Source organism: Nicotiana sylvestris, chromosome 10 (assembly GCF_000393655.2).
Source record: "Nicotiana sylvestris chromosome 10, ASM39365v2, whole genome shotgun sequence".
Classification (NCBI taxonomy): Eukaryota; Viridiplantae; Streptophyta; class Magnoliopsida; order Solanales; family Solanaceae; genus Nicotiana; species Nicotiana sylvestris.
Genome location: NC_091066.1, coordinates 166755491 through 166827579, shown reverse-complemented (window position 1 = coordinate 166827579; position 72089 = coordinate 166755491). Strand labels below are relative to the sequence as shown.

Genomic DNA, 72089 nt, shown 5'->3' with positions numbered 1-72089 from the left:
GGATCCAAAAGCATGCTATACTTGGAATATTTGTAACCTTATTGACAGATGAATTGCTTAAATCCTATCAAATTGGTAAATGAATTTCTAAAAGGATTAAACTTTATTTTTATAAAATTGTTAAAAGAGAATTGGCTTTTCTTTGGATAATTGTTCCCTATTGACTTCTTGATTGATTGTCTGTATGTGTTTAATTTTGGAATGGGCCAAATGCCTCAGTAGATTAAATAGATGCATCTATGGTCCGCATCGTTCGACCCTTGGCAGTGCACATTTTACATTTATGTTGGATCTGGCCGTACGACCTCGGCATGATTTGCGCATGCTTGTATTGCTTTCCTTGAGATTTATTGATATTGATATTTGCTCTCCCCGACTTGAGATAATTGTTAACTAATGGATTATGAATTCGGAGACTTTGAATAAAAAGGAACGTTTACTTGTTTCATGACTTATTTGAATTTACTGTTGTTCTTAATAAATTTGTGATTCATCGCATTAATAATATTACTATTGGACCACTAGCAAGTGTTGAAGTCGACCTCTCGTCTCTACTTCTTCAAGATTAGACGGGATACTCGCTGGGTACACATTGTTTTCGTACTCATACTACACTTGCTGTGCATTTTTGTTGCACAGGTTTATGTGGGGCTAGTGGCATGGTTAGTATGGAGACATAGGTGAGCTGCATTTTCGAGACGCCCCTCAGTTGGCAGAGTCTCCTTCAGAGTATTGTATTGTATTTTCATTTCTGTCCACTTGTATTCTGGACATTCACTGTATTTTATTTCATTCACTGGTAGATGCTCATACACTTGTGACACCGGGTTCTGGGATGATCACGCGATTTTTCAGTAGTTAAATGTTGTAAAGACATTCTCATTTATTCACTAGAGTTTATTATTTATTATTTATTTGTTTAAAGCAAATGATTTCAAAATAAATAAAATGAGAAATTGCTAGTGAATTGTAGTTGGCTTGCCTGACAGTGGTGTCTGGCGCCATCACGACCCTTATTGGATTTTGGGTCGTGACAGCATCTCACGGGAAGATTGTATAAGTGTGACATGTAATTACTTGATTGCTTGAAGATTTAAACCAAGTATGAAGATTGTGGTAATATTGCTAATTTTAGAATTTATGCCTGGAGGGGACTAGGTTTATTGGGTTGTGGACTATGAAAGTTTGCTCTGGTTATGATGGTTGTTCTTGTGAGTGATGGGGAAAAGGGGTTATTATGGACCCTTGAAAGGTTATTAGCCCGGTACGGTGCGATCAAAATCGTCTTGAGGTCTGTGGATGGATTTAAATATGAATATGGGCTCTATATCAAGCCGGATGTGTTCATTTCAGCAAAGAACTCCTTATGGATGAGTATTTGGATGTTGGATGTTCTTTCGTCATCGGCTATTTCATGTAATACTATATTGTGCCGTGTGAGTTGTGAAACGGCTTGATAAATTTCTTATGTGTTGAGGTTCCGTATAGCGGTGGTGTTATATGAGTAGGATGGTTCTCGAGATTCAGATCATATATCGCACCTTAGTTATGCTTGAGTTTTGTAGCGTATGGCATTGTCTATCTTTCCATGGATGGTATTATGCACTTGGCGTGTTTGTGTCCGATATTCGGATATTTCGTGGTTATGGGCACTTTAGCTCGGTAAGTATTTCCTTATAGATTTTATGTGTGGATCGGGTGGCATGCCGCCATGGGTATGTTTTTTGGTTTGGGTTACATGCCGCAACAGTGTGATGTTGAGTGCAGCCCCCTATATTCTATTTTGTGTGTTTTGTTTCCCATTTTCTGAGGAAGATTCATAACACCTTTTCAGTTGTCTAATTAGTTACATGGGGTTGAGTAGTCCCTTCCAGAGTTCGTTTTCCTTAGGTATCACGTTTGAGTTTGTAACTTATTGGCATATTGTGGCATCACATGAGACTTTTGGCAGCGTATGAGGTGGCTTATTGCCTGAACAACTTATATTGGGTGAGAAGAGATTTTTGGATCTAGGATCAGTGCGGTCAGATTATATGAAGTATATTAAAGAGCAAATACCATTATTTTATTCATAACGGGGTGATGATTCTAGTCAAGAAGAGAGATTCAATGATTTGTTGGCTCGACAGTTGGTTATGAATTTCTATACGTCTCTTCCATCGTGGCGGTATTGCAAGAGTTAGAACAAGACTTATATATGCCACGAGGTGTATTGTGAGCATCAGATTCGAGAAATGACGGTTATTATGAGCAGAGAATGTTATTATGTCATGTGGATGATGCGGTGCATGGTGTGAATTCAGCAAAGGTATGCAGTCATGTTCTAGTACATCGTGTGGTGGTTGATACGGTGTTCGTATGTTGGAAGCAGGCCTGGCAGAGAATTTCGGATGTTGGAACTAGGCTCTAAGGCTTATTTTCCTAAATAAAAGAGAATATCTTCAGATTAGCTCGAGTTAATACGCGCAATTGAGTTGTGGTAGCACGGGTAGGTGCACAAGGTGTTAAATAGTGATTTCGGACAACTCCAGCATAGTTCTTAGCACGTTCAAGGACGAACGTATGTTTAAGTGGGAGAGAATGTAACGACCCGACTGGTCATTTTGATCCATTGTTCGGCGGTTTGAGGCCATGGATAGCTTCACTTCAGGTATTATGACTTGTACGTGTGGTCGGGATTGAATTTCGTGAAGTGCGAAGTTGAATTGGAAAGAAAATTCTCATTTCAAAAGCTTTAAGTTGGAAGAATTGACTAAGATTGGATTTTAGAGTAAACGACCTCAGAATCGGGATTTGAAGGTTCCATCAGGTTCGTATGATGATTTCGGACTTGGGCGTATATTCGGATCGGGTTTTGGATGCCCCGGGAGTGTTTCGGCGCCTATTGTGGAAGTTAGCATTTTGGAAGAATTTCATAAATTTGGGTTGAAGTGCTTTTCAATGTTATCGATGTCCGTTTGGAATTTCGAGTCTGAGAATAGCTTCGCATGGTGATTCCGGTATTGGTAGTGCGTCCGAAAGTAGATTTGGAGGTCCGTAGGTTATTTTGGAGTCATTTGGCGAAAGCTACAAATTTGATGGTTTTTGTGAGGTTTAACTGGAGGTGGACTTTTTGATATCAAGGGTCGGATTCTGATCTCGGAAGTTGGAGTAGGTCTGTAATGTCAAATATGACTTGTGTTCAAAATTTGAAGTCAATCAGACGTGATTTGATAGGTTTCTGCATCGAATATAGAAGTTTTAAGTTATAAAGTTCATTAAGCTTGAATTTGAGTGCGATTCATGGTTTTAGCGTTGTTTGATGTGATTCGAGGCATCGAGCAGGTCCGCATTATGTTTTGGAACTAGCTGGTGTGATTGAACGGGGTCCCAGGGGACTCGGATAGACTCCGGGTAGTTAACGGATGGAAAATGAAATTTGAGAAAGGGCTGAGGTAGCTGGGCATCTGGTGTAATCGCACCTGTATAAAGGGGGCCGCAAGTGCGAGCCCGCAGGTGCGGGAAAGGACTCGCAGAAACGGATTTTGCTAGGGAGGCGTGGACCGCAGAAGCGAACCGCACCTGCGTGCATGGAGCCACAGATGCGGAGTTGAGGGGTCTGGTGGAAGACCGCAGAAGCGTTGGTTAGGCCGCTCTACTGAACTGCAGAAGTGGTCAAGTGACCACAAGTGCGAAAATCGGAGCTGGGCAGTGTCTTCTTTAAAATGAGGGTTTGGCTCTATCTCATTTTATTTCGCCCATAGGAGCCGATTTCGGAGCACATTGGAGTGCCATCTTCATTAAGCATAATGGGGTAAGTGCTTTCTTTAAAATTTTGAGTTAAACACATGAGTTTATATGGATTTGAACATGGAAATTAGTAGAAATTGGGGCTTTGGTGGAAAACCCTAGAATCTTGTATATTTGGATTTTGGATATGGAATTGAGAATAAATTATATATTTGAGTCTGTGATGTCATGGGCAAAGTTTATCTTCAAAACAATTTTCAGAATCCGGGCACGGGGCCCAAGGGTGATTTTATCGACTTTTCAAGCGGACTTGGAAATTATTGTAAATAGGATTAAATGAGTATTTGAGTCCATATTAATGGGTTTGCATAATTATTGACTAGTTTTGGAGCGTTGGGCATCAGTTTGAGTCGTCGGAAGGGCTTGGGAGCCGGTTATGGAACTTCGGGACGAGGTAAGTCTCCTTTCTAACCTTGTAAGAGGGAATTAACCCCATAGGTAAACTAAATTATTGTGTGTTTCTATTTGTGGGGGCTACGTACGCACGATGACAAGAGCCCATATGTAGCTACTAGCAATGCCTATGTCCGGATAGTTTTAGACTCACATCATGCCTTGTTGATATTGTTATTGATTTGTGTTTATTGTTTTCCTTGAGAGGGAGATAGATTGAGTTATAGATTGAGTTTGTTTATCAAATGTTTGAAAGGAGTTGAAATTGAAGAACTTAAGATTTAAAAGGTTTCATATGAACTTCGTAATTTTGAAAAGAATTGAGGAATATTATAATAGCTTAAGAAATCTATGTAACCGTGTCGCATGTATGTTATGCGAGCAGGGTAATTTCCTTTAAAAAAAAGCTACAAGCTGAATTTCTCTTATTTTGAAAAGAATCAAGAAAGAGATATGATTTTAATGTTAAATTAATATTTGACTGCGGCGCAAGTATGATCCGCGAGCGAGGTGATCCCTTAAATTTATATTTAACCGCATCACACGTATGATTCGCGAGCGGGGTATTTTCTTCTACTATTCTTATGGGATCGGGCCTTTCGCCTCAGCAAGATTATGTACCACACTCTCATAGGAGCAGGTCGTTCGCCTCGACAGGTTAATAGATGCATCTATGGTTCGCTTCGTTCGACCCTCGGCAGTATACAGTTTACTTTTATGTTGGATCGGGCCGTACGACTCAGCATTTCCTATATATGATATCCTCATGGAATTGTGCGTAATATTTGGCAAGAAGCCGGTGTATCCGAGGTTTTTCCCTGATTTAAATTATGACAACCTCTTTGATGAAATCCACTATCTCTATATATATATATATGCTCCGGTTACGGAAGGAACTTGCTAGTTGAGAGCTTGAGTAAAATTGTAAAGAGAAGAATTATACCACGTATTTTATACATGTTTATTTCATATATTTACTTGGTTTCATATTTATTCACTTCCTTACTCTACCTGATATTATTGGACCATTAGTAAGTATCGAAGTCGACCCCTCGTCACTACTTCTTCGAGGTTAGATTGGATACTTACTGGGTACGCGTTGTTTTCGTACTCATACTACACTTGTTGTATATTTTTTTGTACAAGCATATATACATTTAGTGGCCTTGTGGACGGAGCGACACGGTTGACACGCGGACTTAGACGAGTTGCATCTTTCCGCAGCCAGCAGAGTCTGCTTCAGAGTATTGGTATTTCCTTTTTGTCCAAATTTGTATTCCGGATAATTATCGTATTTTATTGTATTCTTTAGTAAACGCTCATGCACTTGTGACATCGGATTTTGGGATAATTATGGGTTATTCAATGTTGAAATTGTTAAAATATTATTATTTATTCTGTAATGTCCATCTTTTACTATTAAATTGAAGAAAAATCATGATTTTAAAAATATTAAAACGAGAACTAAATTGATTATTTAGTGTTGGCTTACCTGACAGTGGTGTCCGCTGCCATCACGATCTTTAATGGAATTTGGGTCGTGACACTCTGGCTGTCCAACGGGGCGGCGCGACCCGGCCCATCTCGTTCCCGATCCCAGCCCAGCCCACTTAGTTCTAAACGGGATGGGTCCATATTCAACGGGACACGGGATGGGACGGGCTACCCATTTCGTCCCGTTTATCCCATCTCGTCCCGTCCTGCCTGTCCCGCCAGCCTGCTTTAAGCCTTGAATTTTTTTTTTTTATGAATTTATCTTACATTCTTACTTAGTTACTTTATGGCTTGAAATTATATTAAATAAATTACAAGTCTATTATAATTACTAAAATATTTCGTTACAAGTCTTTTATTTTAATATTTTATAATTCTTTACTAAGTTTTTTATAATTTATTAAGTTTTATGTTTATTAAATAAGTCAAAAAACTAGTTGTTGTAAACTTTATAAACTGAGTTATTGTCAACTTTAAAAAAGTAACCGTTGCTATCTATAAAAAAGTAGTTGTTGCCAAGTTTAATGCGTAAATAATTAATTTCTTTTTAAAAAAAGGTCTATATAGGGCCCACGAACCTTCTCGTCCAATCTCGTTTGTTAGTGGGATGGGATGGGCTTATCGTTTCGTCTCGTTTATCCTGTCCCGTTTAGGCCCGTCCCGATTAAATGTCGTCTCATCCCGTCCCGTCCCGTCCCATCCCGTCTCGATTATTTGGTCACGTCGTCCCGACCCGTCCCGTGGATAGCCTTAAATTTTGATCTAGTTAGAGGATTTTTGTCTCTTTCGAATGAGCATTTTTAATGTTATTCATTTAACAATTGGGTCAAGATAACGAACATTTTCAGTGTTATTCATTTTTAGTGTTAATTTTGCCCCCGTCAGGTTTCATGGAATGATAGCGAACAAATAAAGCACCAGCTCAATTAACAATTGGATCAAGACAAAGAAGAAGCACGTAGTCACTTTAGCTATACTTGTAATCAAACTATAATTTTATAAATCAAAATTAACATTAAAAAAAGGGATAACAATAAAAAGTTTAGAGTTAATATCCTCAAACCCGCCTAAACTATATAATATTTGTCAGTTTCCTACCTAAACTATCGTCTGTCCCCGAAAACCCCCTGAACTATATCCCCCTTCATAATAAAAACCCGTCGCTTATGTGGCAAATTCCTACTAGTGTGTGTGATACACTCTCTAAATAATTTTTAAAACCTGCCATGTGACAATCCACGTGGATATTTATTTAGTTAATCTTAAAAATAGGTTTAATTATTATATGTTAATCTAATTATGTGAAAAAATAAAAAAGGAAATTTTGTTGCACATCCCGTCATTCACTCCTCTCAAAGTACGGTCTCTTTGCTCTCATTGGAAAAATTCTCTTGTCAGACATAAGACACATTCTCTAAGTAGCGATTATCTTCATTAATCACGGTTTCTACCATCGATTTCTCTCTTCTTGCCTTGTTATTAGTAATTTGTTTTGTTAAAAAAGGTTTATGCTTTTTACTTTTTGTTGGGAATTTTGTGCTCCTTCTTTCAAATAAATTTGGGTAAGAATGAAGGATGGATAAAACGAAAAAGATAAGAAATAAACTCAATAATAACAAGAGAGAGAGAGAGAGAGAGAGAGAGAGAGAGATTTCAAATGGATTAAGATGAAGAAATGGAGAAAAGGGTGAAAAAATAGAGAAAAAAGGTATGATATAAAGAAAAAGAGGAGAAAATATAAGTTTTAAAAAAGGGGGCTGACTAGCTGTTAGCTGCTGTCAGGTGGGCCCATTTTAATGGTTACTGTCACCCTTCACGCGCTCTCAGGCAATTTATTTCACACAACATGCTACATAAGCGATAGGGGGATTTATTATGAAGAGGGATATAGTTCGGGGGAGTTCAGGGAGTTTTTGGGGACATGTTATAGTTTAGGTAGGAAACTGACAAATATTGTATAGTTTAGGCAGGTTTGAGGGTACTAACTCAAAAGTTTACTAATAAAAGTTAGCATAGAATTAAAGAAAAGAGAGCCAAGATGGTTTGTAGTATGTACTCTCTGTAAAGAGCTTTTGTTGAAGAAATTTTTGTATAACTTAACTTTTAAATTATAAAATTTGTTTAAAAATAACTTTTAATTAAAAACTATTTTTAACATTAGTGAGTTGTCTTTATATAAATTTTAGGTTTTAAGAGTTATTTTATCTAAAAAAAAAAATTAGATTGAAAAAGAGTCAAATAGACCATATATGTGGTGGTCTCCATGTAATTTTTGCAAACAAAATGGTAGATTACTTTGAACTCATAAACAACATATCAGGACCGCTGGCTTGCCTCGCTCAACCATGTTAAGGGTGTTCAAAATATATATATATATATATAACCATATAAAATAATATTTGATATATATACACAGTATAGTTTTTCGTCCTTAGCATAGTGTGGCTACTCCACCGATCAGAGACCTCAACAAAAGATGATTTCCAAAATTTCAGGAATTGCTTTCGGTCAAAAATAGATTTCAACCTTAACATGATTTCTATCATATTCAAACACTATCAAACTGATTTTTAACGTCCATGAACCTCAAAGAACAAAAAAGTTTCTCTTAATCTCGATCAATAAATTACACTGATAGATTTATAAACTAAACACAAATACCTTAAGACAGAGAATTTAACAGGAACAAAAAAAAAAACTTATATAATCAGATTTTTGCAAATGGAATAATGGTTTCAATCGATTTTAATAAACTCACAGAAAATCAGACGATGAAAAGAGAACTACATGGATGGTTGTTACCAGTCGTATTATTACTTCAAATACAATATTTGTTTTGATTGTTAATTTAATCTCGTTGTATCATTATATTCATCCTTACATAATGACGAAAAGTGTCACTTTATGGAACAACGAATTTGGTGTGGTGCCGTCGTTTTCTTGTTTTTTTCTCTCATATTGCTCTTCCTTATTATTAAATAATCATATTTTGTCCTTAATCCTACTTTTTTATATAATAATTCTATTCGGTATCCTATTTTTTCTTAGTAATATTGCAAGTTTATTCTTCGTATTATTAGTGGATGATATCATGAAACGACAACAAACAATACAATCTATCCAAATATTGTATTCATTAAACAATATAATACAGTATAGTACACTACAATACATTATGTAACAACATATACCAACAATTCAAACAAGCTGTAAAAGGGAGAGAGCGCCGAGAGAAAGATGGTCTTTTGTACCACTTCAAACAACTATAAGGGGTAGAATTCCCGCAAAGTTTAAGTGTGCAACTGAGAAAGTTGGACAAGTAGAAGGGGGAAATTATGTATTATCCCCATATAAAACTATGAAGAAAAAAACGCAATGTAAGAGAAGAAATGTAATAGTCTACATTGATCTTCACATTCTGAATTCTGCTCAACTCTTATCATAAAAGTTTGCCTTATGCCAAGACTGCAAACATCTTTCAACTTATTAAAGTCTTTTACTTCCTTGTCAACGTTTAAGCTGGCTAATTTTAAAAAGAACAACTCATGAAAATCTATCATTACCTGCTATGTTGCTCGGACTCCGCAAAAATAGTGTCGGGTGCACGTCGGATTCTCCAAAAGTAGTGTATTTTTTGGAGGATTTGACACAGGTGTGGCAACATTTTTAGAGAGACCGCGCAATATAGATTATCTGCAAAGTTTGTATCGAAAATTGAGCATCACCTAATTCTAGTTAGTGTTCTCAATCACCAAGTTAATTCATCCTTTTTTTCACTCAACTACAACTGAAGAATAACTAGTGCATTACTCATAGCAATTAGTATATATAACTAGAGAAGCAATAATAGGTAAAAGCAGTGTTATAAATAGCGCTCGCCTCAGCGCTAATAGCGTGAGGCAAGGCGAGCAGCCTGCGCTATTTTGGCTCTGTTGCGTTGCGATTGTAAAAGGCAAGTGCCTCAGCCTGTGTAGCGAGAGAGGGAGGGTTCAACTACTTCTTTCAGAGTATAGAAATAAGTCATGTCGCCTCTCTGAGAGCATGAAAGAAGCAAATACTAAGTAAGTAATGTTGGAGAGATCAAACTTTCCGTATAAATAAATCCACAATTATTTGAATCGAAGAAGAGACAGCACAGGTAACCTGCTGAGGATGTCCACAATTATTTCCTCTGGTAAGTGGATTTTCATGGCCTAGCTAGGAAAGATAAGTATGTTTCAACAGCCAAAACAAAGTGAAAAACCATATCTTGGGCATTAAAGTCACGGTATGAATGAACATTGGAGCGTTCTTGAAAGAGAAGTAAGAGAATTCATAAGAAAGCAAGAACTAGCAGCAAACTAGATTCTATTCATACCACATGCTTATTTAATGAAAATCCTCAGTTACCTTTTACAGCTTGTTTGGATGGTTGTTTCTTAATGTATCGTATTGTATTGTATTGCTTTAATGAAATACAATGTTCGGATAGATTGTATCGTCTTCCGTTGTTTTATAATATCACATGCCAGTAATTTGAAGAATAAACTTACAATATTACAAAGAAAAAATAGAGTACGGGGTACAGTAACTATCAAAAAGGTGGGTAAAAGTAAAATAGAATTATAGTAAGTACATAAGATGAGAAAAAAAAAAGGTAATGACCCGACCACACTAAATCGATTACATAAAAGGTGTCTTTTCATCATACATAACAATGGATTTAGCAATACGATACAATAGATAACAACCATCCAAACAAGCCGTTAGTTTTAGCTTTTAGGAAGAATCACCTAAGGTTTAAGGGATCGTTTGGCTGGAAATAAGTTATCCCGGAATTAGTTACTCTACCCTCCCACAGAGATAAAAAAATACTACAATCCCGGGATAACTAATCCCGGTATTAATTATATCGCAGTTTTCTATCAACCAAACATGAGATAAACTTTTCTTAAATTTAGTCCCAGGATACCTTATTCCTTATCCCTCGTACCAAACGAGCCCTTAAAAGCATTAGCTAACCCAAAGAAGAAGAAAAAAGAGAAATCACATAAACAAAACCTTAGATGACCTAAAAAAATTAAAGAAAATTAACTTTAAAACGACTAAAGCAAGAAATAACTTGAGAATCCTAGTAGTAAATGAGGCCAGGGAATGGAGCTAAAATCTGGGGCGTATATCCAGATTAAGCTTGATTGCAGTATGTAATATTTGTTGAGAAATGAAAATGTTAATTACCAAAAAAAATCCTTGAGAATCCTGAAATTAAAACTCACCTGATCAACATCCTTATGATTTATACTCTTTGACGGCTTCACCTCAATTATCTTCTCTTCAATTATATTCTCTGACGGCTTTAAAACTATCTTCTCTTGCAATTAAAACTTTGAGCTTTAGCCACATATGGACATATAGTTATTAATTATCTAAATTATACCCATAAAAACCTCTTCCTCTTTCAATATGGGCCAAACGGGCCGGTCTTTGTGGGTCTGGGCTTCGTGGACCTGGGCTCTTGCGGTCCCGGGCCTGGCGGTCCCGGGCTTCGTGGGCTCACCTGGTGGAACCGGTCCGTGACGGGCCTAAGCCCATGTGGTCCTGGGCTAAACGGGTCGGGCTCGTGGGCTTCACGGGCCTAGTGGGTTTTTTTTTTTTGTAAGGCAATTTATTGTAGTATCATGGCTATATTAAAAATATATATGTAGTATATATGTAGAAATCTAATTATTAAAGTGTTTGACGAAAAAGAAAAATAACAAAACAATAGTAAAACACTAAATTGTCATGCATAATAAATTAATAACAAAGTACAACATGAAGCATATTAATATATATATATATATATATATATATATATATATATATATATATATATATAGTATACTAGTATAGAATGTTATGTATATATATTTCATTGTATATTTTCTTGTAGTATATATTGTATGTTATGTATATATATTCTCTTGTATATTGTCTTGTAGTATATATTGTATGTTATGTATATATATTCTCTTATATATTGTCTTGTAGTATATATTGTATGTTATGTATATATATTCCTCTTATATATTTTCTTGTAGTATATATTGTATGTTATGTATATATATTCTCTTATATATTTTCTTGTAGTATATATATTGTATCTTATGTATATATATTCTCTTGTATATTGTCTTGTAGTATGTTATGTATATATATATCCTCTTATATATGTTGTTGTAGTATATATTGTATGTTATGTATATATATTCTCTTGTATATTGTGTAGTATATATTGTATGTTATGTATATATATTCTCTTATATATTGTCTTGTAGTATATATTGTATGTTATGTACATATATTCTCTTGTATATTTTCTTGTAGTATATATTGTATGTTATGTATATATATATCCTCTTATATATGTTGTTGTAGTATATATTGTATGTTATGTATATATATTCTCTTGTATATTGTCTTGTAGTATATATTGTATGTTATGTATATATATTCTCTTATATATTGTCTTGTAGTATATATTGTATGTTATGTATATATATTCTCTTGTATATTATCTTGTAGTATATATTCTCTTATATATTGTCTTGTAGTATTGTATGTTATGTATATATATTCTCTTGTATATTTTCTTGTAGTATATATTGTATGTTATGTATATATATATCCTCTTATATATGTTGTTGTAGTATATATTGTATGTTATGTATATATATTCTCTTGTATATTGTCTTGTAGTATATATTGTATGTTATGTATATATATTCTCTTATATATTGTATGTTATGTATATATATTACTTATATATTTTCTTGTAGTATATATTGTATGTTAGGTGTATATATTACCTTATATATTTTGTATGTTATGTGTATACAAAAAAAAAAATTAAAAATCCGTTGGGCCCGTTAGGTCCGCCAGGCCCGGCTGACGGTCCCGGGCTAAACGGTCCCGGGCTTGTGGGCTAATCTATGAAGACCGGCCCATCACGGGCTTCTCAGGACCACTAGGCCCGTTAGGACCGCGGGCCCGGTCCGGTCCGGTTCAGGCCCGGCCCACCAAACAGCATTACCCTAGTGTTTCAGCGAACACAAAATTCGAATCACACTTACTGTTGCTTTGTTTGATGTTAAAAGTATGCAGAAGAAGGAGGAGAAACTCAGAAAATCGTATGAAAATTCTGAGCAGAATAGTCTTGTATTTATAGAAAAAGTTGGGCTGAAATCTGAAAAGGTACAACTCTTCAGAAGGGTTGTTTATATAAAATGGCCACAACATAAATGTCATAACATAAATGGCTATTTACTCAACAATAAAGAGGGAAAATAAAGAGGAAAAAATAAAGAAGGTAGTTTAATTTTCAGTTACACAATTGAAAAACGGATTGGATTTAATATTAATATTTATTTTAATATTAATATTTTGTTATTAAAATAAATATTCAATAGCATTTCTGTTAATATTTACTATTAACAAATAAATTTGGTCCAAAAAAGCAATCAATCAATCGATCATTTGACCGAATCCGAATCTGAATCCGAATCCGAGCCGAGCGAGCGAGCGACGACGGCGCGAGGTTTGCCTTCTTCTCAACTCTTTAAGAGCTAGAAGAAGAGCACTTGCTTATATACCCATAAAAACCTCTTCCTCTTCCAATATGGGACAATGTCCCTTTGCCAAGGGGAAAACTTAAATTTCACTTAAAAATTTCATTTCCCTCCATTTCTCATTTACCCTATTTTAAGCATATCATATACTTAAAATTCCAACAATATCATATACTTAAAATCCCAACAATCCCCCACATCAATGGGGAATGGCTATATCACGGAAATATGCATGAAAAACTGTGTGATTTATAAGCAAGGATTAATTGCATCTAGATAAGTAGGTTTCCATTTGAACTTTCCGTAGTAAACTTATGTCGGATATACTCGGTCAATTGGTAGATTTGATATTTTTGAATCGTCGTACCAGTATACGTAGACAACTGTAAGTCACACAACCAACACTTAAGCGTCTTTGGTTCTCATTGTTGTGTCCGTTTAGCCATGAACATCGCCTGGTTTCATAAGTGCGTAGAGAACTGGCCTTACAAAGTTCTCCTTGAAGCGGCTAACACTCCACACTTACATAGGTAATTCCTCAACGTGTCATCCCGTAGATACAATGTTTGATATACCCCGTAACAAATTTAGAAATCATTAAAAAGCCATAATGTTTTATCTTTGGTACTTGAACATTGTCTCATCACGAGAATGGACCAAAACTTTAGTTGACAATGTTGAACCGTCATTAATGACTTTGTTTGATCTCCTTGAACCTAGATCTTGGGATCTCCAATCTTCTAGATAGAGTTACTGCCACTATGACTTGTTCTCGGCCATAGTCACATTCCCCTTGATTATTTCTCAACTACCTCTCTAGTTAGGCTTTTTGTAAGTGGATCCGACATATTATCACTTAACTTTACATAATCAATCGTGATAATTCCTCTAGAGAGTAATTGCCTAACAGTTTTATGTCTTCGTCGTACGTGATGAGATTTATCGTTATACATAACGCTCCCAATCCTTCCAATTGTCACTAGACTATCACAATGTATGCATATTGGTGCCAACGGTTTGATCCAAAATGGAATGTCTTCCAAGAAATTTTGGAGTCATTCAGCTTCTTCACCGGCTTTATCTAAGGCTATGAACTCAGCCTTCATTGTAGAGCGGGCAATACAAGTTTGTTTGGACGACTTCCAAGATACCGCTCCTCCATAATAGTGAACACACATCTACTTGTGGACTTAGAATCAATTGAACCGGTGATCCAATTTGCATCACAGTATCCTCCAATTACCGCAGGATATTTACTGTAGTGTAAAGCAAAGCTCTGGGTATGTTCTGAATATCCCAAAACTCATTTCATTACCATCCAATAAGATTGACCTAGATTGCTCGTGTATCGACTCAATTTACTTATAGCACAATCTATATCTGGTCGTGTACAATTCATGATGTACATTAAGCATCCCAACACACGAGCATAACCCAATTGTGATATGTTTTGGCCTTTGTTCTTTGCTAATGCAAGATTCACATCAATTGGAATCTTTAAAATTTTAAACCCCAAGTGCTTGAACTTTTCAAGTACTGCCTTAATATAAAGAGATTGTGACAATGCCAGACCTTGAGGAGTCTTATGGATCTTAATCTCCAGAATTAAATCAACAACTCCAAATCCTTCATATCAAACTTGCTAGTTAGCATATGCTTAGTAGCATTTATGTTGGTAATGTCATTACTCATTATCAGCATATCATCCACATATAAGAAAATAATGACTCTGTGATTTGGAACATTTTTAATGTGCATACATTTATCATATTCATTTATCTTAAACCCATTTGACAACATTGTTTGGTCAAATTTCGCATGACATTGTTTGGGTACTTGTTTTAGTCCGTAAAGGGACTTAACAAGTCTACAGATCTTCTTTTCTTTACCTGGAACCACAAACCCTTCAGGTTGTACCATGTAGATTTCTTCTTCCAAATCTCCATTCAAAAAGGTCGTTTTAACGTCCATTTGATGTATTTCAAGACCATATAGTGCAACTAATGCTACTAATATTCGTATGGACGTAGTTCTTGTAACTGGAGAGTATGTATCAAAGTAGTCAAGACCTTCTCGTTGTATATACCCTTTGACTACAAGTCTTGCCTTAAATTTATCAATAGTGCCATCATCTTTCATTTTCCTCTTAAATATCCATTTAGAACCCAAAGGTTTATTTCCAGGAGGAAGATCAACCAATTCTCATGTATGGTTATTCAATATGGATTCTATTTCACTATTGACTACCTCTTTCCAAACTAATGATTCCAAAGAAGACATGGCTTCATTAAATGTTTGTGGCTCATTTTCCAACAAGAAAGTCACAATATCTAGTCCAAATGAAGTAGATGTTTTATGACGTTTACTATGTCTTGGATCCTTCTGATTAAATGTACTTTCTTTTGGTTCTTCCTGAGGTCGTTTAGATCCTTCACCAATCGACTCACATTCCTTTTTATATGGATATATATATTTTCAAAGAACTAAGCATTATCTAATTCTATAACCGTATTATTAAGAATGTCGGAATTTTTTAATTTGTGAACTAGAAATCGATATGCTTTACTATTGGTCGCATATCCTATGAAAACACAATCAACAGTTTTCGGTCCTAATTTTTACTCTTTTGGATTTAGGAACTTGCACTTTTGCCAAAAAAAACCCATATTTTAAAATAATTCAAGTTGGGCTTCCTTCCTTTCCATTTTTCATATGGAATGGATTGTGTTTTGCTATGGGGTACTCGATTTAGTATTCGGCTAGCCGTAAGAACGGCTTCCCACCCCACAAGTTCTGTAGCAAACCAGAACTTATCAATAATGCGTTCATCATCTCCTTTAATGAACGATTGTTTCTTTCTGCAATCCCATAGGATTGGGGTGTGTAAGGGGCCATTGTTTGATGAATAATTCCATATTCTATACATATTTGTTCAAAAGAAGATTCATATTCACCACCCCTATAACTTCTTATCATTTTGATTTTCTTGTTAAGTTGCATTTCAACTTTATTTTTGTATTGCTTGAATGCGTCTATTGCTTCATCTTTACTATTAAGTAAGTAAACATAGCAATATCGAGTACTATGATCAATAAAAGTAATGAAATACTTCTTTCCACCGCGAGATGGTATTGACTTCATGTTACAAATATCTATGTGAATTAAGTCTAAAGGATTTGAATTCCTTTCAACTGACTTATAAGGATGTTTAACATACTTAGATTCCGCACATACTTGACATTTTGATTTGTCGTATTCAAACTTAGGCAATACTTCCAAATTAATCATTTTTTGCAAGGTTTTATAATTGACATGACCTAAACATATATGCCATAATTCATTTGACTCAAGTAAGTAAGACGAAGCTGAAATTTTAGTATTATTTTCAACAACCATTATATTCAGCTTGAAAAGGCCCTCGGTGAGGTAACATTTTCCTACAAACATCTCGTTCTTAATTATTACAACCTTATCGGATACAAATGCATATTTAAAGCCATTCTTAACAAGAAGTCCAGCAGAGACTAAATTCTTTCTAATCTCGGAAACATGAAGGACGTTGTTCAAAGTCACAACTTTGTCGGAAGTCATTTTGAGAAATATCTTCCTACATCCTTCAATCTTGGCCTTTGCAGCATTTCCCATAGAAAGTGTCTCATCGGGTCCAATAGGAGTATAAGTAGCAAAAGCTTCTCTAACAGCACAAACATGGCGAGTGGCTTCAGAATCAATCCACCACTCTTTAGGATTGCCCACCGAGTTGCATTCGGAAAGCATGGCACACAAGTCATCAACAGCATCATGCTTTTCAACCATGTTTACTTGGACCTTCTTCTTGTCTTTCTTCGGAGCACGACACTTTGTAGCTTTGTGTCCGGCTTTTCCACAGTTTTAGATATTTCTACTGAACCGCTTCTTGCTTGGGTTGTATTTCGGTCCAGAAGCCTTCTTCACCTTTTTGTTCTCTTCAACTATATTTGCTCCTATTATTGTTGAGTTTCCATGGCCTCTCTTGTCAACAGCTTTATTGTCCTCTTCGATTCTCAACCGAACAATGAGATCTTCAAGGGACATCTCCTTGCATTTCGGTTTCAAATAATTGTTTAAGTCCTTCCATAACGGAGGCAATTTCTCATTCATCGCTGCTACTTGGAATGCTTCATTGATGACAAGACCTTCAATGAAAATTCTGTTAGTAAACATAATAAAATTAACACTACCAACACTAGTATTAATTCTACTTATACCTTCAGCGAGGAGATCGTGAATAATCACTTGCAATTCCTGGACTTGGGTAATAACAGACTTGCTATCTACCATTTTGTAGTCCAAAAATTTTGCAACAACGAACTTCTTCAACCCAGCATCCTCAGGTTTGTATTTCTTTTCAAGCGCAATCCACAGTTCTTTTGACGTTTCCACGCCACTGTAGACGTTATACAAAGCATCTTCCAGCCCGCTTAGAATATAATTCTTACACAAAAATTCTGAATGCTTCCATACCTCAATCACGAGAAAGCGTTCAGTCTCTGGAGTTTCATCGGACAGCACAGGAATATCTTCCTTGATGAACTTCTGGAGACTTAGAGTAGCCAAGTAGAAGAACATCTTTTGCTGTCAGTGCTTGAAATCAATCCCGAAAATTTTTTCGGATTTCTCCGCCGGTGCCAATGCTGCCGGTGTTGTTCGGCTCGTTGAGGCGTTGGAATTTACCATCGGAACAGCTTGGTTTCCGTTATCATTCGCCATTTCTGTAAAAGAATGACACAAACATTAAAATCACGTAGATTTTAATCTCCAATAGAGTACAAAACCACAAAGGTTTTACTCTCCAGAAATAGTGAGTATAACACAAATACAGAAAATATATTAAATTTCTTAAACTTGTTAGTAATCTGTATTTGTAAAATAATTCTGGAGAATATAAAATAACGTATAAACAGAAGTGAAAAAAACAAAAACAGAATTTTAACCCGAACCCACTGAGTTCACAGTGTTTCCTTAAGGAATTTAATCCCTTCCTAGTACGCAAGGTTATGGATTATTTCCTCCCATGATAGAACGTATTATACACTAGTGTAGTGGTACTTCAAACCCCAGTGTTTCAACGAACACAAAGTTCGGTAGCAAATCACACTTATTGTTGCTTTGTTTGATGTTAAAAGCATGCAGAAGAAGGAGAAGAAACTCTGAAATCGTATGGAAATTCTGAGCAGAATAGTCTAGTATTTATAGCCAAAGTTGGGCTGAAATCTGAAAAGGTGCAACTCTTTAGAATGACTGTTTATGCAAAACGATCACAGCATAAATGTCATAACATAAATGGCTATTTACTCAACAATAAAGAGGAAAAATTGAATAGGGTAGTTTAATTTTCAATTACACAAATAAAAAACGGATTGGATTTAATATTCTATTATTAAAATAAATATTTAATAACATTTCTGTTAATATTTTACTATTAACAAATATATTTGATCCAAAAAATTAATCAATCAATCATTTGACCAAATCCGAAGCCGAGGTAGGAGCCGAGCTGAGCGAGCGATGACGATAAAAAATGTTGGGGCTATTTTGTGTCATTTATTGGATTTGATTGACGTACAATGCCAAATTCTCTTTTTGGAAAAATGACATTGTATAGCCGCTGTAAAAATAATAGCCGAAAATATATAAAATTTATATATATATATATATATATATATATATATATATATACACATACACACACATACATACATACATTTTGTATGTTATATACAAAAATTATACAATTTTATATACTTTTTTCGCTACCAAATGCAAATAATTTCTGGCACGGACTAAAAGTGATAATACCCCTTCTCTTTTCCTTATCCTCTAAATTTCGCTGGGCTTCTTAGTCCAAACACTTGGATTCTGAAATCACTTAGGGGTCGTTTGGTACAAGGTATAAGATGATATAAGGGTGGTGTAAGAATTTAATACTCTGTTTGGTTAGCAAACCAGGTATAAGTTATCTCGATGTTAATTTTAACACTGAGATAACTTATACCTTATAGAAAGTGGGGGTAATTAGTACCCGTATAACTTATACCTTCTTCTTAGAAATTATGCAATTTTCATTCTTAGTACATGCCAAACAATGAATAAATAACAATCCCAACATAACTAATCCCAGTATAACTTATCACAATATAACTTATACCGGCATAACTTATACCGGTATAAATCGTAATTTAGGGGTCGTTTGCTATGAGGTATAAGAAGGTATAAGGGTGGTATAAAAATTTAATACCACCTTAATACTCTGTTTGGTTAGCAAACCAGGTATAAGTTATCCCGGTGTTAATTTTAACACTGGATAACTTATATTTTATAGAAGGTGGGGTAATTAGCACCAGTATAACTTATACCTTCTTCTTAGAAATTATGCAATTGTCATTCTTAATACAACATACCAAACAATGAATAAACAACAATTCCAGCATAATTAATCTCAGCATAACTTATCCTAATATAATTTATACTGGTATAAATTATATTCCAACCAAACGGCCCCTTAGGGCCAATTGGGTTGGTCTTTTAAGAGGGTTAATCTAGAAAATATTAGATGAGATACCACTTTCTAAATCATTTATTAGTATTTATTCATCATTTTAAATGTTATTAAAATTTAGCCATTCTTTTAACATAAAACAATTAACCTTGTTTACCTTGTGTGCAATTTGCCTATTTGAATGGATGGGGAATAACCTAGGCTAGCCCACATCTGCTTATAGTGGGGAAAGTGCACAAACAATCATTTTTAGGGCCGCTATTTAACGATTAGCTAATATTACTTTTATTCAAAAAAATTGACCTAAAAATTTAATTTCAGGATATTTGTATCTCAAAATTTAATTTCAGAATATTTGTGTCTCAAAATTTTGGACCGAAAAACTAAATTTAGGAATACATTAGCTAATTTCTAAATAACAACCCTTTAGAGTGTCTATCTAATGTCATTTCTACCTTATAGTGTCCACGTTCAACTATGCTAAATGTTGAGAATGGGCTGGACTAGTTTTACCCCGAGTTCTTTTGTGAAATCAGCCCGAAGATAAATGGGGTATTATCATTTTTAGATCGCCCCAAAAATTGTTTACAGTTGGTAGTTGAAAAAGTGTATAAAATTTGTATAATTTTTATATGTAACATACATAACGTATATATATATATATATATATATATATATATATATATATATATATATATATATATATATACAAAAAATATATATATTTTTCGGCTATTATTTTAAGAGTGGCTATACAGTGTCATTCCCAAGATAAATTCATATAATCCAATCAGTATGCAGACCAGGAAACTCATTTCTGTTTCTTTTTAAAAAAAGAAAATAAAACTGAATTTAACATGATTATACATCAAGGATAACATGAAAGAGAAACAGATTCATTTTGCCTAGTTCTGTTCATTATTTATACTGTCGATATATATAAGTTAAACTCAAAATATATTAGCTAATGATCGTGTGAATGATTAAAACTACCATGAAATAATTGTATTTTTCTTTACCTCCCCAATAAGTGGCGAAGCTAAAGATAATGAAGCGCGTTTTTTCTGGAATTTATATTTTCAAGTAGAGTATACATATACTTTTCGCATTTTTTTTTGGAATTTCTTTGTTGAAATTCCTGGGGTAGTTACCCCATTTGCTCGTTTATTTTTCCTTTTTCATTTCCAAACAGTAGAAAAAACCAAATGATAAACTTTAGTGCTTTTATTTTCCTCTTTCGATTTCTTTGCCAACTTATAGATCGATTACCTCTTCATTTTCCCAATTTTCTATATATTCTTTTAGAAACTGTATCCAAGAAACATGACAACAATAATGTTGTTGGAATAAAGGACAATCAACTGCCCCAAATTTGGTCCTACTTAATTTTTACTTTGCAGACTTCTTTGAAAAAGTATTACACAATTATTATTATTTTTTTCCGAAGTTAACGGACTTGAAAATGATGTATAGCCAATAGATATAAAGTCAGCCTAAGATTGCATTAACAAGTTATTTTCACGTAAGACTAGTACTTAATTCTACAATCAATGACGACCACACAATAATTATTATTATTATTTAGAAAGAAAAAAAAACATCCATTTGAGTTGGACATCTTCTAAAATCATTGATGTCTCGGAATATTTTTTTTTAATTTTGTTTTTTTTAGATGACACGTTGCTTTTAACACATGTGCTTATTATTATTTGGCTAGTAATTGGCTCTCACTAATCCATATTCTAATAGCAAACAAAATTGGAACGGATTTATCATTGTGAATGTGAGAGATGGACCCAATTTGATTGTGAAAATTACTACAAAAAGGAAAAAAAGAAAAAGAAGGAAAAAGAACTCAAACAAAATTCAAAAAATAAAATGATGAAAACAAAGAAAGAGCAAGGTGTTTTATTACCTGCTTCCACTGTTTTAAAAGCATGGGCGTAAGGCAAGGCATTTTAGATATGCCTCAGCGAGATGTAAGCCCCGAGGTACGGCGCGTAAACCTCATGGATATTTAATTTTTAATATTTTATAAAATAATATAATTACAATTAATATTTATAAATAGGTAAAATTGCATAAAAATTAAAAAATATATAAATATGTGAAAAATATATATATAGATGTACTTCATCCCCACAAAAAAATCTATTATATGTTAATTACAAGCACAAGTAACTTGAGTCAAAAAGAATAAAGTTTTCTACATGGAGGAACAAAAAGAATGATTAACCTGTTATTTTGAATTTTGAACTTGCTACTATGAAGGAGAATGAAGTTCTCTTTGCATTTGTACAAAAAAAATGAATATTTGTTGCTTTTGGGAGGTATTAGTAGACTAGCGGACAAAATAAAGAATTGAAAAAAATCATAAACTAGGGCTTCAATCAATAAAAAAAGGTCTTGACTTTTAAATTTAATACATTTCAATTCCTTTTTAAAACTTTTGAGAATTTGGGTATTATATGAAGGACTCATTTAATAAATTATATTTTAAGTTGAAAAAGCTTCTGGGGCTTAAGCCTCACTACAAAAATGCGCCTCAAACATCCGGGCGTACGCCCCGAACACCCGGGTGTACCCGAATTGATGGGTGTACGCCTCTTGAGACTTTCGGTCCACACCATCGTCTTGGGGTATTTTTGGTGCGCCTCGCCCCGGAAATGCCTTTTAAAACACCTCTTGCTCCCTCTATTTAAATTTATGTGGCATAATTTGATTAAGTTCGAAGTCTAATCTATACTATATTAAAAGTACGAAGTCCCTTGGCGAAATGTCATTCGCCTTTTTTGCCCTTTAAAAGTAGGTTTTATATTGGACAAAATCGTAATTAAATAATTTTTCTAATTTTTAGGACTTTAATATCAACTAAAATTCTCTTTTCTTGTTTGAATTATGTAAAAACTCCTAATATTTTCTAATATTTAATAGTTTAAAATCAACTAAATTTTACTTAATAATTCCTTCCTTATTTGAAATCATACATATTTCCTAGAACGTCCAACAAAGTAATTGTTGATTCGTTAGGATTCTAAAGTTTTAGAAGTGATTTCAAGCACTTTCTTATTTGTCCTTATTGAAATTAATAACTAAATTTTTATAAACAGTTATAATGCAAAAATCCTATCAACTTAACCAAAATTATCGAAGTCATTACGTAGAGCTCCTTTTTATTTATTTTTTATATAATATTTTAAGAAGTATTAGTTCTAACTTTTCAACCGTGCTAATGAAAGTTCTTTTTTTTTTTTTGTTGGTAATTAGAGATTTTCATTAATCACCAAAATGAAGCTTTACATATCCACAGTTGGCTTAAAACTCAGCCTACTGTCCTATTTGCTCTAACTCTCCAAACTATAACTATATCAACTATACTCACCTCCTCTTCTCCTATTATTTTACAATCAGAACTGAAAAATTTTGTATAAGTTGTCTATTCTGATTTGTTGCTCTAACATTACATATGCATGCTATGTTCCTAGCTAACTCTTCAGCTTTCCTACTTTGCTTTTCAAATATCCTATGATTTCTCTCAATTCATATCTCATGAATTGCTTCTGCATATACCATTCTGAATACCCCTGCCTTACTTGATTTTCTTTTTGCATTCTCTGCTGCCCATTTCCAGTGTTGGTCCCATGAGGTTGCCCATATCGGTTGCCTCTGCATCCATTTTAGTAGTTTTGTCCAAACACTCTTAGCATACTCACATTCAAAAAAGATATGCTTCCTGTTCTCATCATGTACTCTACATAGACTGCATTCCTTGTCCACCTGCATCCCCCATTGTTTAATCTGTCACTAGTTAGCATCCTGTCTTGGAAGTACAGCAACATTATGAATTTGGCTGTTGCCCTTGCTTCATTTCCAAACATGAACATCTTCCATTCTACTCTTGGCAATTGCCCCCATCATAGCCAGATATAGTTGTCTGATCATGTTGTTATTCTTCCTTAGCTGAAGTTGAATTGTTGCCACTGAGCTTCTTGCCTCCACCATCTTTCTAACTAACTAGGAAGCCTGTTTTGGTATTGGCATATTAGATATCTGTTGGCCTTTTATATAGTATGCATGTATCCATTTGATCCACATCTTATCCCCCTTGTTTGCTAGATCCCAGTAGTTCTTTGCTGTTGTTGCTTTATTCCATAGTTTGAGATTTATTAGGTTTAGTCTCCCAGTACTTTTAGGAGTACACATTTTATCCCATGCTACCAGAGATCTTTTAGTAATGACATTGACTCCTGACCACACATAGCTTCTGCAGTATGTTTCAATAGTCTTCAAGATCTTACTAGGAATCAGAAACACTTGAGATCAATAAGCCTGAATGCCAAATGCAACAGATTGCACTAATTGAATTCTTCCAGCATATGAGAGTTTTTTAGCTGTCCATGAAGAAATTACTGCCACCATCTTCTCTATAAGTGGTTGCCACTGAGCTATGGACATCTTCTTAGTGGTTAATGGTACTTCTAGGTACTTAACTGGTAATGTACCTCTAGAGTAACCAAATTTATGCACTATCTCTTCATTTGCCAACTGATCAACACCCCCAAAGAAGATTGAACTCGTTTCCTGGTTAGCTTTCAATCCAGAAGCTGCATAAAACTGGTTAAGGCAATGTTGTAACTGAGTGATTGTGTCACGACCCGAAATTTCTACCCTCGGGAGTTGTGATGGCGCATACTCGTAGAAGCTAGGCAAGCCACAAATCCTAAATCCCTAACTCCTTTATTTTTAATCTTTTTTTATTGAGCATAACATCAAGCGTTAATTATTAAAATAACAACAGAAATATGGAATTAAAGCGGAAGATTTAAATTAAATAAGCTGAACAATAATGCGAAAATCAACATATGCCTCTACTCAAGAACTGGTGTCACATCACTCACGAACTACTAAGAGTACTAAATACAACCGTTTAAAAGAGATATAACACTGTTTGTCTCGAATACATGAGATAACAGAATGGAATATAAGATAGAGGAGACGCCGGGCCTGCGGATGCCTGCAAGCCTACGTCGATGTCTCAGTAAACTGAAGGCTGGCTCCCGCGCTACTGCTGTTGTCCAATACCTGGATCTGTACACAAGAGCACAGAGTGTAGTATCAGCACAACCGACCCTATGTGCTGGCAAGTGCCTAGCCTAACCTCGGCGAAGTAGTGACGAGGCTAGGACCTGACTACCAAATAACCTGTGCAGTTCAAATATTTATATGTACAGTGGAAAAGAAATACAGGGAATAATCAGTCAATGTGGGAAGGGGAAACATGCTGTGGGGAGGTAACAATTCCAAATAGAAAACCTCAATAAAAGAAAGAACAACAAAGCCAGGATATCAACAAGAATCAAAATTCAATGATTTGCACGACATCACCCTTTGTGCTTTTACTCTCGTCCTCACCCAAACAATATTTACAACAAAAATGTGCACGGTATCACCCTTCGTGCTTTTACTCTCGTTCTCACCAAATCAATCGTATCATAATAATGTGCACGACATCACCCTTCATGCTTTTACTCTCTTTCCTCACCACATAGTCAATGAATATCGCTACGGAATGGTACATCGTACGGCACAGCGTCACCTTTCGTGCTTTACACTCTTTCCTCACAATAGCAAACAATGCACGGCATCATCCTTCGTGCTTTAACACTCTTCCTCACCCAAACAACAATCACAAACAAAGGTGCAAGGGAGTAGATAAATAATGGTAGAAATCCCGGCAATGGACTACAATTAAACAGCTAAATCCCGGCAAGGGAACAATATCAATAAATCTCAACATCCCGACAAGGGAGATAATCAACAAAGCAACAAACATCCCGGAAAGGGAACAATTCAATAACTCTTTCTCTTTCTTTCACTTCTTACTTTATAACTCTCTTTACCACTTGAGTCAATTCTCCAAAGGGTTCAATTATCTCATATACTTTCACAATTCGTATTATAACTCGAGCCAATGCTCCTCGAAGTTCGAAGATCACAATTTCTTTCACATGCTTTTTACAACATATAGAAATCATCATTAAGGCATGAAAGATACAACAAAAATCAGAGTATACGCAATATAAAGACTCATGGTCATGCTAGACACCAACGTATAAATATTCGTCACCATGCCTATACGGTGTACTTGACAATTAGCACGTTGCAAATAAGACTCAACTCCTAATCCCTCAAGCTAAGGTTAGACCAAACACTTACCTCGAAGCTTTGAAAACCACTCAAGCCTCAATTATAGCTTTACCCCCTTGATTCCACCACCAATCCTCTTGAATCTAGTCACAAGTTACTTAATTACATCAATAAGTGCTAAATGAATCAACCCCAATGCATGAAAATGACTTTTCCCAAAGTTTTACCCAAAAAGTCAAAATCACCCCCCCCGACCCACGTGGTCGAAACCCGAGGTTCGAACCAAAACCCAATTACTTTATTCCCCCATGAATCCAAATGTATAATTTATTTTGAAATCGGACCTCAAATTGAGGTCCAAATCCCCAATTTTTAGAAAATCTAGGTTCTACCCAAAACACCCAATTTCCTCCATGAAAATCTTTGATTTTAAGTTGAAATCATGTTAAAAGATGTTAATGATTGAATAAAACTAGTTTAAAATGACTTACAATTGATTTGGAGAAGAAAGGTTGTTTGAGAAATCGCCTCTTATGTTTTTGAGGTTTTGAAAAGTGAAAAATAACTAAAAATCCCGTCTATTTATACCCCTCTCAGACCCTCACCGCGGACCGCATTAAACGGACTGCGGCCGCACGGGCCTCCCTGAAGACCTGTAGTTCAGCACCCTTGTGCGGACCGCCAAAGGCGACTGCGGCCGCACAGCCTCCACCGCGCCCCGCACAAAGGCGACCACGGCTGCGCTGGCCCCTCCGCTGTCGCACGCGATTTCTCGCGGACTGCACTAAAGGGTTCAGAGGATTGCAACTTCCTCAACCTGCAACATCTGACTTTCTAAGCCTAAGGCATCCCGGAACCTACTCGAACTCACCCGAGCCCTCGAAACTCCAACCCAAGTATACACACAACCTCAAAAACATCCTACGGAAATATTCGTGTAATCAAATTACCAAACTAACATCACGAGCATCGAATTAAACCTCGAGATCAATGAAATTTCTCAAAACTCTTTCAAACATCATATTTCTCAATTAAGGTCCGGATCGCGTCAAATGACGCCCATTTTTAACCAAATTTCACAGGAATATCTCAAGTCATATATAAGACATGTACCGGGCATCGGAACCAAAATACAGGCCCGATACCAACTCGTTCTAATCAAATTTCATTTCAATTTCCTTAAGCATTTTCAGAAAAATTATTTCCTTTTAAAAAAAATTCACTTCTCAGGCTAGGGACCTCGGATTCCGATTCCGGACATACGCCCGAGTCCCATATTTTCCTACGGACCCTCCAGGCCCTCAAATCATGGGTCCGAGTCCGTATACCCAAAATATTGACCGAAGTCAAATTTATTCATTTTAACATCAAAACTTAGCATTTTTCACAAAATTTCATATTTAAGCTTTTCGGCTATGCACCCGGACTGCGCACGCAAATCAAGGCAACTCTAAATAAGGTTTTCAAGGCCTCGGAAGCACATAATGGGAAAGAAAACAGGTGATGACCCTTTGGATCGTCACATTCTCCACCTCTAAAATAATCGTTCTTCCTCGAACGAACAAAAGAAGGAAGTACCTGAGTCGGGGATTAAATGAGGATAACAGCTCCACATATCGAACTCGGACTCCCAGGTCGATGCCTCAGGAGGCTGACCTCTCCACTGAACATGAATAGAAGGGAAATTCTTGGATCTCCACTGACGAACTTGCCGGTCTAGAATAGCTACCGGCTCCTCCTCATAGGACAAGTCCTTGTCCAACTAGACAGTGCTGAAATCTAACACGTGGGACGGATCGTCGTGATACCTCCGAAGCATGGACAAATGAAAAACTGGATGCACGGATGATAAGCTCGGTGGCAACGCAAGTCTATAATCCACCTCTCCCACTCGATCAAGAATCTCAAATGGACCAATGAACCTAGGGCTAAGCTTTCCCTTCTTTCCAAATCTTATCACGCCCTTCATAGGCGACACTTGGAGCAATACCCGCTCACCAACCATAAAAGCCACATCTCGAACCTTGCGATCTGCATAGCTCTTTTGCCTGGACTGGGTTGTACGCAGTCTATCCTGAATGATCCTGACCTTGTCCAAGGCCTCCTGGACCAGATCCGTACCAAACAACCGAGCCTCTCCCGGTTCAAACCATCCAATCGGAGATCGACACTGCCTACCATATAAAGCCTCATAAGGAGCCATCTGGATACTCGACTGGTAAATATTGTTGTAGGCAAACTCTGCTAAAGGCAAAAACTGATCCCACGAACCTACAACGTCAATAACACAAGCTCGGAGCATATCCTCCAATATCTGAATAGTTCGCTCGGACTGCCCGTCCGTCTGAGGATGAAATGTTGTACTTAACTCAACCTGGGTGCCCAACTCTCGTTGAACTGCTCTCTAGAAACGCGAAGTAAATTGCGTACCTCGGTTCGAAATGATAGATATCGGCACACCATAAGGCAAACAATCTCCCGGATATAGATCTCAGCTAACCACTCTGATGAATAGGAGACTGCCACAGGAATGAAATGCACTGACTTGGTCAGCCTATCAACAATGACCCAAACTGCGTCGAACTTCTTCCGAGTCAACGAAAGTCCAGTAACGAAGTCCATAGTGATCCGCTCCCACTTCCACTCGGGAAGCTCAATCCTCTGAAATAATCCACCAGGCATCTGATGCTCATACTTAACCTGATGACAATTCAAATACCGTGCCACATATGCCACAATATCCTTCTTCATTCTACGCTATCAATAATGATGTCGCAAATCTTGATACATCTTCACGGCGCACGGATGAATAGAGTACCGGGAACTATGGGCCTCCTCTAAAATCAACTCTCGAAGCCCATCTACATTAGGAACACAAACTCGAACCTGCAATCTCAAAACTCCATCAGCATCTAAGGTAACCTGCTTGTCACTTCCACGCTGCACCGTGTCTCTAAGGACACACAAATGGGGATCATCAAACTGTCGATCACGAATACGCTCCAATAACGAAGAACGAGCGACAGTACAAGCTAATACCTGACTAGGCTCAGAAATATCCAATCTCACGAATTGATTGGCTAAGGCCTGAACATCCAAAGCAAGCGGCCTCTCACCGACTGGGATATAAGCAAAACTGCCCATACTGGCTAACTTTCTACTCAAAGCATCGGCCACCACATTGGCATTTTTCGGGTGATATAAGATAGTGATGTCATAATCCTTCAACAACTCCAACCACCTCCTCTACCTCAAATTCAACTCCTTTTTCTTGAACAAATACTGAAGAATCTTATGATCAGTGAATACCTCACATGCCACGCCATACAGATAATGCCTCCAGATCTTCAATGCGTGAATAATGGCTACCAACTGCAAATCATGAACCGGATAGTTCTTCTCATGAATATTCAACTGCCTCGAAGCATAGGCAATGACCTTGCCATCCTACATCAACACTGCACCAAGAACAATACGGGAAGCATCGCAATAGACTGTATAAGGTCCTAAACTCGTGGGCAATACTAACAGCGATGCTATAGTCAGAGCTATCTTGAGCCTCTAAAAGCTCGCCTCATACTCATCCGACCATATGAACTGGGCACCCTTCTAGGTCAACTTGGTCATCGGGGCTACGATAGATGAGAAACCCTCCATGAACCGATGATAGTAGCATGCCAATCCCAAAAAACTCCGAATCTCTGCAACTGATGCTGGTCTAGGCCAGTTCTTGACTACTTCAATCTTCTTCGTGTCAACCTGAATACCCTCTGCTGACACAATATGACCCAGGAATGCAACTGAACTCAACCAGAACTCACGCTTCGAGAATTTAGCATATAACTGACTATCCCTCAAGGTCTGAAGAACCACTCTAAGATGTTGCTCGTGCTCTTCTCTGCTGCGGGAATATATCAGAATATCATCAATGAAGACTATCACGAATAAGTCCAAATAAGGCCTAAATACTCGGTTCATCAAATCCATAAAAGTTGCTGGGGCATTTGTCAACCTGAATGACATAATCAAGAACTCATAATGCCCGTACCAAGTACGGAAAGTTGTCTTAGGGACATCGGATGCCCTAATCCTCAATTGATGGTAGCTAGATCTCAAGTCAATCTTTGAAAATACCTTGGCACCCTGAAGTTGATCGAGCAAATCATCAATCCTCGGCAGTGGAAACTTATTCTTGATGGTAACCTTGTTCAACTTCCAGTAATCAATGCGCATTCTCATCGAACCATCCTTTTTCTTGAAAAACAACACCAGCGCACCCCAAGGCGAAACGATGGGTCTAATGAAACCCTTCTCAAGCAAGTCTTGCAACTGCTCCTTCAACTCTTTCAACTATGGCGGGGCCATGCGATATGGCGGAATAGAAATAGGCACTCGCCCGAAACCAAAGCGATGCAGAAATCAATATCCCTATCGGGTGGCATACCCGGCAGATCTGAAGGGAAAACATCAGAAAACTCACGAACCACGAGCACCGAATCAATAGATGGAACCTCAGCACGAGAATCGCGAACATAAGCCAAATAGTCCAAACACCCCTTCTCGACCATACGCCGAGCCTTCACGTACGAGATAACAGTGTGGGTAGAGTGACCAAGAGTCCCTCTCCACTCTAAATGGGGCAAATCCGGTAAGGCTAAGGTCACAGTCTTGGTGTGACAGTCCAAGATGGCATGGTACGGGGATAACCAGTCCATCCGCAATATAACATCGAAGTTGACCATGTCTAATAGCAACAAATCAACACGGGTCTCAAAACCCCCAATCACCATAATACAAGAACGATGAACTCGATCGACCATAATAGAATCACCCACCGATGTAGACACATAAACAGAAATACTCAATAAATTACTAGGCATGACCAGGTACGGTACAAAATAAGATAACACATACGAATACGTAGACCCTGGATCAAATAGCACTGAAGCATCTCTATCACAAACCAGAATGGTACCTGTAATGACTGCATCTGAAGCCTCAGTTTCGGGCCTAGCTGGAAGGGTGTAACATCGGGGTTGGGCCCCACCACCCTAAACTACCTCTCTGGGACGGCCTGTTGCTGGCTGGACTCCACCTCTGGCGGCCTGAGCTCCACCTCTAAGACCTCTACCTCCACCTCTAGCACCTCTACCCCCACCTCTAACTGGCTGGGCGGACTGTGGAATGCCTGGTGCCTATACTATAGCACGAGAACCCTGATGCTGAGAGCTACCTGGTGCTCGAGGGCAAAACCTGGCAATGTGACCGGAATCACCACAAGTGTAACAAGCCCTCGGCTGCTAAAACTGCTGGCCTTGTCGACCTGAATGACCACCTCGGAAACTATGAAGTGGTGGTGCACTGATGGGAGCTGGTGGTGCGCTGTAAGGCTGCTAATCAGAATAGTGCGTCTGAGAACTACGACCACCTGAAGTACCATGAGAGACCTGGAGAGCTTACTGAAAGGGCCTAGGAGGATGGTCTCTACCATATGAATCTCTGCCTCCAGACGAGGTACCACTGAATCTACCTGAATGACGCAGCCTATTATCCGACCCATGACCACTTCCCTGTGACAGAACCATCTCAACTCTGGGGGCCACATTGGCCGCCTCCTGGAAAGTTATCTCACTCCTGGCCTCCTTGACCATCTAAAGATGAATCGGCTGATAAGACCATCAATAAACCTCCTCACCCTCTCTCTCTCTCGGTGGGAAGTATGACAAGATCATGGCGAGCAAGATCGATGAACCTAATCTCATACTGGGTGACCATCATGGAACCCTGTTGGAGGCGCTCAAACTACCTCTGAAAGGCATCTCTCTGAGTCACGGGGAGAAACTTCTCCAAAAACAACGCTGTGAACTGCTCCCAAGTCAAAGATGGCGAACCGGCTGGTCTAGCTAAGCAATAATCCCTCCACCAAGTATTGGCGATCTAGACAGACGAAAGGTAGCAAAATCAACTCCATTGGTCTCAACGATCCATATGTTCCGAAGAACCTCGTGACAACTATCCAGATAATCCTAGGGATCCTTAGTAGATGCACCACTGAATGTAGAAATGAAGAGCTTGGTGAACCTATCCAGCTCCACAAAGCATCGGCGGACATAGCTGCTCCATCGTTGGTCTGAGCTACTATACCTGGCTAAACTACCATAGCTGGTTGAACCGCTGGAACCTGAACCTGGGGAGCTACCTGCTCTGGAGTGCGCGTAGCAGGAGTTTGAGCCCCTCCTCGAGCCTGAGAAGTGGTTGGTGCTACGGGAAGCAAACCCGCTCGGGTGACACCCTCCATGAGGCCCATCAATTGGACCAGAGCGTCCTAAAGAACTGGTGTGGCAATGAAGCCCTCTAGGACCTGATCTGGGCCCACCGGAACTGCTGGGGCTGGAACCTCCTCCTCAAAATCAACCTGAGGCTCCGCCACTGGTGCTACTACTCAAGGCTGAGCTCTACCCTACCTCGGCCTCTAGCACGGCCTCGGCCTCTACCCCTCGTGGAAGCTGCTACTGGGGGCTCGGACTATTGAGCGGTAGATGAGGAAGCGCGTGTTCTCGCCATCTGTGATAGAACAGAGTAGAAATCCAATTAGCATTTGAGAAACAAATCCGCACGACAAGAAAGAACAAGGGTGAAATTTTCCTAACTCTATAGCCTCTAGGGGATAAGTATAGATGTCTCTGTACCGATCCCTCAGACTCTACTGAGCTTGTCCGTGAGTTGTGAGACCTATGTAACCTAGAGCTATTATACCAACTTGTCACGACCCGGAATTTCCACCCTCGGGAATCGTGATGGCGCCTACTCGTAGAAGCTAGGCAAGCCACAAATCCTAAATCCCTAACTCCTTTATTTTTAATCTTTTTTTTTATTGAGCATAACATCAAGCGTTAAATATTAAAATAACAACGAAAATATGGAATTAAAGCGGAAGATTAAAATTAAATAAGCTGAACAATAATGCGGAAATCAACATATGTCTTTACCCAAGATCTGGTGTCAATTCACTCACGAACTACTAAGAGTACTAAATACATCCGTTTGAAAGAGATATAACATTGTTTGTCTCGAATACATGAGATAACAGAATGGAATATAAGATAGAGGAGACGTTGGGCCTACGGACGCCTGCAAGGCTACCTTGGTGTCTCAGTGAACAGAAGGCTGGCTCCCGCGCTACTGCTGTTGTCCAATACCTGGATCTGTACACAAGAGCATAGAGTGTAGTATCAGCACAACCGACCCTATGTGCTAGCAGGTGCCTAGCCTAACCTCGACGAAGTAGTGACGAGGCTAGGACCTGACTACCAAATAACATGTGCAGTTCAAATATTTATATGTACAGTGGAAAAGAAATACATGGAATAATCAGTCAATGTGGGAAGGGGAAACATGTTGTGGAGAGGTAACAGTTCTAAATAGAAAACCTCAATAAAAGAAGGAACAACAAAGCCAGGATATCAACAAGAATCAAAATTCAATGATTTGCACGGTATCACCCTTCATGTTTTTACTCTCATCCTCACCCAAACAATATTTACAATAAAAATGTGCACGGAATCATCCTTCGTGCTTTTACTCTCATTCTCACCAAATCAATCGTATCATAATAATGTGCACGACATCACCCTTTGTGCTTTTACTCTCTTTCCTCACCACATAGTCAATGAATATCGGTACGGAATGGTACATCGTACGTCACGACATCAACCTTCGTGCTTTACACTCTTTCCTCACAATAGCAAGCAATGCACGGCATCACCCTTCGTGCTTTAACACTCTTCCTCACCCAAACGACAATCACAAACAAAGGGGCAAGAGACAAATAATGGTAGAAATCCAGGCAAGGGACTACAATTAAAAAGCTAAATCCCGGCAAGGGAACAATATCAATAAATCTCAACATCCCGGCAAGGGAGATGATCAACAAAGCAACAAATGAATCAACCCTAATGCATGAAAATGAGTTTTCCCAAAGTTTTACCCAAAAAGTCAAAATCATCCCCCGGGCCCACGTGGTCGAAACCTGAGGTTCGGACCAAAACTCAATTACTCATTCCCCAACGAATCCAAATGTATAATTTGTTTTGAAATCGGACCTCAAATTGAGGTCCAAATCCAAAAAATTTGGAAAACCTAGGTTCTACCCAAAACACCCAATTTCCCTCATGAAAATCTTTGATTTTAAGTTAAAATCATGTTAAAAGATGTTAATGATTGAAGAAAACTAGTTTAAAATGACTTACAATTGATTTGGAGAAGAAAGGTTGTTTGAAAAATCGCCTCTTATGTTTTTGGGGTTTTGAAAAGTCAAAAATAGCTGAAAATCTCATCTATTTATACCCCTCTCAGACTCTCACCGCGGACCGCATTAAACGGTCCGCGGCCTCAGAGGCCTCCCTAAAGACCTGCAGTTCAGCACCCTTGTGCGGACCGCACAAAAGCGACTGCGGCCGCACAGCCTCCATCGCGCCCTGCACAAAGGCGACCGCGGCCGCCCTGGCCCCTACAAGGTCGCACGCGATTTCTCGCGGACCGCACTAAAGGGTTCAGAGGCCTGCAACTTCCTGAACCTGCAACATCTGACTTTCTAAGCCTAAGGCATCTCGGAACCTACTCGAACTCACCCGAGCCTCGAAACTCCAACCCAAGTATACACACAACCTCAAAAATATCCTACGGACATATTCGTATAATCAAATTACCAAAATAACATCATGAGCATCGAATTAAACCTCGATATCAATGAAAATTCTCAAAATTCTTTCAAACATCACATTTCTCAATTAAGGTCCGGATCGCGTCAAACGATGTCCGTTTTTAACCAAATTTCACAGGAATGACTCAAGTCATATATAAGACCTGTATCTGGCACTAGAACCAAAATATGGGCCCGATACCAACTTGTTCTAATCAAATTTCATTTCAATTTCCTTAAGCATTGTCAGAAAAACAATTTTCTTTGAAAAAAATTCACTTCTCGGGTTAGGGACCTCGGATTCCGATTCCGGGCATACGCCCGAGTCTCATATTTTCCTACGGACCCTCCAGGACCATCAAATCATGGGTCCGGGTCTGTTTACCCAAAATATTGACTGAAGTCAAATTTATTCATTTTACATCAAAACTTAGCATTTTTCACAAAAATTCATATTTAAGCTTTCCCGCTACGCGCCCGGACTGCGCACGCAAATTGAGGTGACTCTAAATAAGGTTTTCAAGGCCTTGGAAGCACATAATGGGTAAGAAAACATGTGATGACCCTTTGGGTCGTCACAGATTTAGGCCAAGTCACCCCTTGCAAAGAGCAACAGATCATCTGCAAAACTCAGATGAGTTATGCCTAGTTTAGCACACTTTGGATGATATTTGAATTCCCTTTCTTTCTTCAGTCCATTCAAGCCTCTACTCCAGTATTCCATAGCAATTGCAAAGAGGAAAGGAGACATAGAGTCTCTTTGTCTCAATCCCTTTGCAACCTGGAATGGCTCAGTAGGTTCTCCATTGATGATAATTGAATAAGTCACTGTCTTCATACATGCCAGCACCCATTTTTGAAATTTACTAGGGAATCCTAACTCAATCATTACTTGTTCCAAGAATATCCATTCTACAGAATCAAAAGCTTTAGTTAGATCAATCTTAATCATACACCTTGGGGAAGAATTCTTTCTGGTGTATGCCTTCACAAGTTCATGAGATAAGATTATATTATCTCATATTTTTCTTCCTGGAATAAAACCTACCTGAGCTTCACATATCACACTTGCAATTACTCTCTACAATTTGTTTGCCAATATTTTAGAAATGATCTTATAGAGGACAGTACAGCATGCAATAAGCTTGAATTCCCTTGCTGTAGTTGGGTTATTGACTTTAGGAACAAGAGTGATTGTTGTACAGTTAATACCTTTGTACATTCTTCCTGTGATAAAGAACTTCTGCACTGCCTGCACAATCTCCTGTTTTAATATAGGCCATGCTTTCTTGAAGAAACATGAATTATATCCATCAACTCTAGGAGCTTTATCCTCTTGTATAGCACATAGTCCCTTATATACTTCATGTTCTGTCACTTCTGCAATCAAATTTAGTTGTTGTTCATGAGTAATCTTAGGGCCATTTTTTATTATTTCTTTGTTGATTGCTGGTAGTGTATTTGTAGAAGTCCCCATCAGGTTTTTATAAAACCTTATACACTCTTCTTTAATGTTATTCTGGCTATTAACCTTCCTTTCATCCTCTGTGATCAGCTTTAGTATCTGTTTTCTATGGCTCCTTTCTTTTACAATAGCAGAAAAATACCTGGTATTGCTATCCCCCAGTTTAATCCATTTGACCCTTGATTTTTGTTACATAATACTCTCTTCAATTAGAGACCACTTCTCTAGTTGTTGGAGAGTTTGCTTCTCTTGTTCTAGTAGACTGTCACTATATTGGCTTTGCATCTTTTCTTGGACTGTAACAAGGTCACTTCTTGCATCTTCAATTCTCTTTGTTATTCCTTTATATTCATCAGCATTTAGCCTCTTGAATAAAGGCTTTAGAGTTTTAAGCTTCTTCCATACATTCTCCATGTCATCCACTTATAATCATTTGTTCTATATGGACATCACTATATTTCCAAACTCCTTGTGATCTGTCCATACATTAAAGAATCTGAAGGGTGGTTTGATAGTGGATCTCATGGTCTTGATATTCAGCAGCATAAGAGAGTGATCAGATATCAATGGTACATCATATTCAGTACATACATGCCCCCAGTTAGTCATCCACAGGTCATTACCAAACACCCTATCAATTCTACTTAGTATCCTGTCATCCGCTTGTTGTTTATTGGACCTGGTATAGTATTCTCCCTTCCAGGACAGTTCATTTAGAAACAGATTATGAATACAGTCTGAGAAATCCACCATTTCACTCATTGCTACTAGATTGTCATACATTCTATCTTGAGTACACAGCATTGCATTAAGATCTCCACCAATTATCCAAGGCTTTGCCACTTGTGTTGAAATGTCATTCAGGTTACTCCATAGAACTTTCCTTTGCTCAACTGTGTTGAAACCATACACTAGTGTTAGGCAAGCTTCAAATCCATCCATTCTCCCCCTTACTATGCAATGAATTAATTGAGCATATGTTTTTTCAACATCAATACAACATACCTTAGGATCCCATGTCAGCCAAATCCCCCATTAATTGCATTCTGATAATTGTTCTGAATTTTCAAACCAGGTAAAATGTTTTTGAGTACTCTGTTGGCTTTATTCTCCTTGACTATAGTTTCCAAAAAACTAGCTAATTTTATTTGCTTATTCTGTACAGATATCTTTAATTCTTTTTGTTTATATCTCTTATTTATTCCCCTCACATTCCATATCACCCAAGTCATTAAACTCTTATAGGTGGCTCACTATTAGATGTGGGCAAGCATTGTTGTATCCCCTTCCCACCTGTGTACTCCCCTGTTCTATTCCCTCTCAGTATACTAGTAGCCAGAGTTGGGAACTCTCTGATACAGCTCAGTTCAGGGCTCTTTTGATTGCTTTGTACCACCCTTCCAGGTGTTTGAACTTCAGTTTTTGGTAGAGCATGTTGTGTCTGATCCATAGGTTGTTGTGTTTGATCACTAGGTTGCTTGTCATTTATCTCTTCCTCTTGTTGATCTGCTCCTACTACCACAGTAGGAGGCTCCTCTATCGGCTTCTTAGCTCTCCACTCTTGTACTACTTTCTATGCTTGTTGAGGTCCTTCCTGTGCAGCAAGTGGTGCAGCTGGCCTCCTTCTTCTTCTAGGCTACTCATAGTGGTTTTGTTCATTCTCAACTTTCTTACATGAGTGACCAATCTTCAAGCATTCTTCACAGAATTCGCATTTCCAGTCATAGTCTATTGCTTGTTCAAATTGTCTTCCATCTGGTTCCCATACTGTAACACTTGTTGGCAATGCTCTAGTGACATTAATTTCAATTAACATCCTATCATATGAGATCCTCTTTTGTTTTGAGGTGCATTCATCTGCATATAGTGGTTTGCCAATAGCACTTGCAATTCTGCTCAAAGACTGCCCACCCCAGCAACTCATAGGAAGATTAGGTAGTTTCACCCACAGTGGAATTTCAATTAGAAATTCCTTGGTAAAATCAAAATTAACGGTCCATGGCTTCAAAATAAGTGGCTTTTTGTTCATTGTGTATGGACCCGAGTATAGAATCTCATTCATATCATTCATTGATTGAAACTTGACAACATAGTATCCTTCGTCATGATAGAAAACTTCCGATTCTAAGACTTGATTCCAACTATGTTTTACAAATCTGTGCATTTAATTATAGCCGGGTGTTTTCCCAATTACATACACAATTAAAGCACATTTCCATTTTCTAACTTCCTTCTCCACATCCTCTTTCTCAAGTTGTACCATTGTCTTACCTTCTACAATTTTAGGTGGTATATAACTCGGTTTTAAACCATTTTCAGAGTTGCGATTACCTGCAAACGATGAGGTCCACACTGCTTTCTCCCCTTTCTCCTCATTTACTGGTGTTAGATCTTGTGTTGATTCGCTCGTACTCGCTAGATCTGCAGCTTTCTCAATTGATTTGTCACTTTGGCCACTTAAAATTGGACAAACACTCAGATCCAATCTCTTAGCTGCAGTTTTCTTCATTCCTTCACTTGCATGTTGCTCATGTTGATTCTCTTCCAATGAAACAGTAGTATTCGCCATAGTAGTTACTGGAGTTTTCTTTGGTTTCAAGTTAGCTTCAGCTAGGTTTCCTCCCACAGCTAAAGGTTGCAACCTTGGTCTTCCTCGAGGTCTGCCTCTTCCCCGAGCCATATCCACTGTGGTCGGATATCGTACTAACGTGCACCGGTGAGCAATACCAATTGTTGTTTGCTAATGAAAGTTCACCTTCAGTTATTGCCTTCTTCTTTCACATAACAAATATTTGTTTGCATGAATCTATTTTGTCATCTATCATAATATGTTGATAAACCCTGTATATTTTCATCCTTTGTATATGTTTAAATTCTTTTTTCTGTTAAATTTCGAGCCTCCATATATTCATTGGGGTTCTTTGAATAAAATTTTATATTTGATAAAATTGTAATCTAAGTTAATTTTCTTAATATTTAGAACATAATTAAAATCAACCAAGATTTGCCTATTAAATTATTTCTTACTTGAACTAACATAACCTTAATAAAAGAATGTCACTATATTAGTTTATGGTGCACGTTACGAATTTAGTGATAATATTGCTTCTTTTCATGTTTTCTCCATGCACACGTTATTATCTATTTCTTTCTTTTTCATTAGTTTTAATTAATTATTTTAGACTAAATTGGATTAAAATAAATTTATTGGTGATAAATATCTATACAATTATAAGAAACAAAATATATAAGCATAAATATACATTGCATGTTAGATATATTTATAATTTTCATTAATATTTTAAATGTTGAATATTACCGTTAATTTTTAAATATTGAATGAGCTAATATTTTGATTCTATGTAATTTAATTATCTTAGTAAAAATTTAAAAAATAAAAGACTAAGTAGGAACTATAACTAAAGTCGATAGTTCGTTGGCACTCCTTCTCGATTAAAAATTTATAACTGTTAATAGAATTACAATCAATTAATTTTATATGATTTAATTATCTTAGTAAAAAGAAAAAAGAAAAATAAAGAAAGAAAGACTTTTTATGAAAAAGTATGTCTGATCCTCAGGTTATATAATAGTATGTCCATTGCCTTTTAATCAAATATATAAATTTTATGTACTAAAACTAAAATACACATTGATGTTTGTGTGTATATATATATATATATATATATATATATATATATATATATATATAATATAAAATTCTAAAAATATTTTGGAAATTATTCTTAACAATTGTACGTAGTTCAATAATTTTTATATGACTATTAAAGTTTCATACTAATTAATATGGGATACATGTGCAAAGCACAAAGCCCCTTATTGAAATATCTTTCGTCTTTTTTACCCTTTAAAAAAATATTTCAAGTTAGATAAATTTGTAATTTTAAGTTGTTTTTCTAATTTTTAAGACTTTAAAATCAACTAAAATTTTATTTATCAAATCTTTCCTTATTAAACTAGGCATAAAATCCTAATATTTAACACTTTAAATTTATTAAACTTTTTACCTTATATGAATTTCCTTATTTGATGTCCGCTGATATTAAAGCAATCTTAAACTATACGATTTTCTTATTATTAGAAACTTTATAAATTATGCATTAGCAAAATTTTGTAAGAGTCAAAAGCACAATGATTCCGGAAGCACAAAAGTTCAAAATTGGCATATTATTTAACTATTTAAAAGTAGAATTTTTATTGAATAATATTATAATTCTAATAAGTATTTAAATTTGGGATGAGCTAATTCAAAATATTGAGAACAAATTTAAGTCGTTAGATTAACTGATTAGCAAAAGAATTCAATTTAACGATTTTTAAATTCATCATATAAGTAATTTTGTTTGTCAAGTTGATAAAATTCTTAAGGTACATAAATTAATTTTGGTAAGAAGAGCATTAATGGTGAAAAAAGTAAAAAAAAAAAACGATTATAATATAAAACTAGGAGTCAAAAATGCAAATTTAAAGCAATAAGGATGAAATAGTAGAGGATAAAGTGTATTAAAAATGAGTTACCTTTTGTTTGTTTTTTTCCTTTCTTGCATTCAGTCCAATAGGTGACAATATTCCGCTATATTTTTTTTATGTATATTAAGTTATTATCATAAAATATTATTCAAAATTAGTTATTTTTTAAATTTTACATTGTCACTGTCAATTTTAGGAGGTATAGTGCCACTTTTTTCATCCTAAAATTCTAGAAGACCAAAAGATTGAATTTTAATTTTGAAATTCCGATAAGTACTTTTTAAATCACAAATAAAGCATCTGGAAACTTTTGTAGTATATGACATCTTTATTTATTGAGCTAACTAAATGGGAGTAACATTTGTCATTTTCAATTTTTTTTAAAACTTTTACTTTATAATTTTTACGTAATTTTTAAAAAATTATATATTCATTGATACGGATACACGCGCAATCATGGGCGGACCTACATGGAAACTAGAGGGGTCACCGAAACCCGTTAGCCTCGACAAAAATTGTGTATATATAATATGTATATACAACAAGGACCCCTTAAATATTTTTGATGTGTCCCCTAAGATGAAAAGAATGATTGTGCTGCTAGTTTGGCATTCCGCATGTGTTCCCTCACTTACTATATTACCTAGGTTTGAGCCCCAACATCAGCCTTTTTTATAATTTCATTTTTTCCCTCTATAAATTCAAGGTAGTATAGAATTATGTATTTATTGCTCACCTGTTATGATAAAAATCAAAATGTGGTGGATGTTTACTTTTCCTCCATGATCTTTCTCTTAAATGGTTAATGACATATTCAATGACATATTTTCTATGTTCAATGACATATTCCATGACATATTTTCTTCACGTTTCATGCCTATATAAAGGTCTTGTAATAGATAGGAAAATACACACAATTGAAGAAGAAAATCTCTTCCTTTTTCTCTATCTCTATTTCTTGTTCATGTTTTACTAAATTGTCTTTATTCATTGTTCATGTTTTACTAAATTGCTTTTATTTCATAACATCATCTTGTTTTTTTTTCTCTTGATCTTTTCTAAGTTCATGAATAGCATAGTAGTCAACTTCAACACAAATAGTTTGAATCTCCTAATTTTGAGAAACATCCTTCTTCTAGATATAGAAAAGATAATGGAGAGAAACATAAAAAGATTAAAGGAAGTTGGAAAGGCATAAGATATTCCATTAGCAAAAAGCAAATCACCTTCTTTATCGTGATAATTAGGTTTATAAGCTTTACTATTTTCTTGACCTGTATAAAAATAAGTAGTAATTCAATAAAAAAAATCCCCAAAAACAGTAATAAAAAACTTCAAAAATCCTTATGCGATATCCGTCAATTCAACGGCATGACTGAGACTCTACTTGGACAGCTTAACAGACCGTTAATCTTGATATTATTAGACTTAAGTTTATGATATTTTTGAACATTCTTTCGGTCACTGATTCAAAATCATTGAGTTTACGAGAAATTAGCACGTCAGATTTTATCGTTACTAGCTGACATATCTATGTATATAACGGTGTCCCCGCTGCGCTCAAATCCTGAGTCCGCCTCTGCACGCAACACGCTTACCCTAAGACTAGTTTAAGAAAAGAAAAGGAAGACTCGTAATCTAATAAGTTATATCTAATAATTATACTTGTGCTTTTATAAAACCATGTTATTAATGGGCAAACAAAATTTTAAACCAAAATTCCCGTCGAAAAATAAAATATAAACCAATTCCAAACTTAGTAGAAATTGCATTACTATAAATAGGAAATTATCGATCAAAAAAAAATGTTTCACATCGGTGATGAATTTTATTATACTTTTGAAAATATAAATTTGGAATAATATTTACTAAACTTTAATATATTTCACATATATATCTTTATGTTTTATGTTGAAAATATTGAGTTTAATTCAACCATTAGCCAATAGAATAGAATACCACAACTAGCAATTCCTATTCGTACCAGATAAGTGAGTATATTGAAATTAAAATCCATATATTTACTGTTTGAAAATACAAACAAGACTAAAGTATAAGCATAAGTTTCATTTCCAAAATGAAAACTGAAAAATGAACTCGAAAAATAGTCCCTAGCAAGTACCACTACTTATGAATCCAACTAGTACAATAATTTAAGAAGTTTTTATATTACACGCAAACATTTATTTGTCGCAATGATATATTTACACACCTGGCATACACTTCTAAAGACATTTGCAACTTGCAATATCAATTATGAGAGTTATTCTTAGTAATACTTAATAAGTTTTTGAGGGAGTTATTTCGGAATAATTTAGAAATTTTAGCATTTGATTGTGACCATTTGCCACATATTTTAATACCAAACTGAAAAAAGAAAAAAAAAAGTTTCCAAAAAAAAAAAATTGTAAGTTTGATTCTGGCCCTTTCACATTAAAGTGGAAAAATAAATTACTCTCTCTATTTCAATTTCAATTTAGATGAGGTAATTTGACGCCTAAATTGTTCTTAGACTCCGGCAATGTGAAACTATTTAGAAAATATCGACTTTGCATTAAGAGAAAGACAATATTTTAGTTTTTGTTTTTATCAAGAATCAAAAGCAAACGTATAAAGACTTTAGAGCCCGTTTGGATTGGTTTATTTTAAGTGTTTTTTAAGCCAAAATAGCTTCTAAATCATTTTGTAGTGTTTGAATAAAGTAAAAAAGTGCTTTTAAGCACTTATTTTTAAGTTAAAATGATAAAAATAAGCGAAAAGCTAGAATTCCTAACTTATGACATTGGGCTTAAAAATCACTTACAACAAGCTTATCCAAACGGGTTGTTAGTCTAGTGGTAAGAGTCAGAGGTAGACCTAGGAATTTAATGCAATTGAGGCACAATATTTTATTGATTCAGTGCCCCCTAAAGGCTTTTAGCGTTAAGGGTGTCAAGTAATTTAAATTAACTATTTTTTAGGTATACACATATACATATACAAGATTTCTGCTGAATTTTACGGAATCCGGTGACCCCACATAATATGTTAGTTAGGTGCATATTACGAGTTTAAGTATTGTTACAAACAAAGTTTGATATTTAAGTGGATAAAAGTAGAGAAACGAATGCGGTAAATATAACAAGTTTCGAACCATGTGTCATAGCTCTTAGAAATTTTTATTATAAATATAAAGAAAAAAGAATTAGAAGCATAGTTTGACTACTAACAACGAAAGTTGAAATTTAGTTGTGAGTCCACTAAAAATCTTGAACCACTGAGACATTTTAATACAATAATGGCCATACTAATTGCGTGGAGGAATTGCTCACAAAGGATTGCGATAAATATAAGCAACAATAATAATATTCTAAGCTACACAAAAATTGTCGTCAACAGGTGTTACATTAAAACCTATATTTTATGTTCCACGAGTCCCCTAAATTTCTTTCATCAAATAATCTTGAGAAGACGAGACAAATCAACAAGTAGGAAAGAACCAAAAATTATATTGTTATGTCTAGATGTTAATTCTACGTCTTAAAAGCATGAACCCCTTGTGTTTCAACAATTTTAGGACCCGTTTGGGTATAGATTTTACTAAATTAAATTTGGATTTTATTTGGCAAACACATATTTGGCCATAGATTTTGTCTATATTTGACAAAATTTTAAATCCTAAAATCAGCTCAATAGCTAGTTTGGGCCAAAATATTTATAAACACTAATAATATACATGTTTTTCGAAAACAAATTTGGGATGGTATAGTGCTGGTATAAAAATTTAATACCACCTTAATACTTCATTTGTTAGCAAACCAAATATAAGTTATCCCAGGAATAAAATTAACACCGGGATAATTATACTTTATAGATGATGAAAAAATTAGCACCGGTATAACTTATATATTCTTTTTACAAATTATACAATTGTCATATTTAATACAACATACCAAACAATGGATAAAAAACAATCTCAGCATAACTTATCCCAGTATAACTTATACTAGTATAACTTATCTGGACAAAAACCGTATTCAAACGAAACGACCCCTAAGTCTGTCAAAGTTTAGGCAAATGAAAGAAGATCATTAGTATATTTTGTCTACACATACCTCAACTAATCATTATGTCCCACTGAATAACTCGGTCTATCAAAATTCATGCAAATGAGAAAAAATCATCGGTATTCTTTGATTCTATTGAGATTTGAACCCGGATATCGCAGGTAGCTTTTTTTTTTCCTTAATCGTAGTGTCGGGTCAGCTTGCGCACATCTCTACTAATTTCGTGGGATTCTGTCACCTCCACCAGCAACAAGTATCAAGTAACTATATTCATCAACGTTTGAATAGATGGGAAGAAATCACCTAATGTTTTTTACTTTAGCTAAAATTTGAACTTTAGACCTCATGGTTCTCACCCACTTCGACCACTAACGAGTAGCTCTTAACCAAGGCAACATACATCCTAAACCTCTATGTCATGCTTATTTACCAACCCACTTCCCCTCATTAATCAATCAAGAAAAGTTCCACAATCTTGATTTTAACTAATTTAGATTTTGTACCCCAGTAATTTATGGCGAAATAATCCCTATAACCAAAAACCAACAAACACATTAATCTCACGTCCAAACTAGCTACCAATCTTGCTCAATGTGTCCAACTAAAATTTAAGGTTAGTTGCAGTATTTCAGGACCAAGTGGCCTTTGGTTTTATAGAGAAACTTTGGAATGAAATACAGGCTGGTATATTTCAGTTTACAAAGTCCAAAAAAATCTCTAAATAGATAACATCAATCATCTACCTTTAGTTGTTGATATCATTTGCTTGGCAAAGCAACCAAAAAAGTACACTAACATCCTATCAAGAAAATATTGGCCCAGCAACCCATGGGACTTATCATCAATACTACTGGCAAAGCACAAGAAAAATGGATTTTCACATCAGTAAAAACACATTGTCACTTCCCACCTTAACTAATAAAGTTGTTGTCCCGTGATCCAGCCCTTCCCGGACCTTTGTGATCTACTTCATACTATAGAAGGGAAATCTTACCCAGCCATTCCCCGAACCCTTGTGGCCGGGGGAATTTCGGGTCATTCCCCGGACCTTGTGCATAGCAAAAGCTTAGTGAACTGGATACCCTTTTTGACTTCCTACTATAAGAAGCAAATAATGGTGTTCAAGATTTGAACTCACACTTCCATTAGTCAGGACGCAGTTCAGTATATAAAGAGCACATGACAACACAACAATATAAACATCTCATTCCCTTTAATCAGAAAAGTCTCGGATTTATGTACGCTGAAAATAAATTAGAGGAAATGACAAAACAATACGATTAGGAGTTGTAACTTTTAAATCCCAACTACAGAAACTGTCAATTGAGCAAATGACACAAAAGCAATCAACATATGATGTCAATGTCACAAACTACATGCTAAATCATAATCAAATTAGGTAAAAGAAAAGCAAAATATCATAAAGTTCATATCCATATCTCATTGCTAATATCATACTAATTCAAAATAAGAGAGACAATAGATAAACAGTCTGAGACTAAACCAACATTGAGATTTAATAAACCTTTGGACTGCTCTAGTAGCAAGGGAAAAACCCAAAGGAACACAACCATCTCAATTTCCTTCTAACACAAAATGCAGATAGCTCAAGACTCAAAATCTCTCTTAAAACAGAAAGCAAACATTACTCAACTCACTCGAAAGCATAAAACCACGGTCTCAAGAACCTAACTTAACGATTCTTAAGACATAAAAACTCTCTTATAATGTAGATTAACTAATACTAATACTAATAATATGAAATAAAACTCCTATTAGCTGCAAAATTATGGGCATAATGCAATATTGAGGGGTGTTGTTGTTGTTCCATTCATCAAAGGAGCTGCAGTTGCATCATCCATCCAAGCACAAGATTCATTATATCCATCAAAATCAAAGTCGAAATCGAAATCAGGCAAACTTGTAGGCAATTGCTCATCACCTTCAAGTCCATATATCGGTAAATCCTCGAAATCATTCACCACAAAATCATCAAGATTCTGACCAAAATCATCGCTACCAGCAAAGAACAAATCCATCTCCATATCAAACTCAATTCCTGCTCCAATCTCAGCCAATGATAAACTATCCTCCATCAACCCCAGCTCAACCTTCGCCTTTTCATCATCGTGTTTGATGTCATTGACTTCAGAGGCGGAAGTCAACGAGTCCATTTCGAGTACTGATGCCGGGGACGTGTGTGAAGTGTGAGACACCAAACTCTCAGCTGAATTCTCCTCATTGTTTGAACTCTTTCCAGACAAATTACTACTAGAGTTATTAATGTTCTTAGCCATGGAATCAAACTCGAGGCGTTTCGTTTCGTAAGCTAGAGAAGCTTCTTCAGCAGTATTATAAGTACCAAGCCAAACCCGTCTACCTTTAAACGGGTCACGAATTTCAGCAGCCCATTTTCCCCATTTCCTTTGACGTACACCTCTGTATTTCCCTGGACTTAATCTCTGTTGATTCGAGCTTAGGGTTTTAGCTAAAACCCTTTTCTTTTTCGGGTTTTTTTCACCATTATTACTATCTTGGCAAGAACTTTCAGTAGTTTCAGGAATTTTGACTTTGACTTTTTTGGAACTAATGTTACCAATAGGTAAATTAATTTCCCTAACAAAACGCTTGAGCTTAGGCTTGATATCATTGACCCGTTCATCATCTGATGAATCAGTTGCATCCGGATCGTTACAAACGATCCGAATTTTTCTCATGGGTTGACCCGGTTCAACTCTGTTCTTCGATTTTTGAGGTTGTTTCCGAGGCTCAAACATTTTCAAAACCCCTCAAAATATGCCCAGAAAATTTGTTTTGGTTATATCAGAAAAAAAACAAAAATGAAGGGATTAAATGGTCAAAATTGCAAAAATAAACAGGGAAATTTTCTGGGTACTAAGTAAGAGGTTGTCTCAAGAGCAAAATAGGATGTAAAAATCGGTTTATATGAAATCCACCAAAACACACAACACCAGAACAAGTCCTGTAAAAAATCAACAAAAAAACCATATCAGATCAGCAAAACAAAAAACAAAAAAAAATCTAAAAATAAATGGACCAAAAAAGTCATTAGTCTAAAACCACTAGGGTTTAAGGATAAGAAAATATTACCTTTTGGGCCTCAAACGCATCGAAATATTTGTAGAAAACAGAGAAATCTTCTGCTGAGGAAAACAGCAGAGGATTTGTTGCATAAACAGAACAAAAATCACTGAAAATCTTGCCGACATAAAATCAATCTCCCCTTCCTTTACACAAATAGCCTCTTTTCTTCCTTCAGTTCTTCAACCCCAGAAATTAATAAAAAGCCAGCCAAAAAAAGGAAGAAAAAAATATTGATCAGTTACTCCTATTTATAGATAAATAAGAATAAATCTCTCTATACCAAAAATCAAAGTAATAAGATTAGGAATCTATGGCTAAAAAATTTCCCCCAGCCTCAGTATCTGACAAAAGGTAAATTTCGTTACCCTTCTTTGCCTTTTGTACTATACTATCACTACAATACTATATGGGTGTGTTTTTTAGTGTGTGTGTGTGTGTAAATTTACTAGGTGCGATTTGTGTGTGTATATAGAGAAAAAAACCAAAAGTGACCAAGACTTTAACAAGTCTGAAAAATTCGCAAATCTCAATACAAAAAAACAATTTAAAAAGAACAATTTTTTTAACATTAATCAATTAGAAATTAGTCTGAATATGTGTGTACGTACCTGTTTTTTCTGGTCTTTCACGTCCTTTTCTTCTCTGCTTTTTTTACTCTGCTACACTGTTGTAATTGTTTTTCTCTTTTACTTTTTCCCAAGTGGTCAAAATTTGCATTAAATAGAGAGGAGTTTAAGTAATTGTATTGGGTAAAAAAACCCAGAAAAATGTGTCTGTAAAATGTGTGAGAGTAATTCTAGGTATGAAATTTAATGATTGTTTTTTTGTGCCTTTTTTGTATGTATATATGGATGTTAATGTATTATGAGCTGGCATGTCATACATGTCGTGATATGCATGACAATTCACAATTATCTGACAGTCTTTACGACGCGCGTGTACATATCGTGTGATTCATTCTCCAATGTGTAAAAATGACACTTGGTAGTCACTAAGGACTGGTATTTAGTGGCTTAAAGACATAGGAATTATAAATTTCTTTAAAAAAAATGAAATTTTTTCAAGTGAAAACGTTATTTGAAAGAGTTATGTTTAATATAATTTTGGATTGCTTTTTTTGAATTTTTGTGAGTAATCTGGGTGAAAATTTTGAAAAAATAGTTTTTTGAAGTTTTTTCAAAGTTTCTAAATATTTCAAAATTCATCTTCAAGTGAAAATTAAAAATTTTATGGTTAAATAATAATTTCGGAAAAAAGTAAAAAAATTCTAAAATAAAAAATAAAAAAAATTATGTCCAAACAGGCTCTTAGAAATTAGCCAATATCTCATAAATTATAATTTCTCAGTTTATTTTCAAGATATAAATATCCTGAATTATTCTTTATTAAGACAAAATATTAGCCTTAAGAATAACTGTTTGTGTACTTCCCCGCCAAATGTGTTTTAGTACGGGTTATATAGGCGCGTGTGCTTCAAGTTGGGAGATGGAGCGTGAATGTAGTGTGATGGCGTTACAGTTTATGTAGTGGGGTAGGAGAGTAATGCTGCGAATCCGGGGCGAGGGCCGTTTCAGATTATTAAGAGGAGTACAGCTATATTTTCATTGGACGAAATTGGGACTGTTAAGGTTTGATAATTACGAGGATGCCACTGACAAGGTACTTGGTTCCCAAGGTACCGCCTTAAAAAAGAAACAAGTTTTTTTTAATGGAATTTGGTCGTACTTTCTGCTTTGGCTTTTGATTTTCTTCTTTATTTAGGACTAGATTTTATTTACTTTATTTTCTTCCTTTTTAAGTTTCGTTTTATTATTATGTTGTTGATTTTGTCTTCATTTGGTATAGATTTTCTCCCCTTTAGATTTTAGACTATACTTTTACAACCAGTCCTTACATTCATTGAACATTTTTTGGTCAAACATAGAAATCTGCCATTCCTATTTTCAAATTTATTTAATCTTTTGATATGTCTACAATTTGTAGAAATTTATTACTCCTTCCTTTCTAATTTACATTAAAAAAAATCTTTATTAGAGTAGTATTTTAAAAAAGAATTATATATATTTATATTCTAAATAAATTAACATTTAAACTTTTCTATCTTTGGTGAAAAGTTTTTATAATCATGCAAGAGCTACGACATTCTAAAATAATAATTTCAAAAGTTTTATAAACACACCATTATATTTTTGTACGTTTAAACGGTAATAAGTATCAAAATCTTTTTTAAAAAAATTAATGAGTCAAAATAATTAAGGCGAATGAGGTATCAGTTTTGTCTTCAAATAATATTAAATTAAACTGCAAGATGGAGAAAAAAATATTTTAGGGCGGTGACTGATGAAGTAATTAATTAGATGTGTATTCGGTTGTTGTAATCTTTTCCAAACTATAATACTCCTAGAATATATTGTTCAATTAACTAAACTGAGTTGGGTCTGTATACGACAAAAATCAGCGGTTCGATTTTTCGGTCATCAAGGCACCTCAAGGAAACTGGCCCCGAAATCTCAAAGCTCGGCTCGGGGCTCTGGTTTCGAGGGTTCTCAGTAATCTACTTCGAAGTAGCATAAGCAACAATCAGCCTCGAGGCAGGGTAAATCAGTGGCGTCGGTGGATCAGTGTGAAATCCCCAAGGCACGTGACTAGAGCTGACAAAGCCTATTAGGCTAGTCCAAACCCGTATCATGGCATTAAATGGTTATACCAACCTCATATATTTGTAATAAATACATTTGTACTATGTTGGGATACTCTATCATAAATAAAGAGGATCCTTGTCATTTTGTAAAAGACCTGATGCTCAATACTAAATACAAAAGAACATTCTCTCTCCTCTCTAACATACTCTCTTGCTCTCATTACTTCTATTTATTGCTTATATTTGTTATGTTCTATTTATTGTTCTTCATTCATTGAATATCATTGATCATAAAGAGTCATTTTGTAGCTCTCATAACTGTTCTTACTCCCTCGATTGTTCTAAGCCAGTCATCTAATTCGACCTCGAGACCCTATACACGACAGTTCGATGCCCCGATCTCCAGCTGTTCGGTTTGGTTATCATATCGTTTTTAAGCTATAATCATGCTTTTTAATCGTTTACTTAGCATCCATTGCTCAACAACTAACACAAAAATTAGATCACATATTTTTAGAACCACAAAATCAAATTTAATTGTTATTTCCATTTTCACGGTAAACTGTTTGGCGCACACCGTGGGGCTAAAAATAAGTAGTGATTATTTTCTTGCTGGTTTAACTACACAACGCAAGTTACCTTTCACACTTTTTCTTGTCCAAAATCTTTGATTTCAGGTCAAAATGTCTAACTCAGTAAACAACAATCTTGAGGACCATGGAAAGAATGATATGGATGTCTAGGTGTTGGTGTACCACCACGAAACCCTGAGAATGCACCAGAACCAATTCCCGTGAACGCGGTCTCACGCGATGGCCAACACGTCGATATAAGCTCTCATACTAACAAGAGCATACATCAAGGAGATCAACAAGAAGTCCAAAAAACCCCAGCTCGGGAAGAAAGGGAAGTTAGCCTTCACGTTATTTTTGAAATGTTACAGGCACAACAGTTGGCGATTGCTCAGCTGCAAAGTCAACAGAAAATTCCCTACATGGTAGCACCGGGGACAGCTCCCCCGGCCGAGCAGGTACTAGAGAGATCAAGCAACAACGGGTCGGTAACCGACCCCACCATCGTAAAGATGCTCGAGGACCTCACAAAGAGGATCTAGTCGGGCGAGAAGAAGATAGAAGCAGACGACAAGAAAGTAGAGACCTACATTTCCAGGGTCGATCAAATTTCGGGCGCACCCCCAATTCTGAAAGGTATAGATTCGAAGAAATTTGTGCAAAAGTCGTTCCCGCAGGAAACGACCCCAAAACCCATTCTAAAGAAGTTCAGAATGCCCGAGCTTCCGAAGTACAACGGAACCTCGGACCCCAACGAGCACGTCACTACCTACACTTGTGCAGTGAAGGGCAACGACCTAAGGGACGACGAGATCGAGTTCGTCCTGCTAAAGAAGTTCGGGGAAACACTCTCGAAAAGGGCCATGATGTGGTATCACAACCTAGCTCCTAACTCTATAGACTCATTTGCCATGTTGGCAGATCCTTTCATAAAGGTACATGCCGGTGCCATCAAAGTAGCAACAAGGAAATCCCACGTCTTCAAGATCAAGCAGAGGGAGAATGAGATGCTGCAAGAGTTCGTATATCACTTTCAAATGGAACGAATGGAATTACCACTTGTATCCGACTACTGGGCAGTGTAGGCCTTCAGTTAGGTCTGAATGAACGAACCATGGTGGCTTCGAAGCAGCTGAAATAAAATTTGGTTGAATAGTGGGATTCGTCCTCATTGGACCTTCGATACAAACTCGATCGCGATGAACAACAACAATAACAACAACAACCCAGTAAAATCCCACCAGTAGGGTCTGGGAGGATAGAGTGTACGCAGATCTTACTCCTAACTTAGAAGGAGTAGAGAGGCTCGGTCGCGAATGAAGAATAGAACAAATGAATACTATCTCGAACAATAGCTATAAGACAAAAGTAAACTTTTATAATTTTGATTTGCGTGTCAAAATGTGTTAGAGTAAAGAAAACATTCCCCTTTATGTAGTAGGGGAATTTCAGTCTTAGTACAAGTTTAAAAAAAGGTAAAAATCTTCTTTTTTCGGTAAATGTTGATCTTCAATTGATACTGAATGGGATTCGCGCCGTAATATCCGGTTGAGGGCAAATAATACGCCCCCTGCTCTTCATGCGTAATCGTTCACCACGTCCCCTGAGGTCTAGAAGCTATACTTGCCCCGGGTGCGTTATTTTGCCGTGTTCGATCTCAGATACATCGTTCATTCCTTCCGAATTTCGATATGAGGGATTCCTGGGCCTTGTTCACTTCGAGTCGTGCTTCTCTTTTGTTCGTTCATCGGGGAATCAGGGAAAACGTTGTCCCCGATTTCACCCGTACACACACATAAAAGCTGCGTGCATCGTAGCAATTGGACGCGATGCGGATATATGCATTTTCTCAACTTAGAATAATGATGGAATTTAATATCAAGTTTAAAGAAATCACGATTCCTTAAATTTATCTCAAACAGAAAGATAAAACAAAGGAAAAAAGGTGCTAACCGCTAAAGATGGGATTACTCATTTCTAAATACCAGAGAACCTTTTATAACAACAATAATAAACTCCCGCTTTTTTCCGGTAGACATTTGGCTCAAAGAAAACTATTTTTGAAACCGAAGAACCTTTTCATATAAAGAATAAGAAGAATCATGTGATACAGAATACTTAGACAGAAAAAGGTTTTAAGAATTATTCTTTATTAGTATTTCATTACTTGTTTCAGAAAGGCACCAAATCGAATCTTGTGCATGTAGAGTTTGACCTATAAAAGAAAAGAAACTGTCTTCTCGTGCATGAGAATAGCTAACAAATATTAGAATTATTTTAGTGATAATGAAGATTCGCAAAGTACAAAGTCAACTTGTTGGAGCATCTAAAACCTTCCACCTATTTGTGTATACGTAATGTGCTCAAAACCTGATATAGTATGTGATAGAATTTCAACATTTGACTCTAAAATTAGAGCCAATTGAAAATAGTTCATAATCGTTATATTCTTCTTTGGGACAACAACAATGATGTCGAGTGAAATTTCAAGTTCAGATCTTACTCCTACTTAAGGATAGAGAGGTTATTTCCGAAAGTTATATGGTTGGTTAGGGAGATGTTGAATATAGTCATTAATTAGCCAAAATATCAAGTCTTGTCCAAGTTTTAAGTTTAGATTGATGGGTATTGAGGTTTGACTTATCCTATGGGATATTGACTAGATATAGTTCTAATCAGCAGCGGATGCAACTAAGTATTATCGTTTTCATCTGAACTTAGTATTTTTAATGCGTGACATAAATTTAGGTGTAAAATCTCATTAAAATACAATAGATTAGTAGAAATTTTAAAGTTGAACCCATAAAATTTAAATTCTAGATTCGCCTCTGGTACACTACTTCATTTTGGAATTGCGGACGGAGTTGTTATGGTCTTCTTAAATCTTGTTCTTTTAAACATCACATGGGTTGATTTTTATGCAAGAGTATAACAGATTAAAGGTGATACATTCAAATTGCTCTTATAATTGCTTAAGAAGAATGCCTACAGCCTATTAAAGTCAAAATACAAAACCTTTATCCCTTAAATTTTTAAGATCATAAGTTTCAAATTTTTTTTTTTTTTTTTTTACAAATTTCATGTCGAATCAAACTATCTCATCTAAATTGAAACGAAAGGAGTATATTTTTTAGCAAATAATATGAACTTGAGCAGTTGAACTAGTGTTTTCGTCGGCTTTTATCGAATGAATTCGTCTTCCTACTTATTATTCGCGTACCAGTAATATTGACTATTTTAACAACTATGGCATTAACTTTATTGAAGTTCATGCTACTTCCTGCCACCTTTGTCTACCATATTTAACTGTGCTACCTTTTTGCCATAAGTAGATAAAAATGTAAATTTTATGTACATTTCATGTACTAGTATATACTTTATTATTGATTCAAAAAATGTCAGTCAATACTCAATAGTTGAAACCCTTTTTTTTTAACTCTTTTTATTTCGAAAAATCAGTGCGCTTTGAATCTGGAGGCGATTCAAGATCGTGCGTAATTATGATACTTCAGTGATTCAAGTGTATTTTAAAGTAAAACAATGAAGCCAATTGGACTTGGTCTCATCTATCATTTAGACACAATTTTGTAGATAATATGTGTAATACGTTTCTAATACTAACGTGGCAGATTGTGATTTTATAGTTTCCCAAAGTAGAGTTGATATCGTTGAATTAAAGTTGTGATGTTGCAAATCGAAGTAGAAGAGAGAAACTTCCTACGATCGTTTCTTTCCTATGCATGAAGCATCATATTTTATCATTTTGCAATCGAGGTTGAGATGGTTCGGTCATGTGAAGAATAGAGACTCTGATGCACCCGTTAGGAGGTGCGAGAGGTTGCCCATGACAAATCAGAGGAGGGGTAGAGGGAGGCCTAAGAAGAACTACGGTAGGGTGATTAGGCAGGACATGACTCTACTCTAGCTTACCGAGGACACAACCCTCGATAGAAAGGCGTGAAAGTCAAGAATTAGGGTGGTGAGTTGATATACCGTTAGGATAGTGTTGTCATACTCACGTGTATTTTGTGACTTGAATGAATACAGAGTTTCTTCTTCCCCCACTTCATCTCTTCTCCACCTTCTCCATAAAATAGCTCACTCATAATCAATTGCATGCTGCATTATTGAGTGGATTCAGCTGATTCCATCATGGTATCAGAGCGGCGATTGTGAATATATCGAGATTCAGGCAAAGTTCAGAAGATCGAAGCTCCGACGAAGCTGAATTTCAATCAGCCATGGCAGGAAACGAAGTTGCTTCTCTGGATCACAATCACCGACTGTTTCAACAGCCCGCAGATGCTCCAAGACTCGTCCTAATACTGCTCAAACTCATAGGGACAGAAAACTATGCTTTATGGAGTAGGGCGATGAAATTGGAGCTCCGGGGAAAAAATAAACTAGGGTTTCTAGACGGAACTTGTGTGAAGAGTATGTACAGAAGAGATTTAGTAGAGCAATGGGAAAATATAACGCGATTATGTTGTCATAGATTGGGAGCACTGTATCGAGTGAATTGATGTCGAGTATCATCTATGCCTCTAATGCAAGAAAAGTGTGGAATGATTTTCAGGAAAGATTTGATCGATCAGAATTGACAAGGATTTATCACCTCCGAACAGTCATCGCAACTCTAAGGCAAGGTACTGATTCTGTCACTAGCTATTTTTCTAAAATGAAGGATTTGTGGGATGAATTAGATGTATTAGTGCCATTGTTTTCATGTGATTGTGAAGAATCTCGACCCTCAGTAGAATATCTGAGATCTCAACGTTTGCTACAATTCCTTATGGGGCTAAATAAAAGATATAGCAACATAAGGAGTAATGTATTAGCTAAAAGGCCTGTTGTGACTATTAATGAAGCCTATGCTATAGTTACTTAGGAAGAAAGCCAGAGGTCTTTAGGTGTTGTTGATACATGTAGGGAACCATTCACCATGTTAGCAAGAAGAGGCCAGGATTTTAGAGCAAAAAGGCCTGGTGTCATTCGTGGACATTGTGGGTATAAGGACATCTTAAGGAGAATTGCTTCAAGATAATCGGATATCCAGCTGACTTTAAGAGCAAAAGGAAGAATCAATCTGCAGGAGGAAAGGCCTATGCTAATAATGTGAATGTCAATGCAAATGGTGAGGAAGGGAAACCAACGACTGTGCAAGTACAGGGAGCAGGGCAGTTCTTCACAGAAGAACAGTACCAACAGTTTTTCAAGTTGCTGGCAAAAACAACAACTGCAGAAAGTTCTAATAATTTTGCAAGTATAGTCTCTTTATTATCCAATGCAGGTATGTGTGATTGGGTAATAGATACAGGAGCAACACATCATGTCACATACTGTAAGGACATTCTAAATAATGTTAAAAGGGCAGATGATCAAGGGAGACATAGAGTACAGCTTCCTACTGGAAGTAAATCACAATAACTCACACAGGAGAGACCTCCATATTAGGAAATAAGACGGTAACAAATGTCTTATATGTGCCAAATTTTAAATTTAACCTGCTATTAGTATCAAAGCTCACAAAGGATCGGTGTTGCTCAGTCACATTCTTTCCTGATTTCTGTATATTTCAGTATCTTTATAGTAGCAGGATGATAGGGATTGGTAGAGAGAACAATGGTTTGTACTTGCTTAAGGAGAATATAACAATGGCAGCATCAGGAGTTTTCCTGAGAAAATGAGAAGAAAATGAACTTTGGCACTTAAGATTAGGACATGCTTCAATGAAGGCAATGCAATATATTCCAGGGTTGTAGAATAAAGTTGATATGCAGGTTCAAGAGAATTGTCAAGTATGTCCATTAGCTAAGCAATGTAGGCTAAAGTTTCCTATTAGTAGTACTAGTTCTGCTAGAATTTTTCAACTCATTCACTTAGATATTTGGAGACCTCACAGAGTGCCTACATATGATAGGAAATACTACTTTGTTACTATTGTTGATGACTATAGTAGGTATACTTGGGTGTATCTGATTCAGTCAAAGAATGAATTATTAGTTGTACTAAAGAACTTTGTTGCAATGATTCAAAATCAGTTTGGTATGAATGTCAAGGTGTTAAGATCAGATAATGGTACTGAGTTCTTTAACTCTCAATGTAATGAGTTTTAACTTCTTTGGGAATCATTCATCAAAGTAGTTGTCCATTTACCCCTCAACAAAATGGTACAGCTAAAAGAAAGCATAGACATATATTGGAAGTGGCAAGAGCACTAAAATTCCAAAGTTTAGTTTCAATAAGATTTTGGGGAGACTATGTAACAACACCTGTCTATGTGATAAACAAATTGCCCACATGAGTGTTACAAGGGAAATATCCATATGAAATGTTGCATGGAAAACCAGCAAGAATAAATCAGTTAAGGGTTTTTGGATGTCTTTGCTTTGCCAGCAATTTAACTGGAGCAGATAAGTTCGCACCAAGGGCAAGGAGATCTATTCTCATTGGTTATTCAGAAACTCAAAAGGGCTATAGGTTGTATGATCTGGAAAGCAGAAGAGTGTTCATTAGTAGAGACGTAACATTCGGAGAGCATATTTTCCCTTTCAAGGAAGGAATGCAGATTGAAAAAGATATCTTCCCAAGTGATACACCATCAGTTATTCCAGCTGAACTCAGAAGAGCAGAACTCATACTTGAACAACCAGTCCATCATCCAAGCACTAAAGAGCAGATTCCAAATGAAGGAATGGAAACTGCAGACTTAGAAGCCATTCCAGCAGTAACTGATTCTGAACAAGTTGTGAGTCTAGTAGCTGAGACAGTTGATACAGACACAGTTTAATAGAGTGCACCATTAGTTGAGGTACAAGCAGACACAAGCCAACCACCTGTAGAAGGAATTCCCAAGGACAACTTGCATACCAGAAAGTCCAGCAGAGTTTCAAGACTCTCTATTTGGCTGAAAGATTACATCAACACATGCAACTCACAAAACAAGCCACATTGTATCTCCAACTCTATTGCCTATAGTCATTTATCCAATAACTACCAGGCTTATTTAGGAGTTTTTGCAACATGAGTTGAACCTAGATCCTTCAAGGAAGCATGCAAGGACAAGAACTGGATAGAAATAATATCACATGAAATTAAGGCTCTTAAAGATAATGCTACTTGGGAGATAGTTGACTTGCTTGTTGGTAAGAGAGCAATAGGATCTAAATGGATATTCAAGGTAAAATACAAAGCAAATGGGGAAATAGAAAATACAAAGCTAGATTAGTAGGTAAGGGTTATACTCAACAAGAAGGTTTAGATTATCATGAAATCTTCTCTCCGATGGCAAAAATGTTTACTGTGAGGACAATTATCAGCATTGCAGCATCAAGAGGTTGGACCTTATTCCAAATGGATGTGAATAATGCATTCATACAAGGAAACATCTATAAAGAAGTTTATATGGACTTACCTCAGGGCTTCCAGAAACAACGTGAGCACAAAGTGTGCAAGCTGCTCAAATCTTTATATGGCCTTAAGCATGCCTCAATACAATGGAATATTAAGCTGACTGAAACTTTATTGGAAGGAGGATACTCTCAAGGTGCTCATGACCATTCTTTATTCACTAAGAATACAAGTCCTCACATTGTTATAACTCTGGTATATGTGGATGATTTACTTATAACTTGCAGCAATGTAGAACAGATAGAAGAGGCTAAACAAACACTACACAATTCTTTTAAGGTAAAGGATATAAGTGAACTTTGATATTTCCTTGTCATAGAAGTTTTGAGATCAAATGAAGAGATACTACTTACTCAAAGGAAGTATGCTCTACGGTTTATCTCAGAAGTTGGCCTTGCAACATCCAAGCCAATTATCCACTCTCATTTAATTGAATAAGAAATTGACTACCATCGACTATGATAAGCATGTAAGAGTTAAGGGATATGAGGAACTGAAAGATATTGGAAGCTACCAAAGACTCATTGGGAAGTTACTCTACCTAACCATTACTAGTCCAGATCTTAGCTTTACAGTTCAAGTAGTCAGCCAGTTTATGCAACATCCAAAATAATCTCATTGGGATGCAGCATTGCGTATGGTCAAATATATGAAATTAGCCCCGGACTTGGAATTTTGCTGAGCACTAGCCCTATCAATAGTCTATCTTCCTATTGTGATTCTAACTGGGCCTTCTGTCCAAACATCATGAGATCGGTCACAGGGTACGTTATTAAATTGGATGATTCTTTGTTTTCCTGGAAATTTAAAAAGCAACAAACTGTAAGTTGAAGTTCAGCAGAAGCTGAATACAGGAGTCTAGCAGCAGCAGCTGCTGCAGAAATTACTTGGTTTTTAGGATTACTGAAAGAGCTTTAAGTCCATGTCCATCAACCAGTTCCTCTGCATTGCGACAGTAAGGCTTCTTTGTAAATAGCAGCCAATCCCATCTTTCATGAAAGAACAAAACATATTGAGATAATTTGTCATTTTGTTTGAGAAAAAATCAAGACTGGACAATTAGCACCACAATACATTTCTACTAATTCACATTTGGTTTACCTTATGACCAAGGGTCTAGGACCAACACAACATCATTTTCTTTTATCCAAGCTTGGTATGCTCAAAGTGTTTCTCCCACCAGCTTGAAGGGGAATGTTGTCATATAGACTAGTTACACATAAACTTAGTTGAGGGACTTATATGTAAAGTTAGGAAAGTTTTATCCTTACAAGAAAATTAGTTAGAGGCGGTTAATTGTGGGATTTATAAATACCCACACTCACGTGTATTTTGTGACTTGAATGAATACAAAGCTTCTCCTTCTCCACTTCATCTCTTCTCCACATTTTTTGTAAAATAGCTCACTCAGAATCAATTGCATGCTGCATTATCGAGTGGATTCAGCTGATTTCATCAACTAGTCAGGTTTTTTCCTATTCCTAGTCCCTTGTTTTTAAATGGTGTGTCAATATTAGCAGTAGGATTGGCTCTATTCTTGTAGTTTCCTATCCCTAGATCTGTATCATTACTCATTGTTTTATTTGTTTCCATTGTCTCATTACCTTGTTATTGCTATTATTTCCTTACTGCTTCATTTTTAATATTCTTGAGCCGAGGATCTTTCACAAATAGTTTTTCTACTTTCATAAGATAAGGGTAATGTCTGTGTATACAGTACTCTCTCCATACCCCATTTGTGGGGTTTCACTGGGTTTTTTTTTGTTGCTGCATGTATTCGTTAGTTTATCTTGTCAGATTAAAAAAAAAGGCATAACCCAGTACACTAAAATATTCCTCATTCATACAAGCTCCTGGAAAGATCACACTTTAAAAGGTAATACTGCAGATAATTTATCCTAATACAAACACTAATAATTGTTTGTTTAAAAATTATCACATCTTAAGTTTTAAAAAAAATCTTAATACTTATGAAAAAAAAATGTGAATAGATACTTCTAAAATTATATTGAAGGGGGAATATAGGGAGCAATTGGAGTATAAAAGAAAATATATTAAGAACTGGAAGATATTGTAAGCTACCAAAGACTCATTAGGAAGTTGCTCTACCTAATCATTACTAGTCCAGATCTTAGCTTTACAGTTCAAGTAGTCAGCCAGTTTATGCAACATCCAAAACAATCTTATTGGGATGCAACATTGCGTGTGGTCAAATATATGAAATCAGCCCTAGGCCTTGGAATTTTGCTGAGCGCTGGCCCTATCAACAATCTATCTTCCTATTGTGATTCTAACTGGGCTCCTGTCCAAATACCAGAAGATCAATCACAGGGTACGTTATTAAAGTGGGTGATTCTTTGCTTTCCTGGAAATTCAAAAAGCGACAAACTGTAAGTTGAAGTTCAGCAGAAGCTGAATACACGAGTCTAGCAGCAACATAAATTACTTGGTTTTTAGGACTACCGAAAAAGCTTCAAGTCCATGTCCATCAACCAGTTCCTCTGCATTGCGACAGTAAGGTTGCTTTGCAAATAGCAGTCAATCCCATCTTTCATGAAAGAACAAAACATATTGAGATAATTTGTCATTTTGTTCGAGAAAAAATCAAGACTGGACAATCAGCACCACAATATATTTCTACCAATTCACAATTGGCTGACCTTATGACCAAGGGTCTAGGATCAACACAACATCATTTTCTTTTATCCGAGCTTGGTGTGCTCAATGTGTTTCACCCACCAACTTGAAAGGGAGTGTTGTCATATAGACTAGTTACACATAAACTTAGTTGAGGGACTTATGTGTAAAGTTAGGAAAGTTTTATCCTTACAAGAAAATTAGTTAGAGACGGTTAATTGTGGGATTTAAAAATACCCACACTCACGTGTATTTTGTGACTTGAATGAATATAGAGCTTCTCCTTCTCCACTTCATATCTTCTCCACATTCTCTGTAAAATAACTCACTCAGAATCAATTGCATGCTGCATTATCGAGTGGATTCAACTGATTTCATCAACTAGTCAGGTTTTTTCCTATTCCTGGTCCCTCTTTTTTAAACGGTGTGTAAATATTAGCAGTAGAATTGGCTGTATTCTTGTAGTTTCGTATCCCTAAATCTCTGTCATTACTCGTTGTTTTATTTGTTTCCATTGTCTTATTACCTTGTGATTGCTATTGTTTCCTTACTGCTTCATTTTTAATGTTCTTGAGCCGAGGATCTTTCGCGGATAGTCTTCCTACTTTCATAAGATAGGGGTAAGGTCTGTGTATATACTACTCTCACCATATCCCATTTGTGCGGTTTCACTGGGGTTGTTGTTGTTGCATTTATTTGTTCGTTTATCCCATTCATACGAAAGATCATACTTTAAAAGGTAATAATGTAGACAATTTATCTTAATACAAACACTAATAATTGTTTGTTTAAAAATTATCACATCTTAAGTTAAAAAGAAGCTTAATACTTGTGAAAAAAGAATGTGAATAGATACTTCTAAAACTATTTTAAAGGGGGAATATAGGGAGCAATTGGAGTATAAAAGAAAATATATACTAAGAAAAGGGAGAAGAAGAAATTGTAAAAGTGAAGAGTAAAGGATGGAAAGGTGAGGGAGAACACGTGAGAATGTTGGGAAAGAGTGTAGCAAATCCCCAGTGCCTAAACGGTCTTAAACCTGACACCTCAGCTTCCCCCCCCCCAAACCCAACTCTTTAGACTTTCTTTTATGTCCTTTGGTCCTCCATCACCAGCTAACTCCCTAACAATTAGCCCCTCCCCTACTTTATAGGTCAAATAGTATAATTCGTTAAAGAAAAGTAAATTTTTTTTGAAACGTATAGTTTAAAATAATTTATTAATATTTGTATAAATATAAATCATCCCATTAAGCATAAGCAAAAGTTTAAAATTTAGAAAAAGATCATTCTTCTGAAATTGGACTAAAGAGCAGCCCAGTATACTAAGCTCCCGTTATCCGCGAGATTCAGGAAAGGGTCGGATCACAAGAGTCTATTGTACACAATCTTACTCTTCATTTCTGCAAAATGTTGTTTTCACAGCTCAAACTCATGACCTCCTGGTTACATGAAAACAACTTTACCAATTACGCTAAAACTCCCCTTCTTGAAATGTACTATAAGTAAAAATAGGTTTAATCTTTCTGAAACAACAGGAAGTATAAAATAAATATCACGAAGTTGTACGGAAAATTAGTAAAAGTTTTTCACTCTTAAATCAAATATTCCGAATTTAGAGCTCTAAGAATGAAGTTCTTCAAAGAGAACAACACTAAAGCTTTCATAATGAAAATCTTATTGTGCGTATTCAAATTATAATCAGGCAAAACAAAAATAGAATAAATGAAAAACAAAACAAGAATTAAATAAAGAAGAAAAGATACTCTGAGTCCCTAATAAGATACTGTATTTAAAAAAATAAAATAAGATACTGTATTAAAATTCAGAATCTAAAGCAGACGTGCATTGCATTGGGTGCTTAGAAAGGTTTCAGCATGCTGCCATACCTGCCCTTTGTCTCATATTTCTTTTATTTATTTATTTTAATATTTACCCTCCTAGATATTTGTCCATCACGTGACCCCTCACCTCCCACGACAGATTAATTAAATAAATAATTATTCTACTGAGATTATAATAATATTACTAATTCGTATGTATATATATATATATATGTATGTATGTATGTTAATGTAAGGTATCATCATAGCATGAATGCACACATCCTTGCACAAACGTGTTTCTGTGCTTTTCTTTGTCCATACATATTGCTATAGCTTTTTAGCCTTTTAATTCTCTTTTTATTATTTTCTCCGGTTCAAAATAAGTGATTTTTTGGCTCTTTTTGTGGTCCAAAATAAGTAATTTTTTCAGATTTCAAGAGTGAATTAATTATTTTTTTTTCTACATTGCCCTTGAAATAAATAGTATTGGAGTAAGTTTTAGGAGTATTTGTGTGAAGAGTAGTAAAGGTTAATATGATCAATTTCATTGCTAATTAATGTTAAAAAGTAAATTTCTTAATCTGTGTGAGAACGACTAAAAAATCACTTATTTTGAACTGGATGGAGTACTTCATTTATTATTGAAGTCGTTGCTTAGTATTCCCACTTTTTCATTTTATATATATGATCTTATTTCGCTTAAGCATTGATTTTAAATTTAAACTGCCCTTTTAGATATAAGTAACATTAAAGTTTTAAAGTCCATAGTTTTTATTTAATAAATTAAAGTTTTAAAGTCCATAATTCTTATTAATAATTTTAATTATACTGTTAAACCTTTTTATAACAAGTTCGTTTGTTTCAATATCTTTTGATTGTTATAATCAAGTGATGTTATATAGAATATTTATTATAACATAATTATGAAAATGTTTGACTGTATTAGATTAGTGCTTCCATTTAGTTAGCTCTAAATTTCATTTTCTTATCATAATATTACTGTGAGGTCTATCTCTATTCTAGTTTTGCCCGATATTGAGCTCACATATTATATTATATTGTCCATACTTCATATATATAATCCGGATGAATGCGAGTGAAATTTGCACAATGATTGGGGGATGGAAACAATTGGTCACTTTATATAATTTTTTTGGTTTTCCACCCGGTATTCGATATGCGCATTGAAGCCCGACTATATTTGTATTCGCGTCGCGTAGGGCCCCATTCGGGGGGAAGCGCTCCCTATCAAATTTTTTTCATACTCAGGACTCGAACTCGAGACCTCTGATTAAGGGAGGAGCAGTCTCATCCACTGCACGTATCCTTTGGTGGTACTTTATATAATTTTAGAAAATGCTTATCTTTTGAACTAACATTTGGATTGAGTAAGACCCGAGTTTCATTTTCTTATTCGTGTGTCATACCTTGAATAGAGGCGTATTCAGAATGTAAATTTTATGAATTTAATTTTAAGTTTTTTAATATTGAACTCATTATATATTTAAAGTTATAAGTTCATATGTACTATTTTTGCAATTTTAATGAATTTTTACGTACAAATTTTTATCCTACGACGAAAATTATGAGTTCAGTTGAACTCATAGGCAGTACACTACATCCGCCTCTGTCTTGAACAATTCTAAATCAAACACTATTATGCTATGTAAGAGCAAAATAAAACAAATACGTAGTAAACCATTTTTACTCATTCAACATAAAATACGAAAGGTTTTACGAAATTTACAAAGGAGGTGAATAATAATAATTATTTTTTCTTGCTTTTGGGGAAAAGAACAAAAAAACGTAGGTGCATGTTGACTAATGCTAAAGAGGAGGACAAGTGGGCTACGCAAGTATTGATAAGTGGACCGAACAGGTTGCTTCGGTTTCCCGCCAAAGTTGCTTACGTGGAGCCCACCGCCACTAATTCCCTCCGCTTTTTCCCGCCAGAATTATGGGCGGAAGGCCCAATGTGGAACTTAACACGTGTCAAACTGACGGCAGGTGGAAGAAGGCCCAGCCCAACCTTTTGACGTAGTTTTCTGTGTATGTATTTGCTTTTCTAGGGAAGGTACACGCAAAAGCATTTTTTCTTTTATTTTTTTACTCAATATTCTTTGTTCGTATTTAAAGTATTAAAGTATGATTAAATTAAATAAAGATATATAAAACTTATTAAAAGAGAATGCCCCTTATTAAAAAAATTCTCATTTTTAATGCCAGAATATGAAACTTTTAGTTAAGGTGAAAAAGATTTTATTCATCCTCCATAAATTTTGATAGTAACACTTTTTACAGACCGTGTCATTTATTTTTACAACAATGACAATGTGTTCGTACAAGTTGGATCTGAAAAGATGAGATACAAAAACAATTTGTTTGTGACTGACGAAGAAATTATTTTTAATAGACCTTTTGTGTGATGACCCGTCATGTCATCATGCTACATAGGTGCCATTTGACATATATTAATGTCATGTGGAAGCTTACATAAGAAGAAGGCTAGCATTTGTGAGAAGATTCTAGAGAGGTATGAACATTTCCGTAGGAAGAACCTAGATCCTTATGGATTTGCTAGGAAAGTCCTTGGAATCTTCTAGGCTTGTAAAGAATTCTAGAAAAAACCATTATCTTGTAAATATTAAGGACTTGTGTAATAATTAATATTTACACAGTAGCCCCTAGGAGACTAGTATATAAAGGGGCCCATTCATTTGTAATTCATCAAACAAATAATTCAAGTTCTCTCTAATACAAAGCTTCCTTTAACAATTCTTTTGTGTTCTTTCTTCCATTCTCTTAGCGATCTTGAGTGTACTAAGGCTGACTTGACAGAGCAAGAACGTGAGCAAGTTGTGCAAGATCGTGAGCGAGTTATCAAGTGCCACACGTGTACTTAGTTAACAACTAAGGACGTGACAACGTGGTATCAGAGCGAAGGTCTCAACTAAGGGAATGGCGAACGACAGAGAAATTAACGCTGCCAACACCCAAGCCAACGTCATTCAGGATGTTGCTGGCAATAGCAGCCGTAGCAAAAAGAGGAATGCCACCAACAAGAGCCAGGAGGTGTCACCTGAGGTTGTGTCAAAACGAAGGGCTTACATCCCAAGAACCATCTGCCACTGAGACAAGCGAGGATGAAGTGGAGGTCCTTCTAGAGGACGTCTCGCTCGGTAAAAAGTGGGTGATGAAGATGAACGCGAGGATGGACACCGTGGAGATCTTTGGCCAACGCTTGGGGAAGGTGGAAGGCACCCTTAACGTTCTTGAGGGGCACACTCTTGAAGAGATTGAGAGTATCCGAAATGGCTTGGAGGGACGTACGCAGACTGAGATGGAACTAAGGCAAACCATCACTGCCTTAGAGTGCAGATTCATAGAGGCATTGAGTACTATTGATGCTATAAAGGCAAAGATAAAGTCACTCAAGGAGCATGTCAATGCTGGCATGACCGAGGTAGCCAGCAATGTTGTGGTGACGAGGGAGGCCAAGATCGAGGCTCCCAAACCCCTGGTGTTCACGATGTACAAGAAGTGGAAAACTTCCTTTGGCACATGGAGAACTACTTCAGGCACGGCAAAGTGAGGGACGACGAGGCCAAGATCAACACTGCGATATTGTACCTCTCAGAGATTGTCATGCTATGGTGGAGAAGGAAGATGGCCGACGTGGATAAAGGTCTATGTACTATTAGCACATGGGATCAGTTCAAAGCGGAGTTCAAGCGACAGTTCTTTCCAAACAATGTCTTGTATGAAGCAACACGCAAACTTAGGAAATTGAAGCGAACAGGGAGCATACGTAACTATGTCAAGGAGTTCACTGCCCTTATGCTTCAAATCCCCAACCTGACCAATGATGACCTGTTGTTCCACTTCATGACGGGTTGCAAAATTGGGCGAAGTAGGAGTTGCAACGCCGACAAGTCACTGAAATAGACCAAGCCATAGTGGAGGCCGAATCAATAATGGATTTCAGGCATGACAAGCATGATAAAGGCAATGTCAAGGAATCAAAAGTTAACAATGCCAAAGGTGGGGGAGACCATGGCAAAGTCAAGGAGTTAGAACAATAATACTCCAAGACTCAAGATTTCAAAAAGTCGAGTGGTCATCAAGGCTACGAAGAGAAGAAGGCGCAGGTCGAGAAGAACGGATGCTATAAATGTGGAGGGCCACATGGCTTCAGGAATTGTCCTGACCTCAAGTGCCTCAGTGCCATGGTACGTAAGCGAAAAGAGCAGCCACAAGGAGAGAGTCCGGGAACCGCACAGTTGGGTATGATCGGATTATGTGGTGCTGTCACGAAGCAAGCTATCCAACCTACCGAGAATGACAATGAGTACGTGGATCTCACCATCAACAACAAGCCCACTCGTGTAATGGTGGATACTGGAGCAACTGATATTTTCGTGACTGAGGCTGCCTCAAAGAGACTAGAATTGAAGCTTGCTCCAACCAACTCTCACGCCAAGACCGTGAATGCCGAGATACAGAATGCTCGTGGGGTAGCAAATGGAGTTGGTGTCAAATTGGGAACTTGGAAAGGTATGGCAAACTTTACCGTAATCGCTATGGGTATCTTTGACATCATACTGGGGCAAGAGTTCTGTAGACATTGTCATACTTTAATCGACCCCTACCTCCAATGTCTCTTGGTTATGGAGTGAGAAGGAGCTTGCATGGTACCTACAGTGACTATGCCACACGGACAGATCCAAGCATAACTCTCAGCTATGCAGGTTTTCAAGAGGATCAAGAAGAGGGAGCCGACGTTCGTGGAAACCATTGCAAGTCTAAAGGAAGACAAAGATTTTCAAGAGACAGTGCTGCCTTGCATAGAGAAGTTGCTTAACGAAAACAAAGATGTCATGCCCGAGGAGTTGCCTAAGCACTTGCCGCCCAAGCAAGAGGTGGATCACAAGATTGAGTTGGAGCCAGGGGCTAAGCCACCCGCATTTGCCCAAAATCGTATGGCACCTCCCGAGCTAGAGGAGCTCACGAAACAATTGAAGGAGCTGTTAGATTCTGGTCATATTCGCCCATCAAAGGCACCTTTTGGCGCACCAGTATTGTTCAAGAAGAAGAAGGATGGATCGTCGCGTTTGTGCATAAACTACCGAGCACTTAATAAGGTCACCGTGAAGAATAAGTACCCCGATCCCGCTCATTGCTGACTTATATGATAGACTTGGGCAAGCCAAGTACTTTACCAAGGTGGATCTTCGAAAGGGCTACTACCAGGTTCGCATTGCGGAAGGGGATGAGCCAAAAACAGCATGTGTGACGAGATATAGAGCCTTTGAGTGGTTGGTGATGCCCTTCGGCTTAACCAATGCACCAGCCACATTTTTCACCCTTATGAACAGGATTTTTCAACCCTACCTTGATCAGCTCGTGGTAGTCTACCTAGATGACATAGTCATCTACAACAACACCTTGGAGGAACACATGGAGCACTTAAGGAAGGTTTTCCAAGTCTTGTGGGAGAACGAGCTATACATCAAGAGAGAAAAGTGCGAGTTTGCACAATCAAAGGTGCACTTCTTGGGCCATGTCATTAGCAATGGCGAGCTATGCATGGACGAGGCTAAGGTACGTGTTATCCAGGAGTGGGAGGCACCCATAAAGGTAACTGAGTTGAGATCCTTTCTTGGCCTTGTTAACTACTATCGTCGGTTCATCAGTGGATATTTATCAAAGGCCGCACCATTGACTGAGTTGCTAAAGAAGAACAAGCCATGGGTTTGGACGGAGCATTGTCAAAAGGCCTTTGAAGGCCTTAAGGCGGCTGTAATAGAGGAGCCAGTCTTGGCATTACCTGACTTTGCCAAAACTTTTGAGGTGCACACAGATGCCTCAGACTTTGCCATTGGGGGTGTCTTGATGTAAGATAAGCATCCCATAGCATTTGAGAGCTGCAAGTTAAATGAGACGGAGCGGAGTTACACGGTACAAGAGAAGGAAATGACTGCCATTGTGCATTTCCTTCATACATGGAGACATTATCTGCTCGGGTCGAGGTTCGTGGTAAAAACTGATAATATGGCTACTAGCTACTTTCAGACACAGAAGAAGCTCACACCAAAGTAGGCTAGGTGGCAGGATTTCTTGGCCGAGTTTGATTATGCGCTGGAGTATAAGCCGGGCAAAGGTAACGTTGTAGCCGATGCTTTGAGCCTAAAAGCCGAGCTTGCTGCAATCACTTCAGTGAGATGGGATATTTGAGAGGCTATAAAATAAGGCATGCAACATGATCCAGCAGCCAAACAACTTATCGAGTTAGCCAACCAGGGCAAGACGAGACGTTTTTGGGTAGAAGACGACATATTTCTTACCACGGGTCGGCGGGTCTATGTGCCTAAGTTTGGATACATTAGACGGCGGATCATAAGGGAGAATCATGATACAATATGGGCTGGTCATCCAGGCCAACGTCGCACTAGGGCCTTGGTTGAGTCAGTCTACTATTGGCTACGCATGCGAGATGATATAGAATGTTATGTGCAGACTCGTCTTGTATGTCAGGAGGACAAAGTTGAGCAACAATAGCTCGGAGGACTTTTAGATCCACTACCAGTTGCAGAGCGTCCATGGGAGAGCGTGACTATGGAATTTATCACTTGCCTACCAAGGTCCGACTGTTATGGTACTATTATGGTGGTCGTGGATAGATTTTATAAGTATGCCACCTTCATACCCGCCTCACCAAGTTGCACAGCCAAGGAAGCCGCCAAGCTATTCTTTAAGAACGTGGTGAAGTATTGGGGCTTACCAAGGCATATAATCAGTGATCGAGACCCCCGCTTTACTGGAAACTTTTGGAGAGAGTTGTTTGACATACTTGGTATGGAGCTGCACTTTTCTACTAGTTTCCACCCACAGACGGATGGACAAACGGAACGAGTCAATGCCTTACTGGAATGCTACTTGAGGCATTATGTAAGCGCGCATCAGAAAGATTGGCCAAGGCTCATAGACATCACCCAATTCTCTTATAACTTGCATCGGAGTGAGTCCACGGGACGGACACCATTTGAGCTAGCCACAGGCCAACAACCACAAACTCCACATTCCTTACCAGCTGCGTTCGAGGGAAAGAGTTTGGGGGCTTATCATATGGTGATAATAGGCGAAATCTAGGTTTAGCTATTGTTTATGCTTCCGCTTGATTATATTCCCATGATATATTATGGTTAATTGATGAAAAATAGGCTTTAATTGTGATATGTATACATTGCAGGATGAGGAGCCTATATGATGCTTTCAAGAGGATATTGGAATGATTTATGAGCAAGAACAACCCCTCGGAATCGAGTGCGCGCAAGGACGAGACGAAAAAATGGACAAAATCAAGCTCCAGGTGCGCGAAGAAACGCGCAAAGTCGCGTAGTAGTTCGCACGTAAGAAAGGCCGAGGCAGAATCATGCGCGAAGAAACACGCGAAGTTATGCGCGAGCTCGCGCATGTCCGGTCCGAAAAAACGTTATTTAGGGGTAAAATTGGAAATCTGGAGGGAAACCCACTTAACCTATATAAAGTCAAGCTCGCCCAAGGTTAAAGGAGGAAGGATTTTCATAGTTTAGTGCAAGAAATAGAGAGGAAAGAGGCGAGGAGGACGGTTTTGAGAGGAAAACACGAGCATAGAGCCGCCGTGGAGGCCGGAATTCATCGGGTTTCATCTTTCTTCCTCCAAACTTAGTAATTTTTATGTTTCTTTATATGAGTTGTTGTTTTGCTACCATGTCTATGTGGAGCTAAACTTTACGTTCTAGGGTTGTGGTTCTCTCATGACTATTGTTATTCGGATATTGAGTTTGATTTCTTAGTTTATAATATTGGTTTATTTATTCAATCATGCATTTAATTATTTGATTGCTTGATCACCAATTGAATACTATCTACGAATCTTGAATTGAACTCGAAAGTGGGAATTCTAGATTGCATATAGGATTGAATAGAGCAAGTTCTTGAACCTGGGCATCGGGGAACGGATTCGCGGTTAGGATAAACATATACCTAATTGCCTTGCTTAGTTGATTTACAGGAATTATAAATGCGTTCTTGTTGATTATAACTCCATAGACATATAGGCGTTAGGTTAGCTTGAATAGGCGAGTAAGTACTCGACAGATTCTTATGAGCAATATTAACCCTGTCAACCAATAAACTAGATAAAGTAGTTAGTCAATTCAATAGAAGAATACAATAGGATTGTTAGATAGCCCATAACCCTAGATCGTTTTCATTACATTGATATCATAAAAATCTGTTATCCTTTGACTCAGAGTTTACTAGTTATTTTCTTTTTATTTTAATTAGTTTAGAATCAAATACTTCTAGGTTTAATTCTTGTATAGATAATTAGGATAGTCTATTTTAGTTAATAGTTAATCACAAGTCCTCGTGGGATCAACATCCAAATTTTAGTCACTTTATTACTTGACGACCGCGTATACTTGCGTGTGTGTTTGGTCACAACATATGGCCAAAAGATGGGAGGAGCAGCTCGACACTACTAAGTCCTACTTGGATAAGGCATCTAAGAAGATGAAGAAGTTTGCAGACCGTAAGAGGCGTCCCACATACTATAGAGTTGGGGACATGGTCATGGTGAAGTTTAACCCAAGACAGTTCAAGGCACTACGGGGCATGCATCAAAATCTGATTCGCAAGTACGAGGGGCCATTTAAGATCGTCGCCAAGGTAGGCAAGATCTCATACAAGCTTGACATGCCATCGTATCTTAAGATCTACCATGTCTTCCATGTCAGCATGCTTAATCTATATCATGAAGATAAGGATGATCTGAGTAGGGGCCAATCAAGTCGAGCGCCAATAACTATCACCGCCTCGCATTATCGGGAGATTGAGGCTATCATAGAATACTTGGTCAGGCGAAAACAAGGGCAAAAAGCCACCGCTATATTCCTCGTCCATTGGAAAGGCAATCACCGAAGGAGGCCACGTGGGAATGATATGAAGACTTGTGGCAATTCAAAGATAAGATTCGAGAGTTTATGCAGCAGCATTGCGCCGCAGTCGTCGCAATATTGGGTGGGGGAGAATGTCATGACTCGCCATGTCATCATGCCACATAGGCGCCATTTAGCATATTTAATGCTATGTGGAAGCTTACATAAGAAGAAGGCTAGCATTTGTGAGAAGATTCTAGAGAGGTATGGACATTTCCTTAGGAAGAACCTAGATCCTTATGGATTTGCTAAGAAAGTCCTTGGAATC

At 36.7% G+C, this 72089-nt stretch overlaps 3 protein-coding genes across 3 annotated transcripts; all 3 read right to left on the bottom strand.

Moving 5' to 3' along the window:
* Nucleotides 1-36551: 36551 nt before the first annotated feature.
* On the bottom strand, nt 36552-37055 carry LOC138880228 (uncharacterized). Its single transcript, XM_070159906.1, has one exon. The coding sequence runs from the start codon at nt 37053-37055 to the stop codon at nt 36552-36554; it is 504 nt and encodes a 167-aa protein (XP_070016007.1).
* A 694-nt stretch (nt 37056-37749) lies between these two features.
* On the bottom strand, nt 37750-38184 carry LOC138880227 (uncharacterized). The gene has a single exon (XM_070159905.1). The coding sequence runs from the start codon at nt 38182-38184 to the stop codon at nt 37750-37752; it is 435 nt and encodes a 144-aa protein (XP_070016006.1).
* Nucleotides 38185-46066: 7882 nt separating this feature from the next.
* On the bottom strand, nt 46067-48515 carry LOC104245253 (ethylene-responsive transcription factor ERF118-like). Its single transcript, XM_009800838.2, has 3 exons — nt 48364-48515; nt 47762-47932; nt 46067-47633 (listed from the first exon to the last, which is right to left on the bottom strand). The coding sequence occupies exon 3, from the start codon at nt 47425-47427 to the stop codon at nt 46438-46440; it is 990 nt and encodes a 329-aa protein (XP_009799140.1). The 5' UTR covers nt 47428-47633; nt 47762-47932; nt 48364-48515; the 3' UTR covers nt 46067-46437.
* Between the last annotated feature and the right edge of the window lie 23574 nt (nt 48516-72089).

Bases quoted from the DNA above. Each gene is read 5' to 3' on its own strand.
- LOC138880228 (XM_070159906.1), bottom strand. From the start codon at position 37,055: ATGGATGGATTTGAAGCTTGCCTAACACTAGTGTATGGTTTCAACACA.
- LOC138880227 (XM_070159905.1), bottom strand. From the start codon at position 38,184: ATGAATGATATGAATGAGATTCTATACTCGGGTCCATACACAATGAAC.
- LOC104245253 (XM_009800838.2), bottom strand. From the start codon at position 47,427: ATGTTTGAGCCTCGGAAACAACCTCAAAAATCGAAGAACAGAGTTGAA.